The following is a 72089-nucleotide window of genomic DNA, read 5'->3' as shown; positions in this document are numbered from 1 at the left end:
AACAACCCAAGAAAAATCCTAGGTGAAACTCAGACTAGAATCCTCTGAAGATTTATAGACCATTATTTATGCAATCTTCCCTATGCCAATAAATCTCAATTAGAGGCCAGCCTCCCGAGGGAAGCCCTGGTGAATTTTCCACGCCTGTTCATCTCCACACGGCAACTGCCCAATCAACACCACTGTTGTTCTGTCCTCAGCCTGGAAGCGGATCTCAAGCAGCAATGTCACCTCCCAGGTATCCCAACTGCTCTCCTACCCTGTTAAACCACTTGGCTATCATCTTTTTCTGCTCCCCTGTACATGCAAAGTTATCACCATGAAAAACGTTGCTTCTGCCAATGCTATGGATACCCAGGTCTCTGGAGAGCTCTGCAAAACAGCTATTGCTGTTAGTAAACATCCTACAAAATATACACTTCAGGTAAAAAATGCCATCGCTGTTCCAATCTATCTCAAAAGGAAAGTAATTTCTCTTTCTCGCTCATTCAATGTTGTACTTTCTGCCACATAAATGAGTGCTACAGGGAAAAACACAATAAAGATCCCTCTTTAGAGAAGCAGAAAAAAATCCTTCCCTATTGGAAAGATTCAAAAAAGAAAAAACCTCCACACTGAACAACAAAAAAATTAAAATTGTAAACAAAGCATACTAATGTTTTTTCTAAGTTTTCTATTTATCCTCAAAATGTTTCAGTTGCACACGGAATTTTAAGTATTATATTGTCTTTAGAACAGAAGGATCATCATAATTTAAAGATCAATTTATTTTCAGGGTAAGGGAGCAGCACTCAACATTTGAACACAAGTGATTTTAATTTAACAGATAATTGAGTTTGTAAGTAGAGTTTTGAAGTAGCTGGGTCTTCAGGGCTGAGGATCTGAATTTAGGGATTAAAATTACTTTTTCATATGTAAGCACCATTCTGTCTCTAACAGCATGCTCAAGGCACCTCCATAGCCGCTTAGCAACTCTGAATCATGCCACTTTAAGGGCATGATTATCTTTTCTAAATTATCTGATGCAACCCTTAGTTCAGTGACAAAGGACAAAGACAGCGATAAAACATCACATTTAGGGCCCATTCCTTGCTTTGGTGCCTTGTCACTGCAGCAGCTTTCGTTTCTCACACGCTGTGGCACTGTTCTTTTTTGCATGGCTGCACATCCTTCGAGAGTCTTGCGGACACTGCGTGATATGTATCCACTCACCCGCAGCATCACTTTGCTTATCTCAGGGGGAGAAACCCAACAGTAGCCTGGGGCCAGGCATGAGATCCTGTGGAACTCAACTAATACTATCCTCAGCAGCAGCCTCTGTATCTCTGTTGCCGTTTCTGAGAAGCTACCAGAACACCAAAGCAAATTAATTCCTCCCACACTAACATAAAGTCAAACCTTGCCAGAAGTTTACAAATTATGCAGCCATATTACACAAAATTATTTATAGTCTTAAAGCTGTAGGTGTTCCACCATATAATGAGATACCTTATCTCATAATTAAATATAAGGTACTGTCTCACAGAACATGTACTAAGGAGCATTGTGTTCCAGGAATCATTCTCCCCAGTACTTAAAAAAATGAGGTTAAATTAAACTGCATGATTGGTGTAGGAAGAGAAGGAGACTGGCGTGGGGGAAGGGGGATGTTTTAGCTTTTTCACATTCATCTAATTTGACACAGTTTATTATTAGAGACAGATAAAATTTAAGCTATTTTGGTAGACTAATTATTGTCTGATTTGAAGGGATGATTATATATCACAAAATTTAAGTCAGGTTCATGTACTCGAATGAACAACATTCAAACATTCAGAAAACCTACTACTGGAATTGTACAAGCTGAATATTTGAACATTTGTTTCAAGTACAGAAAATTATCACCAAGTTAGTTATTTGGGGGTTTTTTCAGCGGCTACAAAATAGCTACTGTACCGTATATCTATATAAAGTCCATTATTCTGCAGTTCCTAAGACCTTGCTGCTGTAATATCTAACCATTTCAAAGCCTTTAGTACCTCTGTCTTCCAAGCAAACCTAAAAGCTTTGGAAAATCTCATTGTCTATCATAGACAAGAAAATTAAACTCCCTATCCATGGGAAAAATAACAGAAATTTGAAGCCCATCCAACTCCAAATCAATGATGAGACAAAAAATATTTTTATATATATGTATAAATTTCTTGGTTTTGGAAGAAGATGATACCCAAGATACCGATTTCATGAGAATTAATGCAGACTTTCTAGCTCACTATGCTTCTGAGAGCATCCTCAGAAGATTTTCTGGGTGGGTAAGTCACACAGATACATACCCAATTGCAAAGATGACTTCTGAGTTCACTGAACATTTTAGGTTTTCTACAAAGAGAAATAAAAGCATCCTCTGTTCCATAAGGAAAAGCAAAACTTTTTTTTCATTCAAAAAATCATTCCCACTCCAAACTAACAACTGCACTGATGTGATTCTGGGGCAGAAAGAGAAGGCCCTGATTTACAGAGGAAATCATTAGGTTTGGATCACCTAATTTTTAGCCTAGAGGAATAAGCCTTGTAATCCAAGTGCTGACTTTCACATTTACACTTTTTTTATTATAGCCAGCACACCAGACATGATTCAGAACTACACCAAACAATAGGAAATGCAGAGGAAAGACATTTCTGAAGTCCCGGCCCTTTCTTCTTGGGTTTAGCCCTGAACTCCAGCCCTGATAAAATCTCCTGGGTTCCACACATACAGATGCTATTATAAAACTCTATTTCAATACCTGAAAGTCACTCCTGGTCTTCTGCACTGCAGTCATGTATTTGACAACCAGTAAGTAAATCACAGATTTTCTCTGGCAAGGATGAGAGTAAGAGTTGGACTTCTGAATGCACTTTACACAGTGATTTTCATGCAAAACACACAGCTGTTACCCAGGAATTAGGACTTTGATTTTCATTGGAGCACCCATGTGAGCATCCAGCAGCAGTCTGTGAAAGCAGACTTATTCTTGTTCACCCTTTTGGGTGCCTTACATACAGATCAGGACAATGCACCCTCCTCCAGTGACCACAGGAACAGTAAAAGCAGAAAAATGGTGCAGAAAGTCACAACACTAAGTTAGATCCGATGTGGGTATTCCAGATGGTAATTTCCCAAGACCCTTTCTTTCTTTTTTAACTGTCACTATGGTCTCCATCAGGACAACCTGATATCTCTTTTATTGATGGAGTTTTGTTAATTCACTTTCAGACTGCGCTGAATTTACATCAGAACATATTGCAGCTTCACTTATGTGTTTACCTGCTTTGTAGCTATAAGTTTTCAACTTTGGGGTTTTTTTCTTCCAAAAGGACTCCATGGTGGCAAATCCAATCAAGTTTCAGTCTACTTTCAGCCTTTATTGCTGTTGCGATTCCACCTTGCTCCCAGGTGCAAAGCCATTAGAACATCCTCTTTTTAACACTGCATTGTGAGATTTTCTTTTAATCATGAAAAGCAGAGTGATTTGGTTTGTTCCTTTGATAATACCATATGAATGAGAGAACACTGGGCTCTCCTGTTCCTCCATTAAACTTCTAAACATCACAGGAATCTGGGTAATTTGCTTGCTCATTGTTTGGAAAAGCAGAAAATTTCATCTTCATTTTAACATTTTCTGTTGGAGCCTTGTGACTTATTAAAACTCCTGACAGCAGTCAGACAGCTATGAATGTCAAACCAGTTTCCCCCTGCTTATTTGTTGCCTGCTAAGAAACCTGTAAGCTAATTTGATACATTCATTCGTGGTTTCAGATTAGTTTTAATGCAAAGATATCACTTTACCCTCTCAGCTGCAAAGGCAGAAAGGTACAAGAGTTCGCAGCATTTCTGCCTGTTGTGTTTTTTCCCTTTTGTCAGACTTCGACTTAATTAAATCCCTTTGATTTTAAGAGTGCTCAGATCCAGCATAGACCCAAAAGTCTGCCCAGACCCACTCCCTTTGCCAGATGAAGGCAGCAGAGAAATGTGTAATACCAAGGACTTAATTCTGTGCAACTAAAGCAAAAAAAGCCCAGTAACAACCCCGGCTCTTTGTGCTTGTCCTGTAAACACACAAGTAGGTGCAAATGACAGGCACCAGCTCTCGGCACCCTTTCAGGTTTGTCTGTGGTGGTAAAAGAGTTTCTAACAAGCCCAGCAGCCACCTCCAGATTGGAGCAATCAATCATCACCAGGACAAGCTCCACACAGCGCTTTCTGAGAAAACTGAAGAGCCCTAAACCATTAGGATCTGCTTTACTAATTATTTTCTCCTTTGCTTTTACATCGGTGATAAAATGAGCTTGTGTGAAGCTACCTAAGCTATAGCCCAGGCTTGGGCATTTTCAGTACATGCCTTCCAATTGGATTGACTCAGAATAAGCACTCAAAAGACCAGAAAGGCTCTTAATTAGCCTGCAAAGTAAGGATATTCAGATATTCCAAGCGGCTATTTTTTATTTTCTCAGTTGCATAAATGCTAACTCACCCACATATATTATTTTCCTCCTTCAAATTAACAATTGTGTATAAATGGAAGGAAGGGTTCAAAAATTGCAATCTGCTGTTAGAATATTAAAAGACTATATTAATAGCAACATTTTTATACATGTCTGTGGATTGCCTAGTGACTCCAATGATGAACAAGTCCTTGCTATGATAAGTTCTACAAAAACATAGACAAAATCTTGTTGCTGTCTCGCAGACTTGTAGTCTAGTATTTTGTTCTTTTTATTCCCAAATTTATACTTGCTGCCATACTACTGCTGCTGCCTGTGGTGAGAGTTTTAGTCTCTCCTGTGGCAGAGAGTAGAAGTTAGTAGGGAAAAAAGTTATTTTTAGAGCCAATAGCAACTACTAGCAAAAACTAATTGGTGGTAGAAAACATAAACTTTCTGCCTTTTGTGTTATCAGAATGTCTAGCAATGGTATGAGAAAAGAAAGATCAAACAGAGCTACTCTGTTATTTCTAGACAACAGTTATTTGAAGCTCTTGTATCAAAAGTTGTTTATTACCAAGGTATCAAGTACTCACAGACCAATTTCCCATAAGTCTGTAAAATGACTAATGGTATACTTCATCATTAAACTTACAACAGAAATCTGTATCCTACAGCAAAATTAAATCTGGCTTAAATCACTTTATTTTTCTCTACCTTACATTTTTGCAGTCCAAAATGCTCATTTGGTGCTTCACTTTCTAATCCATGCTGTCAGCTGAAGCATTCATGTCACACAGTATTTAGTCCATACTGGGGATTACTACTTTTAGGTATTATGAGCAGAAGTAAAAACAGCCAGGATTCGAACTGCATGAGCGAAGTGTACAGAGTGCAACATGCATTGCCTGCAACAGGCTGATGTAACTAGGAACAGGCAAATGTCGGGTAACCTCTGGGTGCTGTCAGAAAGTAAGTCTCGGACCATGAGATCAAGATCTGTTCATCCTCTATGGGGCTGCCCGATTTGCTCAGCCTTCCAGGGTGCTTACTTCAGTTTCTCAGTGCAAAAGAAGCACACAGAAAGAGATAAAGTAATGTTATTTTTGGTAGCAACCATGAAAGAGGGCATGACTGATGATACCCTTATGTAAATGCTTTTATCCTGTTTTAAGAAGTACCTTCTGCTAACCCACCTGTACCATTGTGTTGCATTTGAGCCAGGTGCATGGTGGCAGCTATGTGCCAAAGCCTCAATGTGCTTTGCATCCATCTCACGTAGCAACAGGTCCCTTCCCCAGTGCAGGTGTGAGCCAGGCTCCTGGATGTAGCACACCTATCTAAGGTAAGGACAAGGTGAACATACCCATGGAGACAGTATGAGGAAGTGACGTCCTCCCTGAAAAGGCACTGGACTTCACTGGCTGCAGAAGCTCAAAAAAAAGCTTTCAACTTCTCTGAAGTGCCTTCTTCCTCCCTTTAAGCAGTTTGTAAGGATTGCATGCTGTGGATTCACTAATTTTATCTGTCTCTTTAAAAATCATATTAAATCATATTAAAAATTACAGCTGTGCACCCAAGCACATTTACCAAGCACCCATTCTTGGGATGCTTGGTAAATGCTTGAATGACATTAAATCTACTGGCTCAGGTTTTGGCATTAAACATGAATATCAACAACAGTGTTCCAGGCAAACATTACATGAATATTGCTGTTCTCTGGGAAATTCAAGAATGCACATTGATTTAGCTGCTGAGTTTGCTTCTACTTGCAAACACCTTCCTTTTTCACTTTAAACTTGTATGATACATGTATGGAACTATTATACTTGTATGCATGGAATTATTTTGGTGCATGGATAATGGAAGTGGGGAAAATCCAATTTTAACATGACAAAAATGACAGACTATGGGAGCATTAAAGAAATTCCATTTCATTTTTAAAAAGTGCATTCTGCTTCTGCAACACTGCAAAGACAGGATCGAACCAGGAAGAAACATCTGCTTCCATTTCTCTCTTGGATCAGGATCCTCTCTATAGGAGTTCAAAACAATCATCCGGAGTTGATCCAAAACCTGCTTGAAAACCAATGGGAACTTTTACACCAGTTCTAGTGCATGTTGGATCAACTCATTGGCTCCCAAAGTACAATTGTATAGGTGAAGAACATCCAAATACTAACTCATAGTTTTATCGGTTCATAAACATGTTTTACTGTGCACTCCAGAAATGTTTATAGTGCCTTTTACTTCTTTATCTGGATTTCCTTGTATCTTGACATACTTAATTTTCTGCCTGAAAAGCAGAGCAGCAATGACTGAATCAACAGCTGCACTCCACTGATAAGGGATCAATTAACAAGTTGTGAGGGCTGTTGCTGTTTAGTTTTTGCTAGCTAAACTTCTCTGGCCATGAAGGATTTCAACTCCAACTAGCCATGGTAACATATTAAACCATACATTTATGGAGTTTATTGTTATCTCTTTAATTCTGATGCAGCATTTGCAAGAGAGAAAGAAAAGTTCGTGCTTGTTGATGCTCTTCATTTTTTCAGTATGGCCCAATAAATCTCAACTCTTCCAACTTATATTCAACCTTTATACTCAACTGGTAAGTCATAAAACATATTTGCAATATGCGCAACTGGAGGCTGGGGAACTGTCTTTTCCTTCCATGACAAGCGCTCAGAGTATACACCAGACACTAATCTATACTCTTTGATGTTATACTTAGAAGTATGCAAATCCTGATGCTGTTGCACATAGGAAGAACAATACGAAGCCAGTAGTCTTGACTCATAACTAATCTTAGCTCTATCATAGGTTTCAAAAAAAACCTGAAGTTGTGGACAAACTCTATTTCCTGAGCTAACTTGCAGATACTCCTCCTGAATCTTTCTGAAGCCTGTTGAATATCCTGGTGAAGGCTGAAATGGCCTCAGGATCTTTTTGCTTGTAGCATCTGCTGGAGGTCCTTAGGAAGCTGTTACATACCTGAAGACAGTCACAAACAGCCCAGATCTGCACAGCAGAAAAAGGGACAAACAATTCACAAACCTGAGACCTGCCTGAAGAATTTTGCTACTCTGTTGCCCCGGGGAAGGAGCAGCACAGTGACATACTTTTGAAACCATGTAGTCTACTTTTCATATATTCATCTCTCTACTTTTTCCCTTCATCTTTGTCTGTCCTCAGGAGAAAGAGCAATGAAGACAGAGTGTGTCCTGCAGGGGAAGAACTTAAACACATACATATTGGACAACTAATCAAGATCTATGGAGTCCTCAACTCTAAGCAATGACCAGAGCACCACCAAACGTTCCTCGTCTTCATGAATTTAGACACTTAGATTATCATGCACCTGTACACTCATACAAACAGACTACTCCTTCATCTTGTAGGACTACCCAGTACAGCCAGACACACAAAATACATTTTTAACTTTTATTCTGAAAGCTTTCCTAAAATCACTGAAACTAGAGAAGTCCCAGAACTTGCTTCAAGATGAATTCACTGACCTGTTTAATCACAGCGGAGACAAGGGTGTTTTGATGCAGCAGGTCAGTAAAATGCTGCACACTTCAGCATCTATTTGCACACAATTTCCCAGGTTAGATTACAGATATATATTTAAAGTTTTCATTATTAAGGTTTTTTTAAAGATGTTTTTAATTTCAATCCACCACCAGCAGAGAATCTTAACATCTTTATTCATATCAGCTAGACACATTAAAATCATTGCATCCTAGGATACAGACAGAATTTTGCCTTTTATATTGCCGATGACCCAGCTACAGCTATTGCTCCTTATTCTTTCACCTCCATACAAAACTGAAGCCTACAGAAGTTTCAAAACAGCCTACATTAGGTACATACCTCTTCGTAATGAAGGGAAGCCTTGCAAACAGTGCAACAACATGTTACCACCAAAAGTCATTTAGCACTTTGGAGACTTTTATAAGCAGGATAAAATTTAAATAAGGATTATTGGACAAACTTCATATGGTTTATTCCACTACCACCATAACCAGTTACACTCATTTCTACATCTCCTAAGACCCTTATTACAGCATGGATTGTTGCCATATCATACGATGTTTAACCATAAAATATCCCCGAGCTCCTTCCTCAAACAGATATTGCTGTACTTTAACAGTAGAGATCCAGATGAATAAAACCAGCTTGAATATATATACACCAGATTTATTTCCAGATTTTCAAACAGAAATCTATATAGGCAAAACACAGTAATTCCTTGCCACAGCTTCTCTGGCACAGCTGAAGACTGGAGAAGCAGAGGAGAAACAGCAAAGGATTTTTTGTTTGTTAGTTTGAAAATTTCCACTCGTCAAAACTTGCCAGTTTTGACAATGATACCATTTATCTTACCTACACGATAACTGTCAGTAAGAGGGGTGCTGTAACTGGCAGCCACAAGATTACTGCATTCTCTTTGTCTCTCAGTTTGTTCTCTTTACAGATCTGCAATCTTCTTCAATTTTCAGAAGTGAAAGCATACAGTGGGCCAGAGGCAGAGGAGCCCTGCTTTCTACTTGCTGGAGCCAGAACCTATGCTCCTGTTCCAATGAACACTTTAAGTGTCTCTTACTGAAAAAAAAAGATAAAATAGTGGGGTACTACAGAACAGTCAGCACTCTGTCTCGTGGAAATACAGGAAGTCCCCAGTGGCCACATGGTTAAGGCAATCTGTGAAGCCTTTGAGAAAAACATCATCAGAAATACCACTAACTGGCTAACTTGGCAAACAGCCAAGAGCTGCAAAAGCAGGGCTCTCTCAAGACCATCCTTTTCACAACTGGTCAGAAAGAGGAACTGGAGCAGACGTGACAGCTCCACACTGCGCACATGGATATCACAGAGGGTAAAGGAGCTGCAGAGCTCTCATTAGCACAATGCCCAATGGGGTGTGCCTCCATACACCACAGACATGTCCAAATCAGGCCAATGCAGAAGAGAAGCAAATGTGACATCAGCCAACAACTACAGCCCCAAAACCCCATTTCTGTCAGGGGCCCAGAGCAAAGGTGCAAGTTGAGCCCAGTAATCTAATGCAGAAAAAGTTCAACTGACTTTTAAGCCCATTCTGAAGACCTAAATCTGTCTTTGGCACCACCCTGGCATGAAGCTCTCTTTTCCCAAGCAGTTGTGCTGTTTCAACTAGCAAAAATGTTCTCTAATGTTTGACAAATTACTTCAGGCACATGTGTCAGCAAACTTGAGGCCAAGAACTAATTGGATAGGGAAGTCAAAAGCACACTTCACAAAACTTTCTTCTATGGTGCATTATAGTCATTTTGAATCACAGTTGCTTGAACTGTCTCACAAAGAACAGCAGAAAGCTTTTAGAAGTGAAAAATTTCTGACATAGCTAACAGATACAAAAAGAACTGATAAAAACTAACGGCAATTCAGGAGAAAATGGTAATAGCATAATATTGAATATTTATTTTTCAAAAAAAAAAGAGAAGCCCTGCACAACACTTTTCACTCTTATCTGCCTTAAGACCCAGAAATATAAATCCTAATTAAAGGTGTCAACAAGGCATCCAGACCATGAAGTCCTTGCATATGCTTTATCCAAGTACTCAAGGAAAAAGCTAAGTTGGAAAATGCCTTGGCTGGCTTCGTCAGAGCCACTTTTATTTTTATATTTCTGCACAGACTCCCTGTGCTTTGTACATGTGCAGAGTACTTCTGGCTGTAAAGTGAAGTGCAAACTAGTGAATGTCTCCTAGCAACATTAGTCCCATTTTATAGTTCCCAGGGAAAGGAATGTTGATGGTTCTTTTTCCTTCTTATGATCATTTACATTACTGGGATAAGGAACAAAGCAGCAGTGCACCCTAGAATTAAAAACATTATGAAAGTCAAACAGTCCATGCAGTTATTTTAAAAGATGATTTCTAACAAAATCTTTCCTCTCAGTGCTCACATTTAATTTCTTTCCTGCAGTAACATCCCTCCTTTACAAGAGTACAACAGCTGTATAAAAGGAACTGCACATGCTGATACCTTTGATAAAGACTGCTGACATTGGGCGCCAAACTAAAACTGGCACAGCAAATGTTTCTGTGGTGGCTGGAAGCATGGGCAGGAGATGGATCTGGGGGTCAAGGATGAAAGAACGGCTTCTGGCTTCTAGGTCAGCTCTGTGCACCCTCCTTCAAAGTGATTCTCTCCAGGGAGGGACAAAGGACAGCATAAAGCATTGTTAAGCTGACAATACACCCTGGTATCACATTTGTAATGTAAGAACTGAAATGACTTAACAGACACCTCCAGTGGCAACAAAAAACATGTCTCTGAAAGCTAGATGGTGTTACATGGCACCTGACACCCAGAAGCTGAAAGGTGACTGACTGAAGAGGGTATGGATGGGGGACTTCTTGTGCATTTGTCTGGGCTTTCTGTTTGAGAGTTTTCCTTCTGCACCCTTTCTTCTCCAAGAAAACTCTTAATAACCCAGCAGCATGGCTGAAACTAACACCAAGTCAGTCACACACTGTCTTCCAGTGTTCACAAAGAGGGAAAGTGGAACTAGAGAAAAGAAAATACATATCTGTACAACTGGAGGCTTTGGGGGATATGTGCTGTCTACGCATTCCTAGCCCCACAGGTTATTCAGCAGCTCTATGAGAAGTCAAGCTGCTTTTGTGTGCAAACTGAGGAAACACCACTTACTGCAGGCAGGTTGAAGCTTTTAAGTGTTTCAATTTCAGAAATATGAAAATTATGCCCATAAAGATATTGTTGTCCTTTTCTTGAGCAGCAGCAGAAAACCAAACCTTTTCAGTTCCACTTTGAAGGAAAGGAGACATCATTTTGGGGAAACAAATAATCTTCCCTATGAACATAGTTTGTTTCAAAGTCTTTTATACCAAAGATCTTATTACACACACTCACACACTCACAGATACCAGGGTAAGTAGCTGTTAACATTGAGTAAGATTCCTTCTGGCTCATATCTCCTTGGCTCCAAGAAACGACACTGGTGAGAGATGCTGCTTTGATCCCTCCTGACTTAAGCTATAGTTTGTGAAGAGGATCATATCAAACTCCCTTTTTATCTGGCTTTCATAAGAATTACAACTCTCTTTTCTTGATAGATTTCTCACATTTGGGCATTCAGGAAAAAAGAAAAAAGGGTGCTAACAGAAGAATGCTGGAGTAGCAAGACCAGGTCACACCTGCTTGCGCCATACAACAGACAGAGCATAAAAAGGGGGTGAGTTTTCTGCAATAACTCCTTGTTACACTCTTTCTGCCCCCAGCTCGTTGTGGCTCAAGAATTTGCTAAGGGAGAATCAGCATCTTTAGGTTTAATACGAAATGAGGCATAGAAAGGCAGAAACCAGAAGTCATAAATAGCTTAGCTCTTTCTTTTAAATAAAGGAACCTGCCCCTGCTTGGGTGTACATTCTTGACTACTATGAAGCACAGTGAAGTGAGCCCTCAGCCATTTGCATGACAGTCAGGTGGGGAAGGAAAAAATGCAGCTGAGGCCGTGCAGCAAAGAATGAGGTCTCCCACTAGCAAGGGAAACAGCAAGATGTGGAACACAGTGAAGAGCAGATGTTATATAAGTAGAAAGCTCTGGTAACGACCCCTGCCACAACTTTTTATTTCTCATAACATGAACAGTTTTCTACCTGTGATTATCTTAGCCTGGGGTGCTGGAAAGGGTAATATTGTTCTTTTAATGACAGCTCTTCCACAGACTTAAAAATGTCTCAAAGTAAAACTCTGTATTTTGCATTATGGAAACAAATATTGATATAAAAAGGGAGAAGACTATTACAAGTTTCTAGTGAGATCTACTATTCATTTCTAGCAGACAAAGCCATGAAAATGGAAAAAAAAATACTTCAAAACTCTTAAGAGAAGTGAACACTAATGGTTACATTAAAAGCCAGTCTTTATACAAAATGAAATTTAACTGTCATGGTACAATAGCTTTCAGGTACTTTATTTTTAAACTCCATGCTCTGCAAGACACCTATTAATTATTATTGGGAACCTGACAGAAGGCCCACATGACACAGAAGATCTCTCCTGGTAGCTCTGATTAAGGCCATCAGCAAAGAACACCCTTTCCACAACTTGTCCCTGTGTCAGACCCAACACTGGGTGCTTTTGGGTGATCCCAAGACTCATGCTGGAGTGCTGACATAAGACATAGGTTCAGAGAGCTGCTGTTCCTTTAAGTATATGATGCCTCTGTGTCTCACAGCAACCCCAAACTACCTCAACACTGGACAAGGGCTATGCAAAAATAAAAATTCTTTGTAACATCCAAATAAAGGCGAGATAATCACAGCCAGTTTAAAGACAAACAAAATTAAGTAAATCCCAGATTTGAATCTATCTGGACTTCAATGGCTTTTTGCTCTCTGATTCTGCTGCAACAGCCACAGAACTAACTTAGTCCTGTGGCCAGCTATCTAGAATTTACATAATCTTGTCTAGAGTTTTGTCTTTCTGCAAGGTAATACCAGAGGCACCCATGATACCTTCTTGTAATCCTTCTTTCACTCCTTCTTCTCCTCACTTCATTACTTAATCCATAAATTAATTACGTTCATTTAAACACTATCATGCTGGCAACAGTAACATCTTGTAGACATGGTGGAATGATGCCATCTCCTGACTGACGGTAAAGGAGCTCAGAAAGGTGTAATTCAAGGATGCCACCAGCCTGCGCTGCCCCACTGGGCAACACGTAAGTCTCAGAATAGCAGTTTTTTTCCATTCACTGAAAAAATATTTGATAACCAATACATGGACTGCTAAAAGGAGGACTCAATACTCCTGTCCATCATGGACCAGTTGTAGGTCTTGGCTGAAATGCAATATGACAACAAACAGCCACTTTCACATGATAAACCTGGCAGGAGGAAGTAGGATGTGCAAACCACTCCTAATCTGAGAGGAGATCAGTGGTGCCATGGAGACGGTGTTCATCAATACACACTTACATACACAGCAATAAAACATGAGGACATCATGTGCAGGCTTACTTTTGTGACCAAACTGTAAGGTGGCATTAACAGCAAAGCCTTAAGAGTGCTACAAGATACTGAATGAAATCCCCAGCTTTTACAGGAAAATTTGTTTGTTTGAGACATGGTGTTCCCATTCTTCTTTGAAAATTTGCTTTGCTGTCAGAAATGGAGATATTTTAGCATCAACAGTGAAATACAGGTGGCAAAATGAAAAATTCCAATGGCAGCATGGTTTTCAGCTTTACTGCTGGTCTCCAGGCTACCTCTGCAGCGCACCTTTTGCACCCCTTGTTGTACCTAGACGTGGCTGAACCAAAGGAAGGCAATGAAACTCCAATATACACTTTCACTGTGGAAAGTAATAGTAATTTTGTTGTATTTATTTCATGTATTTCTTCCTATAAATCTGCACACAAAAAAAGCCCCGCCTGCATAGAAGAATGATCTCTGCCATTCAAATGCCTTTTTGGATGAAATGCAACTGTATTTTCATATAAAAATGGAGAACTCAGAACAAGAAATTAAGAATGCTGTAGCCACAGGTGGAATATTTTGCTCTAAATAGGAGCTTTGACAGTGTAGGAAGGGCTACTTCCATGAGATGTCTTATCACAGGATTTCCACCGTTGTCATCATCTATACAATCTACTGCCGAACCCCTCTTCAAATTGAGTAGTTCATAAATATTTGCCAGTATTCAACAGAACAAGATTAATTCGGCAGTTTTGTTTGCACATTTGTTGCACTATTAATCTGAAAAGTCTCTTCTGAATACAGAGAGAGAAGGCTTATAGAGTTTGCTCTTCACCAGAACTGAAACAACCCAGCATGCCCCGTAATTCAGTTTACAGTTTCTGAAGGTGCAGATAACTAGGTGTTTTGATGGCCTGCCCTTCTGGGCAGCAGTAGTCTATTCACATTCGTTTAACAAAGGGGCTTTGAGGATCCATATTTCCCCTAAGACTATTTGCTTTAAGTGTTCTCTCACATAGAATCTACCTGTCCAGGAGGTTTCTTATTAAAAAAAAACATAAAAAAATCACCCACAGGAAACATTCTGGCTATTTTCTTAAAAAACCATCTTATTTAATCAGGGCTTTGATGATATCCCCATGATTTGTGTCAGAAAATAATTGTTGGGTTTGGGAAGGCCCTTCCCCCAGCCGCATTTGCTCACATTACCATCTGACCTTCTCTCTGATGGACAATTTCTCCTCTTCCTTTCTTAACAGCCAATTCTATCCCCTTCAAGCCTCTCAGTACATCATTACCTCCACCGCTATGCTGCCGGTCAAGTCAGTGTCATTTTATGACATTATTCTATTTGTGAGCAGGAAATGGAAGCAACTCCTCATGCCCCTTTCACCACCATGTTTCCTCTCAGACAGCATTATCGATGAGCACAGCAGACAGGCCTGTATCTCTTGGGAGCTGCTGGGATGTGCTACCTTTTCTTTTGTATTCTTCATGTACCTGCAGTCCCCTTTACCATGCCAACTGACATTTAGAATGTGACTCAATTCTGCATGCAAAAAAAAGTATAATAAAATGTGCAACTTAACACTCACTGTGAATTTAAAGTGGTTGCTTGTGTCAAACACAAACTGAAATATTTAAATTAAATGCAGTATTTTCCTACATAATGCCATCCATATGATAATGGAAAGAGATTATGTCTTGTATAAGATTTATTAAAGTAAACCCAATTCATTTCAGTAAGCATCTCAGTGCTGCCTATCAGAAGTGAAAGTGATACATTCTGCCAAATATGCATTGTATCCAATAAAAGCTCCTAGATACTAACATACTTGCAGCATTTACTTAAAATAATACATCTTTTGAATCTTACTGATCCAAACTGACTTAGCATTCCAGCCTGGTGTTCAAATAAAATATTTGCAAACAATAAAGTTCCCTGATGCCAATTTAATTATCCCATTTCTAATTCTGTGCTCAAATGAGACACTCTATAACTATAAAATGTCTCAAAGGTGATATAAAACATAGTTAGGGTCAATCTACAAGGGTGATAAAAGTAGATAAAAAGCACATTTATATTTTAAATTGTGTCATGATAGCAAAATATTCTGAGCACACTGACATAGACATCAACGCTGACCAAAAATATACTGAAAGGCGCATCAAGCTGACCTGTTCTATGGCTACTTCCTATACCTATATACCACATGATATGTGCAGTCGAGGGCCAAAATAGATTCTGAATATCATAAATACACATAATTCTATCTTGTGCAGAAATACTGGGGAAGAATATAGGTGAGCAAGTGAACTGCAAACCTTCTCTAAACCATCCCTCTAGTGACACTACACTGCTTCTGTTCCCCTTCTTCATCACAACACAGCTAAACTCTGCAATTTAACTGAAAATAAGGCAGAACATTACCATTACACTTTCACATCAAAATATTATGCTCCAGGCTTAGGCACACTATCGGGCTCTGAATGGCTAAAGGAGAGAGCACAAGTTAACACTTAACTCCATATCTTTAACATGAACCAGACAGGGGCATAATTCCCTTTATGTTGAACATCCACTGAAGCTTTACCCTACCTCCCCAATCTATAACACCACCACTACACTTCTGGCGACATTTCCTCCACCAGACAGGCAAATAAGTTACAGTCTTACTTTTTAGTGGAAATTCACTTTAACCTATTAATTAAAGAACACAAATGTCAATAAAATCAACTTATATTTGTAGTTTTGTTTTTTTGAAAGAAGGTTTTTTTAGCTTAAATCATATGAAGGAGTTAGAACAAAAGGACCACCTGTAAGAAAATCAGAACAACACAATGCCAACTTCATACCGTATGCATGACTGTGCAGTCCAAAAAGGCCACTAACACCCCAACATCTACATTGCTGTGATGATGATTTCTATAACACTCTTCCAGTAAATGTACTCAGCATCAATTCTGTCTGTCCTTAGCCTTATGAAATCAGACTGTGCCTAAGGCTTAGTTTCAAGTAAAGGAACTTGAACTCAGATGTCAACATGTCCACTGTGTCTTTACGGTTCCACTGTAGTCCTGCAGCCCAGAGACTATCTAAATATGACACACCAGTTGGGATGCATCCAGTTGCCCCTGTGTAGGTACCTAGCACCATTTTAGTCGTCCAAGATTAGCTCCTGAGCCTCCAGCTGGAGGTCTAAAAAGATTCCCCGAATCCCCTCATACCTGAGAGATGCATGCAGATTTTGTAGGGAATGCCAAACAGCACCAGACAGCTGTGTTGATGCAACCAAATCCCCTCTTGAGTGGCTATTTTAGGATGAACCCGTTTGCTTTGCAAGTAGGTCTGCTCTCTCTAATGGGAGCTGAGAAACTTGGCTTTCAAGTAGACGCTTACTGTGACATCCCTGGTGTTCCCTGGCAAGAGTCTCTTGGGGTCATCAGAGACGGAGGTCCTGATGTATTTCCGAGAAGTGGAGCAGCACGAACAAAACCCAGAACTTTTCTGTGCAGAGTCCCAGATGAACTGCCTAAAAACAAGAATAATGTTTTTTCTTGAAGTTCAAAATGAATTTTTCTTGGTCTCATTCTGCGAACAGGTTGAAACAGATGACAATATTCCCTTTGGCGACTACCCTCAAAAATGAGAACACCCTTAGAAACATGACGTTGCCATTTTCAGAACAAGTTCTGATTAAAGGGTGAGAGCGTGATCCACAGAAACAGGCTTCTATCATACAGCCATAGGCAACTACAACTATTTGAGGCTCCATTTACTGCAGAATGGAGAGTGCAACTTTTGTAAGCTATTAGAATGTCCGCTAGTGATCATTAAAGATGGTTAACGTTCACCATTCAAAACAAAAAGAAAGCACAGTTTTGCAAGGCCATCGCATTCAAGACGCATATACATCTCACAAAACATCTGGTGACCAGCACGGCAAAACTATTCACAACACCTAATGCAAAGGGCAGAGTATCTCCTACAGAAATGTTTTTTATACTGCAAGCTGGATAATGAGACATCTATACACTTGTAAATTATTTTTTTTTAACAGGTAGCTCATTACCAAAATACTGCACAGCTAAATTCTGCTTTCCAAACAGAGATCACTCCTGTAGGTGATCCCCTCTTTACCTGCAATTTCTGAATCCACCTTATGTAGAAAATAAACCAAAATGGGTCCCTTTTATCTTTCTTATTCATCCTATAATGCAGTGCAATGCACCTATTTCCAGTCTCATAATTTATTATTATTTTATTATAGTACTTTATAATATTTATTATTATCTCATATTTTATATACTTGAGCATGTTGGGAAAAAAGTTTTTCCTTCCCATGTTAGACCATCTGAAATCCTGCACCTGCATGTGCATGTGTACACCCAAGGTATTCCAGTGCCTTGGAAATCCAAGTGACAGCTACAAGTACTGGCTTCAGCATTTGCAGTTCTGACATCGGTAAAGAGGCAGAATTTAGAGTCCCATTGCATACATGACTTGAGAAAACCAGGTGAACTGTTTCTGCCCAAAATTCTTCCTAATAGCACAACAGGTTAGAAATTCATAGCTAGGCACTTCTTTCTGCACCTGAACTAATTCTTTACTGAAATACATCTTAGAGTTTTCTTCTCAAGAGACTCAGAGAAGTATTCTACAGAATTAAAGCTCAATTTCCTATGCAATATGCTAAAGAATAAGCTTCCAGTCAGCTTTCCAAACAGAAAAGAGGTTATACCATTTAGTTGGTCATACCTTGGATTTATATGACTAGGAATATTTTCCACGTAGAACACAGCACATATAGCCTTTATAGTACTAGTGTTGAACAGAATTACCAGAATGTACATGACCTGGAATTTTGGTTGTAGGCTTCCCATCTTTCCCAACTCTGGTGCAATTTATATGTGGTATTGTGATACTTTCATATAATGCAACAGATACATGTGTGTGCAAATCTTATATATCCCTGTGCAGTATTTATAGGGAAGTTACTGCCTTTGTAGATGCCATGGTAGGTGCCATAGCATCACAGCTCAAGCATGGAAACTCAGGAGTGTTTAATTCTAAGTCAGCGGTTCCCAAGCCTTCTATCTCAGCAGCTATTTGAAGCCTTCTGGGTTTTTTTAAATGTGTGTTTTGGCAAAACCTGTCAAAGCTCAGTACACAAGCAAGAGCTTTATGGGTAATCTCATTCAGACAACAGTATATATAGATTATACTGTATATCTGATAGCATCCTACTGAGGCTGCATAGACCTAAGTCGCTGTTGGAGAACACAGCGTGTGCAGATTGCTAACCGCTTCAAGTGAGCAGGATCAACATTTAAATAAATGGATGGAACAGTCAAATTTTCATCCTTCGGAATGAATTTTTCATCCATCTGAATAAACCTTAGGCTTTAGTCAGAATTACTCTAAGTATATAAATATACACATCCAGATGCTGAAGAGCTGGCAGCCAGGGAACATAAGCAATTTACTGGAAGGGCATGATGCATACTTGACAGCTTTACTAATTTAAAATATATTTAAGGAATTAGCCATTACTCCCACATGACCTCTCTAGAAATAATGCAGTGCTGAAGAAGACTCTAGTTGGGTCAGAATTATTCTTACTTCAAGAATTGAGAAAGGTTGTGAAATTCACTATCAATAGTAATCAGAACCATAGAGACATGTGCTGTGAACAGCATTCAAATTGCTGACTTGAATACATCCACAAGCTGCAAACAAAAGAACCATCTACAGGCTTAAGTAAAACGAGCATCTACAAGTTTCATTAACGCTAAGTAGCAATAGTGCTTGGGTTTGATTATTTTTTAATTTTTTTTTTTTTTTTGACTGTCTACTCACTTTTGCGGGTCTGATTTCTGTGCTTGTCTTTTTGGATGGCCAAATGCTGCAAGAGGAAGGCTGTATTCCCACCTTCTGTCAAGACCACAGTCCTGTGATTTGACAGGAGAGATCTTAAATATTTTTGTGGTTGTTGTTTTCTCCTTAAAATAAAAAAAAAAAAAGAAAGTTAGTGCTCCAGCCCTAAAAAAAAGCAGAGAACTGCTGAGCACTGCTCTGAGATCTTTTAGGACGTGCTTCGCACGCAGATCCTGAAGGGGAGAGCTGAGACACGTCTGCTGGAGGTAGCAAGCTAGGCAAAGAGGAGAGAAAATACTTTTAGAGCTGTCTAGTGACAGAGACAGGATGATTAGTCTTCCAGAGGCCTTGTTGCCTTGGTTCTCATTCGAACATTGAAAGATTAGCTCTTCTTTGCTGACTGCTTTGTTCAAGCCATCACGCCATGAATAGCAGTTTGCTTTTTGTGGCTAAATGAAGCTTCTTAACCTAACCAGCAGTAAAACAAAACATGTGAGTGAGTAAAATGCTACTTGAACTGCAGTCTCCAGGGTCTAGGAAGTATCTGTCCAGTTTTCCAGCCAGTGCCAGACAATCTCATTTCCACGCAGAAGTACTGGGACTTTGTAAAGAAATTTATTGTTTGAATTGCTCCAGAGTAATACATTTAAGAAGAGGAAATGCAGGAAGAGTTAACTGAGCAGATTCTGATTTTCAGACTGATTGTCCCTGGGAGAGCACGAGCCTGAAAAATAAAAAATACCAGTGAGCAAATGCTTTTTTGGGTATGTTTTGTTTTGTTTTTTTTTAATGTTAACAGGTACACAAACCCCAAGTAATACTGTCTCTACTGGTTTTCAAAGGATGGAGCAAACAGAGCAATATTGCAGCACTTCCTTGAAGTTTTGGCATCCAGAATCACTATCTAATGAAAAGATGCTAAAAGAAACAATGAACACAGCCACTGTTTGCAATGCATACACACCCTGATATCAGTTTGAGTGAGGCTGAAATCTATAGGTACTGAGTGAAAATACAGGAACTGCACATCTGGGGACATGGGAGAGCATTCAGTGCTCTCTTTACTTCTTGGTTACAAATCCCATTTCCCAAAGTACTTGCAAGCCCTATTGCTACCACACATTGGAAGGCCCGGAGCCACTGAGCTCTGCAGTCAAAACAGACAAGCTATGCCAGGATAGTACATTAAACAGTATTGTAGCTGAACATCCATTTGCCATGTCCTGATTTGCGAGTGTTTCTCCTCCTTAATGCTGCCGCATTAAGAACATTTACGTGGGTCAGTCTATAGGCATTAGAGTCAGTTTAGGGTTAGACTCCACCAAAGTCAGTCCTTCAGTCTCTGAAGTACCCTCAGAGGCACAAGCCACAGTGAGCTGCAGTCCTCCACCTCCCCTGCCCCCAGCATGAATTTACAGGTCTAGTAATTTGCCCAAGGCCGTTTAACATACCAGCAGATGCAAAGAACTCTTGGTATTTCATTTCAAAGAGCGTTACCTTTATTTATGAATTTAAAACTGTCCGTCCAGCCTAGGTTATCTTTTCCTTGAAGCAGATCCCAGTTTGTTGAATAAACTACCTGACATCTTGTTGCATATCGTGTCTCACTTAACAACTTCTTTTCACTTTAGGACGCTGCAGCTACCACTCATATACGTTTTTTACTAGGTGTCACTCGCCTACAGTGAGCTGGGGAATCTACAACTCAAGACAAAGTTTTGATTTAGCTCAGATACAAAAAGGTTCTGGAAAACTAAATATTCCATACATTACCATTAAAAATAACCTCTGCCTCCTAGTGAACTTTGTAGCTTTAAGATGTTTATATTGGCATGACACTAAAGCAAAGCTGCTCAATATGCAAGAAGGCAGCTTTTCCATTCATTTGCTACTGATAAACTATATATCCTTCCACAACTGATCTTGTTAAGCTAAGTAGACTTATTCTACTGAACAGCAGAATGATGAGAGTTATTTAATTCACTTTCCAGCTAGGAAAGCAATTGGGACCTAAGGTGCTTAATGACAATCTCAATCTGCCATCTTGTCCTCTCCACATTACAGACATACAGACTGCAAGTCTCCTGACTGGGAGCAACCCCAAAGAATGGTGAGATTTGGGAATCCAGAAAGCTCTGCAGATCTGCTTCAGTCTTGTTATTTCAGACTTGAGTTAATCTTATCCTCTGTACTGAGTGTCTCCTCCTCACATCTATTCTTCAAGCCACCTGAAGAAAGCCCCCATATCCAGGCAGGGGATAACACCATACTGGTTATGTTTTCGCCAAAAGCAATTCAGCTCACTCCCAACGAAACCCTCCCTGAACCAAGCCAGCACTCAGTATATGGGACAAATATGGGGATTTTCATCAAAACTGCACCACCACCCTGAAACAAAACATTTGGTTAGACACAGCCATGGACAATCAGCTATAGACAGTACACAAACTGAGAATCTCTGTCTGCACAGAAAAGCAGAAATTTCTCTTCTGCTGTATTCCTAACAATTTTGCTTTCCTCCAACGTCTCATCATTTAAAAAGGAAGATTAAAAATATCATATAATATCAGGCCCTCAACATTTCCAACCCTCGAAGTTGGAAAATCAAAGCTAGAAAATGAGAAGATGGACAGAGCAACTTTCTACACATGTTAGAAAAAAAAAAAAAAGCTGCAAAGACAAAATCTGTTGTCACACAAGAGTCACATCTGCTTCCCAGCCTGTCACCATAACAGCTCTCCTTAGTCACACCGTGCATTACAGGCCTGCTAGTAGCTGGGTAGAAAGCCTAAATGAAAAAATCCAAATTACCTTGAGAAAGGGATATTCTTAATTTTCTCTTAGCCATATCTTTTCAGCCATCTTCAGACCTTCACAACAAAGCACCATAACCAAAAAATCTTTTTTATATTTATATTTTTCTATGTTATTTATTTATATTATATTTAATTTTATATTCCTCTCGGACCACACAACTACCTACTTCAGTCTATAACAAATACTCAATCTGTAGGAGTTTTACGTGACTTCCACATACCACTCCTTATTCTCCTGAAAGAGAAATTGTTTGCCATGAAATTTGGTATCATGACATGTGCATGGCCCAGCTGTTCCTTTGCATGTGCAGACAGGTGCATTAATTACCCATCAAGCTTGAACTATAGTACAGGTCTTGTAGATAAATTCCTGCTGTAAAGAGGCCATGCCACTTCAGTAATTAATATTCCTTTACTACATTCTAAGTAGGAACTAGCGTATAAGTATCAAAGTGAGTGCAATCACCCTGGCATATCAAAGGCTCTGTGCATGTGGAGTGAGGTCTACATCTGGATCTCCATCCCTTTAGAGGGGTTGAGGGGGCAATTAGGGACAAAAAAAGGTCTCATGGTATCATAGAATCATTGAATAGTTAGGGTTGGAAAGGACCTTCAAATCTTCTAATTCCAACTCCCCTGCCATGGACAAGGACACCTCACACTAAACCATGCCACCCAAAGCTCTGTCCAACCTGGCGCTGAACACCCCCAGGGATGGAGCATTCACAACTTCCTTGGGCAACCCATTCCATTTTCTCCCACCCCCCCGCCCCTTCCCCAATAAAGAACTTCTTCCTTATATCTAGTCTAAACTTCCCCTGTTTAAGTTTTAACCCCTTACCCCTTGTCCTATCACCACAGTCCCTAATGAAGAGTCCCTCTCCAGCATCCCTATAGGCCCCCTTCAGATACTGGAAGGCTGCTATGAGGTCTCCATGCAGCCTTCTCTTCTCCAGGCTGAACAGCCCCAACTTTCTCAGCCTATCTTCATATGGGAGGTGCTCCAGTCCCCTGATCATCCTCGTGGCCCTTCTCTGGACTTGTTCCAACAGTTCCATGTCCTTTTTATGTTGAGGACACCAGAACTGCACACAATACTCCAAGTGAGGTCTCACAAGAGCAGAGTAGAGGGGCAGGATCACCTTCTTCAACCTGCTGGTCATGCTCCTTTTGATGCAGCCCAGGACAGGGCTGGCTTTCTGGGCTGCGAGCGCACACAGGTATTCAACCATCTCTTTTGTTTGGGGTAGTGGCACAGTGTATTTGACAGGAGCACTGCAATCATTGGCATTTGAGTGTCAGAGAAGCTCTTATTCCCTGTGTGGCTTGTGTCAGGGGTCTCCTGTCTAAGTTCCTCCATTAAGAGGCTCCTGAAAGAGTGCTCAGACCTGTTCTGGCAGGCAGGCGAAAGCCAAACCTAAACAACAATAATTCTCATTTCACAGGAAGCTTATTTCAAATTCATCCTTTTGGTTAGTTACAGCAGAAGCCGCATTTAAGAATAACATGGCACCCATTTAAGACTGGCTCTTTTTAAGTTATTTTTTATTTTCGATATCTAAATATTAGTAATCTTAATTTTAGACATAAACAAGTTTAGAGTTGTATTTTGCAGCACCTTCCCAAATACAGCCTAAAGCCACGTATGTTTCTGTGTCTGTATTTATATGAACACATTGTATAACTATCATTAGAATAGATTGAGATGTCTCCAGTTAAAGAGAAAAGATGCTACAATATAATACAATATAGAAAATTAAATAAAGTCTCCTCAGAGAGACATAAGGCACTGATCAGCTATGAAGACTGCATTTAGTCCCTGTCAAAGATAATGAGGTAGCAGACACACACAAAGATCATCAGATGTCTGAAACACTGGCTCAGGTTTTCCACCTCCTAATAAAAGATACATGATCACTTGATTTTTCTTAGGAAGATTTGCTTGCTGGTGAAGTTAATTGGTAGTGCATAGAGTCTGTTTTCTCTACTGACACAGTAACAGATACTAATGGACTCAATGCTCAGGTGTGCTGAGGATTAACATCAGCCCTTAATGGCTTTAATCTGCAGCAACTTTGAAACTTTCCTGGATGCTACACCACGTAATTTTCTGAGAATTTAAGCAAATGTCAAAAGTGAAATATGTCCTTCCTTGCAATTCTTTATCTTTGTAAACAATTGGTATGATTGTGATTGCTTGTACAACATACAAGACAGGCAACAGTTAGATTTACAGAAATTAGAGTCTGAGCTGACAAATCAGAAATGAAAATTATTCTCCCTCCTCTCCCCCAGATTCAGCTGGGCACAAAGAGTTTCAGCTCTGCTTGGTGCAGGCACCAAATTTATAGCTTTGTGCTCATAAGGAAACCTCCCTCAGCCTAAGGTCTTCCCAATAACATATGTTAGACCAACTTCCCATTAACATGCACCAACAGACAAAAATAATTTAGGCTCAGTAGTATCCTAGGATCATCTTTTTCAGCTCAGCCCTATGGACAAAGCTTCATATCTAAGGAAATCATGACAGCAACTGAGAGTATTGGTCTCATTGGACTGAGTCTGACGGGTGGACCCATGGATACTGCCCTCCAGGCGGATCGTGCTCAGCTCTGCCATTACACACAACCCAGCAGCTGTTATTATTTTGGCTTGCTACCAGCCATGCATGTTTCAACTTTGGCAGCAGCACTGAAGTAAAAACTGGGCAAGTGGCAAGTGTGAATTATGAACTTGTCTCCCTTCTTCATGATTCTAGGTTCCACAGCAAGATGAGTCTGGGCAGTTTAGCTTTCTTATTCACAGTGTTAAACCTATCCATGTTTCTCAATGGTAAGTTAAACATTAAAATGATTTTTGTATGAAAATTGCCCCTGTAAGGCAGGCAGAAGGGAACGGTTTGCTTCTTATTTATATATGCACATAGCAGAGAGAAGAAATGAAAAAAAAAATACATTTTGATAATCTACCTGAATAAACTGAAAAGATCTTCCAAACACAAACTCCCTGACACGGCTGAGCTGCTAAGCTAAACTGGGAGTCCTGTGGCCTTCCCTTACTCTTCAGCCATAAAATGAGTCCCCCAGACTCTACAAGGCAGCTCCAATGACTAATCTGACCCAGAAATAAGGGATGCTCAGGCTGAGGTGCAAATGAATGACCAGGATATGCAATTTCTCCCATATTTTCAATTTTTCTCTAGGAAGTGTCATTAAGATTAGCTCATTATTTCAGAGTAAAGAGGTTTTGTTTTCGTTCTTCCCAAGCACTTTAGCATCAGATATGCAACCCTTTCAATCTAAATCTAACTACCCAAACAGAACATCCTATTTTTTCCCTGATTACAATTATCTTATGCTTCTAATGCAAGTAATACTGCTTAAGAAGGTCGCTAAAAATGTTCTCCATATGAATGGCATGCCACAGATAATTCTTGCTAAATGAAACTGTGCAATGGAAATTCACTAACTAGACTTCCCGGGTTTTATTTTCTTTCACATTAATGAGACTTCACAGTATAAGGTAGCACAAGGCTTTATAGAATGGTCACAAAACATCTTAGAATTTGTAGAAGGACAGGCAATGAGAACCAAATCAGTACTGTGGGAAGCAGGACTTTGGCACACCTCTCCTCTCTGATCAATCCACCTTTCAAAACGGGCAAGGAAGCAGAAACAGCACCAACTATAGGTTTGCTTATGGGAAATAACCTGCTTTCAAACCAAGAAGATGCACCCAAATACTATCTTAGCTCAGAACTTCAGATACAGTGTTGCTTTTCACACCGGAAGGAAGAAAGGGTCAGAATGTTAGAGTAAGGTTTAAGCAGAACAAAATGACAAAAGGAAATAAAATACTGTTTAAGAAGTGCTTACCTGACCTAATGGGTTAAGGAAGAGCAGTGCTCAGGTGTCTATTTCTGAACTCCTGCGCAGTTGACCAAACTGTGAATGTAGGCAGTCGTGTAGAAACCAATGCTTCACAAATTACAAATAGTAATGCTGTTGCTGTTTTTCAGGTAATACAGAAAGGAAAAAAAAAATCCAATTTGCACAGATGGTAAATGCACAGCTTAAATTAAAAGATGGTCCTTTATTACCCAAGGTTTAAATTGAGGCATTAAATGTGCAAATTTAATAAGCTCCCCCACAATTTTACTGCCACACCACTTCCACTGGCAAAGAGCAGGGTTGGCAAGGGGGGAAAGGAGGATAGAGTTTGAAAGCTAATGCAAAACATAATCTTTTTTTCTTCTGAGTGCAGAAGATAATATTCCTTCTGTAGGCCATTTAGCAGCCAAACTACTGACCACATCATTCCTACCTGAAAGGACACAGGACACAATTCCCACAAATGCAAATGTCTGTATGGACTGACTAGACAATATGAAACCACACAACATCAGGATATCACAAATACATACAGCATTCAAAATCCTTTTTTGTTGTTGTCGTTGTTTGTGAAACATTGCTTCCTAGCTATATTACTATGAGAAAATTGCCATAGTGAACACATACAAAATTCAGCTACAACAAAGCAGAGACTTTTTATACTTGAAAAAAGGAATGCTTCTGTTACACCTTGTTGCAGCAGAAGCTAAAATCGTTCATTACCTTTTGAGGGCTGTCTCATTTGGCCCAGCTTTCTAGTAATATTTTTCAAGGACTGTATTTAGGGAGTCAGTTGCTTCCATCTTCTTGATTACAGATGATTGGTAGTCTAAAACACATCACCACATTTATAGGCTGAGAGGGAGGGAGAAAGCATGACATTGTGCCCATACTGGCATTTATTGATGGTTGACCTGTAATTCTGCATCACTGGCACTTGATAGAAGCAGTGCCACTCAGTTCAGAAACTTTGAATTAGGAGCTTACCTGGCTCTGAATAAACAAAGACACAGCAAGTGGCTGTACAACACCTCCAGACAAGAGAAGAGACATCATGGGTCAGAATATTGGAGTGGATGATGGACACAGGGGAGAAGGAACATTGCTGTGCAAGCCATTCCACCACACAAGAGTGAAGCAGCAATAAGCAAATGAGAATGAATAAGCTGTGTGACTGCACATGGGAAGCGGAGAGTTTGGCACCTGCAGGAGATGGATAACATAAGATGAGGTAGACTCAGCAGACGATAGTAGATAAAGCATCTTAGAGAAGAAGCAATAAGATAGCTTGCTTGCTTAATTTGGGGGATGAGGGATTTCAAAACAAAAAATGATGCTACAAAAGGTTTGCGAAGCGATGTAATTGGTGATATATTTTTAACATCAAACAATCCAAAGAAAATCTATGTTTAACTTGATGGATAAGATTAAGGGTGGACATAAAAGAAATGCAGTCACAAGGGCTTTGACAAATTTGATGTATCTTGCCTCACTCCAGCCTTTAGAGACTTACCTGAAGAGCTGGAATTGTTACTGTCTTCTGTTCTCTCTGACATTTTAGAGGGACAAAACAATTTCAGACCTGAACTGGCTGAATTGCTCCTAGAAATGTGCACATACCCCCCTCCTTTGACTATTGTAGTGGTTAGATGTCTTAGTTTTATGAATGAAATTAATTGGGATAACATCATCTATGCTATGAGACATTAAACCAAGTCATAAGAGGCAAAACCTGGTGTGGAGCTGGAGCTGCACTGCATCCTGGCAGACTTCTCCTTCAGTTCTGCAGTCTCTAATATTTCCTGTGTATTTTGTTTTAAATGATTCAGTTGGTTTACTCAGACTGAAAAAGAGACCACAGTCCTTCCAGGCCTTGATAAACTATTGCAACAGAAGAGAGTTTGCTCATACTGAAACTTTGGAAGACATTCAGCCATCACAAACAACAACAGCAGGAAAGCAGTCCCCCAAACAGCAAAGAAGAATGCTAAATTTTTCATGTTACCACCAGGCGATTCAATTACGACAGCTGTCTACAATGATAGATGAAGATTTAAATGTCTCTGTGTTCCCATAGTCAGGCTAAGGATATGCCAGACAAGTTTGAGGGAGGGTTATGAAATGGATTTAAAGCAGCAAGGTGACTTGCAATGTTACTGCTTGAAATCTGATTAATTCATTCTGGGAGTGTCAGATAGTAGCTCTGCAGCAGAAGACAGAAAAGTGAGAAATCTTACAGACCTTAAACAAGTTCATCTAGTGGGCAGCAGTTCATTATAGCCAAAGCCCTTTGGTTTCTGAAGATTTTATAGCAAATGTGAGGCTTTGAAATTAGAATTCACTGAGAAAGATAACCATGTATAAGGCTCCAGCACATACCTTATGATTCAATAAAGGCTCTTTATAACATTTTGCTCCAATGTTTTCTTAAGAAATTCATAATGACACTTTAAAAAAAACTGTTCACACAAAAATAACGAGAAGCCTGATACGAATAATGAAATGAGAAGCACAAAATGGCAGTCTGTAAAGGGGGGGGGGGAAGCTCTTATTGTTTAAAATATAGGTGCTTAATACTGTCCCCTCACCCACATTATCCATCTGCTTTCTGTCTGAGAACATGCAGGAGCATACCCAAAGCAGAAATCCATCTAGCTTCTTCCTGGGGACTACTGACTGGCATGAGATTTCTTTTACTATTTCAGATGAGATATTCAAGGCTCCCTGTGTATGTTATTCAGCAGCATAAAGATTCTTTATTTCAAAGTCTTCAGAAGTAGCATAACTGATTGGGACAGCACTGTATATTTATGTATAGAAGAATTACATTCACAATTCAGCCATCAAGGCTGCAACTCACATGAGGGTTTCCGCCTTACTCCATAAATTGCAATAATATTGGTTGCATTTTTTATTATACCTAGGAAAGTTTCAAGACTGCAGGTAGCTTTCCGCATAAGCGCTGAAGAGTGACCCATCCCAAGAAGCTGCTTATGCAAAGTCCAGCAATCACTAGCAGTACATACTCCACCTGCCAGGCACTCACATGTGGCCAAAACCAGTTTTAAAATGCACTTTAGTACAAGACATTATCCTGAGTCTAGTCACTGCCTGCTGCTTGAAAAAAAGCTGTCATTACATGTGTAAAAATATTTAAGTTAATAAATACCACTAACGTCAGAGGTTGCAAATGGAAATGGTGGCTACCCGTATCAAAGGTGGTCAGAGCACCTTTAGGCAACAGCCTAAATCAAGCTCTGGATTCCCTTTTATAGACATTTAATCACTTGCATGCCATAACCAGTAGAAAAATGAATGGTGTGTCTACCAAAAACTCCCATCAACACTTTTTAACTGGTTTCTCACATTTTCCATACCCTAGGTATATATTCAAGATCCTTAGCTGTATGGTGGAATCTCCTCATGTTACTTTTTTGGGATTTTTCCCCATCTGTATCTCCTTCTTGTGTAGACTGTTTGATGGATTGTGAGCATCCTGTACTCTAGTTCATTAGAAATGTTCTCAAACTCACCAGTATTCCACATAAACCACTACCTAATTAAATTCTACAGTTTAGGGGCCTGCATAGCCTTGCTTTAGTGTGTACACAATGCTGTGTTTGGTTGTGCTTTATATATATGTACAGGAAGCTGGTACTGTCCTTCCACTCTGTTTGCACAGCTCTTGGTGAGCAGTGCAACACTTGTCCAGTCACAACACAGCATTCCACATTTGTCTTCACTTGGCCTTTTAGCTCGCTGCCTAATTCTCCTTAGTGAGATAAATTGTACCAGTTAAAGGACACAGCCTTTTACCAAAAGGCAGAAGAAGCAGCAGCAAGGAAACCATTTGTCTGTACATTCAGACAGAGAAAGCTCAGACATTTAGCTTTGGAGTTTTCACAAACATCTTTTCTTACATTCAGGTCAACCTGCAAGCCTACCTTTCCCCATGGTACAACATAATAATATAAAACTGTCCAGACCAAGGGAGGATAGATTTTCAGACAGACATTTTTCCTTAAGTCACTTAACTTGGAAGGTAGCTCAACAGATGCAACATGACTTAACAATAGTAGGCTCCTAGATGTTAAGCACACAGGCAGGTCTTTCCCAGTTCCTTCAGTGTCTGCTAAATTTTGAGACTAGAAATGTTTACAATACAACGTAATATCTTCTGAAGCACAGGGCTGTGTATTCAGCTGTTGAGCACCACTTCTCTGCTGCCATCAATCATCAGCCTACATTGAGTCAGGCTACCACCAATAGCAGATTCAGAGAGAAAATGAGAAGCAGAGAATGATATCATACTCCTCCAAAATGAAAGAATTTTGGCCAGACCATGGAGCTAATGATCACTAATGAAGCCTGGCAAAACGCGAACAACTTGATAACTTGACAGCCTGCCAGCAGAATCCACCAGTATTTTCTGAAGTCTGAGCCGCATTCACGTGGCATAAATCATTCCTGCCTGAGTTGCCTTTCACTTAATTAGCCATGTTGCAGGAACAAGGAGTCACTGCAGAATGTGTGCCGCAGCCAGAATGTGCAACTCCATCTGTCTAAAAATAGTTACAGACAAGACAAAAGATGCAGAAAGAGCAAAATGAACTCTTCTCTCTCCCACAGATAAACTCACCTGGGAAGATGGACCAACAGACTCCCAGAGAGAAGCTTTCAATCTAAAATGCTCACTCATATCAACACACTGTTTTCTGTATCATATAGGTAGTCACGTTCACCTCTTTAAGCAGTAAAAATGAGGTAACATGATATCTCAGTGTCTATATATGTGCTTACCCATGAGTACTAAGTCAGCAGCTACAGGCAAAAAGGAGGTGGGTTTTTACAGTCACATTTCTACAACTGACATTGTACACAGTTTATGTAGAAAACATGAAACAAAACTGGTTTGCCCAAATTCAGCTATTCAGGGAAGACAGGCTGTGTGCATTGGGAGAGAAACAGCACCAAATTATATTTCTGCCCAGTTCAAGTAAAGGACTCTGCATGATTTTAAGTCTTTTTCCATCATACTAGAATATCTAACTTGAATCAGTACAACATACTCTACAGCAAATTCTTTTAAGATTAAGAGCATCTAATGAAAGCATACTGAAGGGCTTGGCACACATAGCAGACACAGTTATTACTATACAATCCAGTGTAACTAAAAACCAAACTAAAAAGAGGCAGCTGTGTACAGAAAAGTTGATATAAAAAAAAATGTCAGGTTGCAAATAAGAAATAGTACTGTTATTAAACATAAAATAGTAATAGAGGTGCTTGAGCAACAGGTTTTAGCACCCTGACTTCTTAACAAAACGGATACAAGGAGAGAGGGAAGACCATTTATTTTATGCAAAACTAGTCAAGAGGCCTTTATCTTTCTTTCTTTGGAACAAATCCTCCTAATAAAAACAACAGAGACAATGTTTCCACAGAGACTAGGCTCATTTATCCTTCCTTGAAATACAAGCATCAAAAAATCGCCATTAAAACCTTGGTTAGAATCCATAGCAACAGGCTGAGTCCTGAAGAGCACAATGCCACTCTGCTCGAAGCTAGAAAATTGAGATCAGCATGCACACAGAGACCCTTAGAAAATATCAGGAAAGCTAGGAATAATACTATCCAAGCCTATTTTCCCTCTACAAACCTCACGCTTCAAGAAACTGAGTAAACTGTAAGTCTTTTCTTCATCCAAGAAAGAGGCTGCATCCAAAGATCCTTCCTAGGCCCCATCTTTTTGCTTTATGTTTTTGTTTCTTTTTTTTTACTACCTTCTTTTAGCCCCAGCTTGGTACTCTGACAGCATTAGCCATACCACCAACGCTTGCAGTGAATCCCTACTTAGTAAATTTTTAATGAAGACCAACATTACACAGGCACAAATTTCAGACTGGACCCTCGGAACCAATTGGGTCTATTTAGGAAAAGTAAATAAAAAGACAATCTGTTCAGTCTTCAAGTTATTAGTCTAAGTTCCAAACACTAAGGTTCCAAGTCCTGACCAAGGTACACCAATACAGAAAATCTACATATTATGACTTTGGGAGTATCGCAAACATATTTCCAAGAAGAACAATAAACAGCACTCTAAAACACCGGCAGAGGTTAGAAACTTATAGTGTCCTCATTGTCATTTCCACAGCCTTAGGTCCTGCAGAGAAGTCAGGTAGTTTCCAATCAGAGTCTGTGGCTATATTAAAAAAAGATATTAAAATTTACTCTGCTACACAGTCACATGCAAGAACAATCTCGAAAATAAAGGAGCCTAGGAAGTTTCTGTGGGCTGTGCTACAAGAAAGCTGTCCTTCCAAGCTCATCCATTTCTGGATTTCAGCATTCAGATAAATGGGCAGAGTACGGAAAGCCACAGCAATTTATCAGTCCTGGACTGCTTACCCCTGGTATCATCTGGATGACCATGTGTAGCCATGTGTCAAAGCTAAGCTTTTCCATGTTGATTTGTTCCTCATTATACAAATACAGACAAGTTAATCTGTTTATATGGAACCACTGTGATTGATGACAGTCACATGCACAAACGTTTGTTTGCATGATGTAACTCTGTTGATTGCAGGATACAGATAGTACGAAGCAAATTCTTCACAACAGATCCCTGTATTTCTAGAGCGGACAATATACCTGATATTCAAGAAGCAGCTATATGACTGTTAGCAAAACCTTTTGTCAAATGCCAGTGTATCTGCACTGTGCCTAAGATGAGGCGTTCTCTCTGGCACTCCAACTTCCCAATCCTGTTTCAGACCTTTCTGTATCATTTTATTATCTCACATGCCCAGGACTGCAAGCAATTGCTACTTGTTTAGATAAAAAAGGATTTCTTCCAAATATATTTTTTTTTTTAAATAAGAGTTCTTCTCTCCTTGCTATATTATTCTAAAAAAAAAAATGTATAAGATGCACAAATAATAGCTTGCTGCTACCAAGCAGGAAACTCAAGAAAATACACGTTTCTCTTCTGTATTTAATTGTTGAATTAAGTTGAATATACACAATAACATAGTACTCTTCTGCCCACGACTCCTCTGATGGGGTCACAGACTGCTTGAACTCTTTACTCAAGTCTAAAGAAATCATCCAGTCATCACAACTGCTGCATGCGTTCAGTGTCTCAGCTGAATAAAAAAAAGGAGAAAGAGCGAGAGAGCAAGGGGGGAGAAGAGAGGCAGAAAGCATCCTTTACCATTCTCATTACAGGTGCTTTGGACCTCAGCACACTACCTTACTTATTTTCATGTCCCATAAGGCAAAACCAGTCAAGTCTGCATTATTCTTGGATTTTCTGGGAATGATGCTCTCTTCACGTAAACACATCAGCTTGCTCACCTTCATTGTTCCTCTAAAATTTTTCCTAATATTTTTCTCGAATCATCTTTCTTGTTCCAGCCACCTTGGACAGCGAAACAGGTCAATCCCTGATTTCTTCTAACAGCCTTGAGGGGTATGGTTCTTTCTATTTATGAGTTGCTAGGTTTGGGGGGCTGAGTGGGGTGGAAAGGTTTCATTATTGTCACATTACCCTCCTGTAATGTCACATTACCCTCCCTTTTTTGTACCTTATTTTTAAATCCAAAACTTCATGAGTTTGCATCCATTTTTTTAAGATCTGGAGAGAAAAAGATTGAAAGGAAGCTTGTCCACAGACCTTGGAGTTCCTTTCTAGGTACCACAGCCGAATTTGACTTTTCCTTGTACCTGCAGCATCCAGGATAGCTAGAGGCGAAGCACCTAGCCAGCTGACCTGCTCTGAAGATCAGAGACATAATATAATACATAATAATAAAAGGACTACAGAAGGTGATCTGAAGCTTCCCTTTTATTTTGTAAGCACACAAAAAGAAGTAATGTTAAATCAGGGAGAAGAACCATTATTCTCTTGCAGTTTTAAATTTTTATCGACTTGAAAGTTTGGAGCTTAAAGAATTTAACATTCATTAAAAGGCTAACCGTCATTCTAGAGTTCTAGAGGTGAAAAGCACTCACCATTTGGTCATTCATTCCTGAAAGGGCAGGTAAAATCCTGCACCAAGAGGGAAGAAGCAGGCTTTTTTTTTTCCTTTTTCAGAAAGGGCAAAAGGCACAAGCTGAAGTGAGAAAAATTCTGATTAGATAACAGCAAATACATTTCTTCATGGATTGGTCAGTGTGAAAGCTGTCCAGACAGACTACGGGATCTTGATACTTGGGGAATGCTTGAAACTCAAAAGGACATGGCCATGAACTACCCAATCTAATGTAGAAGGTAGCCCTGCCTTTAAGCATGAGGTGAGATGGGATAATTACCCAAGGTCGCTTCCAACTGAAAATATTCTATGATTCAGAGATTCTATCAAAAGAAATCCACTTCCCTAAAGTCACTTCTGTGACTTTGTCTCCAGATCTGCAACTAAATACGTCACTATAAAAACAGAATGAACTGAGAAAAAAATGTGTAAAGATAATACAATGTAGCGATGATTTCAAGTATACTGAATTTAAATTATACGTTGATCTTCTGACAGCCGTCAAAATGGTATAAGTCTTGTTTGCTTTTTCTCAACTTCAGAAAGGCAGAAGAGGTCATCTGAGAAACCTGTGTTGTTACTGTTCTAAAAATCCCAGCTCTGATTTATCTAAACTTCCCTAATCAGACTATGATAATAGCCATAGGATCAACTTAAAGAAATTGAACATTGAATTGGAATTGAATTGCAGATCCAGTGGGGGTCACAATCAGGCAGCTCCCAGTGCAGATTTCTTCTCCACATTACTATCAAGACTCTATACATGTAGGCAGGAGACACAAATCCAAGGAATATGTTCCTTATAACATCCTACTCCTTCATGAGGCACTAGAGTGAAACCTTTTTCCCAGAATTCACAGTTTGTACCATCTCTTCAGAGTGTTGAAAATATTCCTTTCACAATCACTTTCACACACTCCTTTCATTATTCAAGGTTGAAGGCACCAAACTAACTATACTGGAAACTAATCATGATGGGAAAGAAAGGTCACTAGGTTGTGCAGCTTTATGCACAGCAGAGAGAGAGCATTCCCTCAGCATTCCCTACCCGCAACCAGCTACGCTTACTGAGCAGGTGACACAACCAAAGAAACACAAAAGCAAACTAAGGAGAAAATTATTTCCAAATAGTGATGGTTTTTAAAACATGAAAAGCTCTTAAAAGCTGGCAGTGCCAGAAATAACAACCTGTTAACTTTTCAAAAAGCATTTCATTTGTGCATATAACTAAAACCATAGGGAAGATTTAGAGCACAAAAGAATACAGTATAAAGGAAGCTGTACTAAGGCATAGCTTCCCACTGATGTCAAAACAGCAGCACAAAAAAACATAACAAAGACGGGGGGGGAGGAGGAAAATTACAATCATAGAATCATAGAACAGTTAGGGTTGGAAAGGACCTTAAGATCACCAAGTTACAACCCGCCGCCTCACACTAAACAATGCCACCCAAGGCTCTGTCCAACCTGGTGCTGAACACCCCCAGGGATGGAGCATTCACAACCTCCCTGGGGAACCCATCCCAGCGCTTCACCACCCTAACAGGAAAGAATTTCTTTATATCCAATCTAAACTTCCCCTGTTTAAGTTTGAACCCATTACCCCTTGTCCTACCACTACTGTTCCTAATGAATAGTCCATCCCCAGCATCCTTATACGCCCCCTTCAGATACTGGAAGGCTGCTATGAGGTCTCCACGCAGCCTTCTCTTCTCCAGCCTGAACAGACCCAACTTTCTCAGCCTATCTTCATACGGGAGGTGCTCCAGTCCCCTTGATCATCCTCATGGCCCTACTCTGGGCTTGTTCCAACAGATCCATGTCCTTTTTATGTTGAGGACACCAGAACTGCACACAATACTCCAAGTGAGGTCTCACAACAAAAGAGTAAAGGGGCAGGATCACCTCCTTCGACCTGCTGGTCATGCTCCTTTTGACGCAGCCCAGGATACAGTTGGCTTTCTGGGCTGCGAGTGCACAATGAAGCCGGCTCATGTTCATTTTCTCATCATCCAACACCCCCAGGTCCTTCTCCGCAGGGCTGCTCTGAATCTCTTCTCTGCCCAACCTGTAGCTGTGCCTGGGATTGCTCTGACCCAGGTGTAGGACCTCGCACTTGGCATGGTTAAACTTCATAAGGTTGGCATCAGCCCACCTCACAAGTGTGTCAAGGTCCCTCTGGATGGCATTCCTTCCCTCCAGGGTACCAACCAAACCACACAGCTTGGTGTCATCGGCAAACTTGCTGAGGGCGCACTCAATCCCACTGTCCATGTCAGCGACAAAGATGTTGAGCAAGATCAATCCCAACACCGATCCCTGAGGGACACCACTCGTTACCGGTCTCCAGCTGGACATTGAGCCATTGACCACAACTGTCTGTGTGTGGCCATCCAGCCAGTTCTTTATCCACCGAGTGGTCCACCCATCAAATTGATGTCTCTCCAATTTAGAGACAAGGATGTTGTGTAGGACAGTGTCGAACGCTTTGCACAAGTCCAGGTAGATGACGTCAGCTGCTCTACCCCTGTCCATCAGTTCTGTAGCCCCATCATAGAAGACCACCAAATTGGTCAGGCAGGAAATCCTGCCATGCTGGCTGTCACCAAGCACCTCGTTGATTTTCATGTGCCTTAGCATGCCTTCCAGGATTTTGCCAGGCACAGAGGTGAGACTGACTTGTCTGTAGTTTCCTGGGTCATCCATTTTCCCCTTCTTGAAAATGCGGGTTATATTTCCCTTTTTCCAGTCGTTGGGAACATCTGACTGCCATGATTTTTCAAATATGCTGGACAGTGGCTTAGCAACTTCATTCGCCAGCTCCTTCAGGACCCACAGATGTATTTCATCATCTTCATCAAAACTCTACTCAGGAAAGAACAGAAAATTGCTATGCCTATTAAAATCAGCTATAAGAACCAAAACCCTTTAATTTACTTTGAAAAGTACTTCCAGTACACAAGCAGCTGATTTATGAATGTCAAACTATGCTACTAGCTGAAAACCAGGTCTATCTTCCAGACCTGAAGTCATCTTCTTCTCCCTGACAAGCTCTGTAGAGCTTCTTATATTTAAGACATACTTTTAATTAAATTAATATGTTTTTTTATTCTAAGATACACCCCCTCCTACTGACTTTTTTTAGGTATATCTTTCTCTCATTTCATTTTACCATTAATCAGAAATCCAATATACTGTAACTATTAAAAAACAATTGTTTTTTTGCATAGTCTTTTCCTGATGACAAAGCACAAAGTTATCAGTCATTTGCGAATGAAAAAAAAAAAAAAAAAAGGACAAAAGTACAAGCATTTTTCCTAAAAGCACTGAAATATTTGGGACTGTTTTCAGAAAGATAAAATACATATTCATACATAAAAGCAAATGACCACATACACCTGGACAGTGAATCTCAGTTATGAGCACAAATATTGTTTACTGGGCTGGCAAAGGGTGACACTGTGCCCAAGAAACTGAGCCCTCCAGAAACCCAGAGTACTGATAAGTACAGTATAGACACTCCTGTTCTTTCTTCATGCTGTTACTGAGCTTCATACTATCCAGTTTCTATTTATTATCAGTGATTTTGAATTTTCCCATGTGACAGAGGAGCACTGACATCCTCAAAGACGAATTAAGCAGCTTTTCAGGTACTTCATGCTGACTGAAAAAAAAGAACAGAGGATCAACAACAGAGCTCAAAATAAAGCCGTTCTCTAGCTTGGTAACTGTAATATGATCTAATGAAATGTAGGTACTAACAACTAACTAACTTACTAGCTTGTAAAGCTCTAAGAAAACAGCATCAAAGAGAGATGGCATTTTCATTATCAACCTGAACTTTTGATTTCCTGACACTGGGTATCACAGCTTTCTGTTGCATGCAGGCTATTCTGTATGGCCATGCGTTCAAAGATTAGATCCAAGTTATTTTTCAGTGATTAGTGGCCTGCCATAAACATGAGTTTTTATCATCACAAAACTATTTGAAAATCTGTGTTAAACTCGGTTCAAGACTTTGCCTGGGGGAAACAAGACTGGATATAAGGAAGAAGTTCTTTACTGTGAGGGTGCTGAGGCACTGGAATGGGTTGCCCAGGGAAGTTGTGAATGCTCCATCCCTGGGGGTGTTCAGCGCCAGGCTGGACAGAGCCTTGGGTGACATGGTTTAGTGTGAGGTGTCTTTGCCCATAGCAGGGGGGTTGGAACTAGATGATCTTAAGGTCCTTTTCAACCCTAACTATTCTATGATTCTAAAAACAAAACCAGAGTGAAAGCATCACGTGGCTTGCACTCTTATGTAGGTTGTGGAAGACTTAAATTTCATGTCTTTTTCTGCCCAGAATGGAAGAATGGCTTAGCTATGTGCCTAGAGGGTTTCCCAGACAGGAAGATCAAGGCTTCTGTTGATGCATAGCTAAGCACTGCAGAATTAAACAGTTGCTACCACTGTGAGGGAAGCCCACACACTCCAGTGGGTAGGCTGCAGCATCTTTCCTTCTGTCTATATATGCAAATAAGCTGTACTACACGAACTGTGCCAGCAGCATGGACTGAGGGACACACATGGTGACAAGAAAGTTCACCTGAAAGGCAAGACTTTGATTACATCGCTGTCTGAAGTCCAGCCATTACAACAACTTCACCTCCAGGGGAACAGTTGGTCAATCATGAAGGAGACCTGGCTGAAATTACTTTGTTTTCTGCCAAGCAGACAAAAGTTCCTTAGAAAGAAGTTAGGTGCAGAGTCTAAAAATTTACTTCATAAACATCAGGTCTATATTTTTTGCTAAACCCTATCTGTTCAAATAACTTTAAGATAATAATAGAAGAACTTGTTCAACAAATTACATCATTGGAAGAGTAACGAAAAGCAGCCCCTGCTGATGAATGGGGCAAGGTAAATATGCTGCAATTGCCTCCAAATTTTATGGTGTCCCCATAAACATGATGCATAACAGTAATAAAGTCTGACTAAAGTGATATGAAAAGGACAGTTACAACAATACCAAGTGGTCAATCATGTACCTGGTCTGACAATTTTATTACTGCAATGGTTCATTATTACAACAGGACATTTTAGCCCTCTTAGGATATTTCAAGGGAAAAAGATAACTACAGGACAAGGTACATTACCAACGCTACAATTACACCCCACAGCTGTTTTTCACCAAAAGCAAAAGACAATAACATGTCATAAGCCAGAGTGACATCTAAACCTTTCTTCTGAATCACAATAAGCTGTTTGACAGAACATTACAGGAAGCCCTTTGTTTCTTCTCATTCCCTGTCACAAAATATGACTCTATCTAATAAATGTACCTCTGTTGAAAATGATACCTTAATTTGCCTGGAACGAAAAGTTTTTCTGTGATCCTCTTCTTACAGATAATCATTTGCATTTCTACACAGCTTAGACAACTCATTGCCTGCCTTTTAAACTGTTTAATGTTCTTCCAGTCTGTTACGCTCTATTACTCCACATGACACCACTTTCAAGGAGGAAAAAACACAGAACTCCAGAAGCAGATGAACAGAAACCCTGAACTCACATGAAGATCCTCTCTATGGCTAGATGTCCAAAATTTGACCTTCTCAGAAGAGCCCACTCCTCCTTCCCACCTCTTCCCATCACATGATTTTGAGTTTTTTCAAGTTTTCTGTGTGTCAACACATACTATGGGGAAAAAAAAACAAACAACACAACAAAATAAACACTATATTCTGACTCCCCCTATTAATCTTATCTTCCACTTTTTCTGACTACTTCAATGATCACTGGACCAAAAAGACTAAAAGTCTTTTTCTCCTGATTCTGCACACATTCTTACAATATAATGTTACCCTAAACCAGGGGACCATGTATTTACACATAGCTGCATTCCATAAAAGTGAAGAAAATTTCTCCATTTACTGATGAGATTTCCAAAGCCAAAAGCACCTACTTGCTATACAGCTGTGCTGAATTAGCATTGTTTACTACAGGATATACTATGGGATAGATTTAGTGATTTGCTACATCTGCGCCAAATGTGTGTGCTTGTGTTCCCATAGAATGACAGCTGCTCTACTCTTTTAGTCCAATGACAAAATTTCTTACTATTTCAAGGGCTGAAAAATTTACCATATAAAGTGAAATTACTTGGAGTCTGCACTGCAGAAAACTCTCCTACAACTCCTCATTGTCCAGCTTAATTGCTTGGATGGGTAACAAACATCAGGTTTTAGCATGTTGGCTCTGCCCTGCTAATATAAGGACATGAAGGTAATGGCCACATCTTTTGAGACATGCAGGATTTCATAGCGGCAGAATAGAAAACTAAACAAAAAGGAAAAATACTTTTGTGCTAAGATACTTTTGGACATGAATCAAACCTCCTCCCTTGAACTAACCATATGTTGTTTCAATACCCAACTGCATCATTATTTACAGCATTAGGAGCTATTATACAGTATACCAATGCTTCCAAATTTTTAAAGCCTGTATAGGATGTTTCTAACTATATAAACTGTAAAAGGAATACACAGATATAACAAGAGTGAACAAATTACATCGTGGTAGACTCACTGTCTACAAATTCCTGGTAGTATGTTCCATTTCCCCTAAGTAAACCAACAGCTGGACGCAGACTATAATCTCACTGACCCCTATAATGAATATCTCTAAATCAGGCTTCACATCCTACACACAGATGAAGCCAGATTAACAAAGTGCCACAACTCTCTAAACTCAGGAATGGGAAGAGGCCTTAGCCTGAAACAATGTAAAATAAGTTATATCCATTAAATGCTTCATTATGCAATGTCTAGTGCCTCTAAGTATATTCTCCCTCATAGCCATTGGAATGCGCAGTAATAAAACTGATTCAAAAATGGTAACAAAATCATCTGGTTTCTTCCTTTTAACAAATCCAGATAAATTGTGAGCCAATTTACTACCTTCAGAAGTTTTCCATATATTCTCCTTCAGTAGCAATCTAACCACAACATGTAGATCGACTTACTTTTAAGTTCATTTACAAAGACAGCATCCTCTATAAAAGCACTGGTTGAAGCAACAACATGTATCTTTTAATTAACTGGTATATCACAAAGCAAAAGGCTGTTATCACTTCAAATTCAGGCAATAATTCAGCCTCAGAGTATACAAGATAACTGCTTTCAAATGATTTTCTGTTTCTAAGACAGTTAGATGAACCTTCAGTTATTATTCCTTCAGGAAAGCCTCTGTGCTATCCCAGAGCATACACTGGAGGACTATTTCATGTCTTCCAGTCTAATGGGTGCAATACTGACTTCTTAATATCTCTAGCATGTGCTGGAAGTGAAACATGAACAGATACCATAGTTATTTTTGTTTTGTGCCTTAAGATAGCAGATTTTTCTCACATGAAAACAACCACTTCAACACTACCCATCATTTTATAACAATGAGAAGCAAAATGTTGATGGGGTTTTTGAGGTCAAACCTAGGTGGAAAAAAGAGAATTCAGGGAAACTCAGATCTTACTGTAAAGCTGATGGAGGATCTTGCATTTAACTGGAGCTGCAACAATTCATTATAAAAAGAATTACACACATTAGTTTCTCCAAGGAGCAGTATGTGTTAACTAAGAAGCATCTGTTATGAAATATCACTGTGAGGGAAACGAAACAGACATAGTCACCATCATCTTATCTTTTTTCCTACATTAAACAGATGAATTAGTTGTACCTAATTTGCAGCGCTATCTTGAGCAATCAACCCCACAAATGGATGAGGCCAGCAGGCCCTTTATTTAGGATTCTTTGTTCCATTCTTGCAAATCACAACAGTCATAAACTTAAGTATCAATGGCTGCTTTATACTGCCCAAGTGATAAAAATCACTGAGAGCTTATCAGTCAATAGGCACCTCAGTTTATTACAGGGTAATTTATTCTAGTTGCTAACATAAGTGACTGGAAATCAGGAAACTTTAGCTTATTTCCTTCTTCATATCAGCTTTCCCACTTGGAAAGATTTTGTTCACATTTTTAAAGTTTATTTATAATTTTATATTCAGCTGAGAAACTTTGATAAATCTTCGTGGGGAAACTGCAGTAAACTGGACATACTTGTTCAAGATGGTGAGTTATCATTTATTGTGCAAAGATTTTCACTCTGTATTAACTTTGAACATGACCTTTTGTTTATGGTATACTCGCCACATTGAAATAAGACTGCCAGCTTGTGAACTGACCTTGATAATGGGCTAGTGCTTCTACTCAAGCAGCAGTTCTGCTCAAAGCAGTTGCCAAGACACACAAGGGTAACTCAGATGGGGGTAGTTGTGGGTCAGCCAGCAAGGACTGCTGATGCTAAATGACTTCCAAAACCAAAGGTTTTCTTTGTGTAAATTAAAAGGCACCTTGCCAGAGGGATCTTATGACAACAAAGACTCTTGAGATACTGCAGGATTAGGACAGAGCATGATCTCAGAGGAGATGTAGTTTTAGAGACCTAAAACCTGAAAATACATGGTATTCCCACCTGTGGGATCTTACTATGGAAGTGTGCAAGAATGCCACTAATGGGAAAAATCAGTCCATCTCTTATTACTCAAAAGGGCTTGAAAATACACAGAGTTCAGATTTAAATACACTGAAAGAGACAGAAAACACTTCCAGTAAGAAGATGAAGCCATGCTGCAATAGAAGATGGTTATGTATTGCTGATAAATGAAGCAGTGCTGTCGCCTCTCTTGCTATTTCCCACAGAAACCATCATGAAAAATTTCTAACTGAAGACAGCTGAGAAATGAACTCATTTACACTCCATTTAAATATGTTGGGCTGGAAAGCTTTTACAATATCTAACAAAAATGGCTAACGTATACGATAAAAAATACCTACTTCTCCATTGTTATTTTATGAACTAACTTCATAATTTTGTATAAATCTATTTGGCATCCTGAATACACATATTTTAAAAAAAAACACAACAAAACCTTAGCAAAAGCATGTATCTGTATATAGTCACCATCAAAGCTACCCTCATTTATAAACCATTTCTCAAAACTTCAGGAACATTAAAATACTATAAAATATACTGGTTTTCAGTTTATAATAGAAAGAGCAAACAGAATTTTATCATCGTTTCTATTTAGTCAGGAATACTCTACCTTAATTACTTGTGAAAATTAGGATATTTTTCTTATATTAAAGAGATTTGTCCTGACATAAATATCATCATAAGCATCTCAGAACATATACATCCAGTAGCTTTAAAATATTTGAATATAATTCCAAAAATGAGTTTGCATTTGAAATCTCAGAAAACTTTTATTCCAGTTCTTCAGAAAATCATAAATTAGAAAATAATCAGGGGGTATAGTCACCAGAAATAGTTGAAAAATAAGCAGTCATGTTGCTTGCTTCAACATTGCTGCCATATATTGCTGCAAAAATATTAATGTTTAGCCTGTTGTACAGCCTCTATAAATAGGGAAATAACATATGTACATTTGAATAACTATGACCTTTTATATCTTTCTCAGATCACAAAAACTTAGGCATTTTCATAAACAAGATCAATAAAGCTGGATTCTTGAACATTTTTTCTCTCTTTCCTAGCTAAAATCATAAGTCTTAAATATGAAGTGAGCTCAAAATACACTGAGACAAATCAACATTGGTGCCACAGATAACTTCTCTGAGAGGCAGCACAATGTATACGAGGGAGAGCCCCAACAGAGGATGGCAGTGGGGCCCATAGCAAAGGCAGAGCAATCCTGAGAGAAGGCTTTAGCCTCAGCAAGTTGGAAAAGATATGGATTCAATCCTCCATTTCACACTTTTTCCCAGCAGAGCACTGGTGTAAATTAAATCTGCAGTTTGTGAGGCAGTGAGAGGAGATTGATGTAATTTAGTAGGAGAAATCCCAAAAAAACCTCTTTTCAGATATGAATCCCAGATAGATCAATTTCACTTGTTCCATGCAAGTGCAAAATGCAAACTCCTGTATAATTGCTGCAAATATTAAAAATGCTGCAAAATCAACTATTTTCTGAAATAACTTGCTTTGAGCATAAATACATACCTTTTGATTCACAAAGACAGCCTGGCCACTGGGAAAAGTACCCAACATGCCTGCATCAGACAAGCACAGGATTACAAAGGGTCTGTTAAAATTTCTCCTTGCAGCTTCACAGCATATCAAGTCTCTTTATCAGCAGCTGAACAATAACTTCTCACACCTCAGCTTTTATTTTACTCTTCCCAGATATGCCTCTCTCCTACATAAGCTTTCAGACAGTTTCTAGACAGAACAACTGAATGGTTTAATTATGAAAAGGTTTTAGAGCAGGAATAATCACATAACTTTCTTCTGACTCAGGGTGTCTGACAAAATCTCAGGTATACATGAATACTTTCACCTACCTGAATGACCTGATGCGGTTCAAACTGCTGGACTTGGCACAGAGATGCAGTGATTTTTCAGGCCTGCTTTAGAAGTTACCTACTTTGCATGTCAATAACTTTAGTCACAGCTTCTGTTATTTGGTGATATAATGATTCTCTGAGCAAAGACAGTGAAACCCTCTTAAGTTTCTGGCATATGTCCAATCATACAACTTAGATCAGGCAGGCCTTCTCAATTTTTATGACACGTCTTAAACAGTAGCTGTAGGAGATTTGGAATAGCTATTTTCCACCAAAAGTTGGTAAGCCAGCATGATGGGTCACTCCAGTATCTCCTCAACACTGATCTATATCCTATTACTGCTCGAACTGCACCTCTTACCTTTATTGATGATGGGTTCAGCACCTGAAGGCAGTCACTAGCAATCTACTGTTTATCAGACCAGCTCAGAGCTTCTTCACAGACATGCTAGCACGGATGTACCTTCACAGGGCGTAGGGTTTTGAAAGACAAAACCAGGGCAGTGAGAAACTATCAGACATATTATTTCCCTTGCAGTGTCATTCTGCTTTCTTCAGGACTGCAAAGAACAATGAGGAGAGCAGAGATTTTCACTGGTGGTGTATAAATAAATAATTTGGCAATTAATGACAAGGCATAACAAGCATGGGTAAGAAAAAAAACCTGGTTTGTGAATAGGAGACTTTCCAATAGCCAGGTGTTATCCCCAAGTCAAATGTAAATGGTCTTCACTGCTTTTTCCTGGTGCTTTCATCTCCAGGTAATCCTCTGTTACATAGTCATTTGAGGGATGGCGGCAATTATGGGGAAAAATTATCCTTTGTTTCGCTGTAATGGGGCTCAGGGGAGCCTCAGGACAATTTAATTTCCATACGCCTCCTTCCCATTAATGCATTACTGAGGGGACTGCAATTGTGTACAACATGCAGTCCTCTTCTCCCATCTGAGTCTCAATGTGATTTGGACATAGAAACAAGTATTGTTCATAAGGAAACAAGGAACTGAGAAAAGAAGGATGGATGAAGGTCAGTGCTATTCACGAAAGACTCTGTGGCACATCTCAGGGTTCTGGCCAACTTTTTGCTTTTTTTGTCCCCTCTTCTTACTGCCTTTGTGAGCAGAGAGACATTTTCAGGAGGGATTTAAATGAAGCAAGGTGATTCACCACAAGCTTGTGGAAAGGTATCCACCTTCAGAAGGTAGTTCCTGGTGAGGCAGGAAAGAGGGATATGAGGAAAAGACTAAAAGAGGAGTGGAGAACACCACCACTGGCACAAGAAATAAGAAATAACATGGGCAAATTGAGAAAGCTGTGATGAAAATGAAGGGCAAGTATGAAAATTTTTATACCAGTGTTTTGGCTGGAGCATAACTTAGCTGCGTTAAAAAGAGATAGAATAGTTGGGGCAGGAAATGTTTGAATCCCAGTTAAGAAATTTAGCTGAAGAGAGAATGTAAATTTAGAAATTTTACTCAACAGGATGTGACCATTTGGGGAGCACTTTACATCCTGTACTGGTAAATACAAAAGCCCACTTTCACCACCTGTCACTGCATGGCTTGTGTCAAAACAGCTGAACTTTTAATACCCAAACAGCATGGTCACATCCAGTCCATTGGCTGGGACCATGCTCCAGGCTTTGCTAACTCCAAAGACCAAACTAGGAGAGAGCTCCTGCTAATATTTTAACAGTACTGATGATGGTGAAGGCTGGCACTGGTTAATTTCCTGCATGAGCCAGATGTGAGAAAAGAAGGAAATGCTGGAGATGAAGATTTGATCATTTACCTCAGTCGTGAAGACAGCGGACAGTAGTGGAAATGCAAAACATCACAAACAAGCATGTAACAGAAAGAGCTTGGGAAGAGAGACCATGAACTCTGATCTGGGAATAGCAAACTTGAAAAAATAGTAAATACTTATGAATACAAACAGCCCAGATTAAGGCTTGTCTAATTATCCTTCAGCCTCCTTCCTTGACAAAATTTTGAACATCAGGGGCTAAGACTTAGCTGAGGTCACCAAGTATGATATCATCAAAAACAGACAATGTCTTGAAAACTCCTAGAAATCTTAGAAACCTGTTTTCTTCAAAGCAAAACACTGCACAGGCTTTTCTGAGCAGCAGACTAGTGATTTTGCTAGCTTTACATCAAGTGTTCTTCATATTTCACTGTTTCAATGACATCAGAAAGTTACTAGCACAAAAATGTGTGGATTCCGCAAGTTTTGTATTTTTCTGCACTTTTTGCTGTTTCCCTCAAGATCCAGGCTTTGATATGGGAAAAAAATTTAAATAAATTCTTGTGTTTATATGTATTTACATTACAAAGACCCTTCACAGTATAAAAAATTACCCTCTTTTTTAGCTTAGTCATAGATACCTGCCTGGAGTGAAAAAAAAAGGGGGGACAGAAAAAAGGATGTTATTCTCCCCTCTACTCACATCAATGGTGCCTTAATTTCAAAGATTAGTAGAGACTTTTAAGGGATATAATGCTAAAACCTAGATTAATCTCTTAAAGGGTCACCTTCATTATAGAAAAAGATTTACTTTTGTCAGGGAAGAGACAAATAACAGCCAATCAATGTAGTTGCCTATGAAAAAGTCTAGCCAAACTACTTAATTTGCAATTCAGGCATATATATGCACATTAAAAAATGGTAATTAATAATACATTCCTGCATCTAGCATAAAATACCTTCAGTTCTTTATTTCCTAGGGGCCAACTGGAAAAGAAAACAATTGGGTTAAGAAAAGCCTTTATAAACACACTACATACAGGTTATAAACTTAATTGTGCACAGATGGATTCGTTTGGTACCTACATCTTTTTGGACAGTATTAACTACCGTTAACCATGTATTAAAAGGGAAAAGCTGATTATTGCGATAAAAATCAAGGGGGAAAGGACATATTCTTTCCATTACAAAGGCAGGAACATGCAGTTTGCTCCCTATCCATCAATGACTGATGGTAACTATATGAGTTAAACCGCTGTCATGTTTTAAGGCTCACTTTAAGAAGCATCCTTAATCCTGGGTATTGATGGAATTAAGATGTTTGCTTTGTTTCTTCTCCTAAATGTCTTCAATTTTGCCTGCACAGTAATATGCAAATACACACATTTTTGAAAGGAACAGTCAGGTTTTGAAAGACATCTCAAGTGAAACTGCAGTAAAAAAAGGTGATCTTTACTCACAGGTATGTTAAGCCTGTTCCCCAACAGGAATCCAAGATCCTGAAATGCTAGCAGCTCAGGAAGAGCTCCGACTAGCTGTTTTCCATCTTTCAATTAAGACACAGATTTACAAGATTCAAGGGAGCAGCAGGCAACTCTGAAATCCCACAGCCAATAACTCAATTGAATAAAAGACTACCAGGCAATATGTATTGTTTCTGTCAAGGAATGTTTTTTTAAGAGCTGTTTGGACTAAATGCCACTCAAGCTCACCTAGCATGGCATTTTGATCAACTTAGGAAACTCTTAGTGCGAGAAGAACACCTACGCAATTTGATTTTGCTCAGTTTGTTTCCATAAAGCAAGTAGTTCTGCTTCCGACTTAGTTTGAATACAGCTTATGCTTCTTATGCATTATTATAAAAGATGAATTCTACCTTTTAAAGTGACAACACAGCCAGACTCTTCACCATGCATTACCTATGCGAACACTCCCTTGAGAAGAAAAACATCCGCACAAAACCCAAATGTAAAAAATGCACCAAAATCAACTGCACATAAAACTACTATGTTGTTTATTTCTAGGTATGTTGTAATGACATCAGTTTTTATTAAGCTCTGATTGTTGATGACTTACTTGTAGTCTTTTTCTTCACTCTAGTATTGAGGTACTGAGACACTGCTCTGTGTGCCCCTGCTGAAATTTCACATCTTTTTCCCCAAACTGACCCACCATACTTTAAAAGGTCAGATCTGAGAGGTATTTAGGGTCTTATCTGATATTTGCCTCTGAGATATCCACAAAAAAGGAGAGATGATGATATAAAGTCACTCTGCTCTACAACCATGTGTGACACAGTTTCACTATTTTATGACTTTTCATGCAGCAGCAACTTTATTAACACAAAAAGCACTATGAAAAAGGGAGTATGTCCCACTTTTAGCACTTAGATATCTAGGAAAGGAGAGAAGAGAAGGAGACTCAATCAGCGCATTTCCACACTTCCCAAACACAGGATTTTGGCAGTAAGCACAATTTTTAAGGCTTTACTCAGTTTATGCATGTCCTTTTTGGGGAAACAGTTTGCAGCTCACATCAATCAAGCTCCTTCCCCCTCTCTTCCACCAGACTTTCTCCCTGGACACCTTACCCCAGTACTTCTTAACCCAGAAATTATCATGGACACAATGCTGTTGGACACTTGGAAGGTGAAAAATAATAAAGAAATAATGCTCCAACAAAATGTACCTGTTTCCTTAGTACCAGCATTCTCTATTGACAATATGGACATAAAATTCTCAGTGCATAGGTAATCTTTGCCTTTACCAAATTTCCCTGCAAAATACCTCCTGGCAAAAGCAAAGTAAAGCAAAACGCCTACTATGCTGCACCTTTCTGCGTACATGCTGGTTGCAGATAACTTTAAATAACTTGTGACAGATTATAGGATTGAATAACCAAAAAACCGTTGAGACACAGCCCTTAGTAACACTGAAGTTTGAGTGTTACAGCTTACCTCTGCTTAGAAGGAAATGCAGATGAAGATTAACAAAGAATTCAGGTAACAGCAAAGCAGTTCTGTAGGAAGTTCTGTAACATGAGCCTGTTATTTTCTGGATTGTAAGGGAATCTTCTGGAGGACATCCGACTGCTGTCCGTAGCCCAGTACTTTTTATTTTTACAAAATGATGTAGTTGGAATCATATACCACAGACACCATTTCACTTTTACAATACAACAAAGCAAAACTGATGTGTATTGATCTGGCCATAAAACTCTAATAAAGTAGAACTCCTTATACAGTGTGATTTCTTTTCTGATTGTGTTACTCTACATTATTTCTTCTATGTCACAGACAAAATATTCACTCATTCAGTGACATTAACAGTAACTTTACTAATATGGAGCAGTGTGCTTATGTTAACATGGGACTGAGACCTAGCAGTTTTTTATTGAAGAAATTTTCACTTGTTTCACCGAATCTGCTAAATACTGTCTGAATTCTGTGCCTCTTACCTAAATGGGCTTCAGATTATTAGCTCAAGAAACAGATTTTTCCAAGAACTTTAATCCATTTACCTGTTACAACACATTTCTATTCTTTCGAAAAATGAAAAAAAAAAAAAAAGAAAAGAGAAAAGGTTCCCAAGTGTATATGAGCAGCCACCTTTTCAGTGATACATTAAGCAGTTCACACAACTACTACCTGTTAACATGGATGCAGAGCACCAGGAGCCAAAATGATACAAAATGGCCTGTGTCAATACTATAGCTAGAGCCAAAAATATCCCTCACTGCACAATGTGAAGAGCAGCAAAGAAAGGTGTAGCAAAATAGAAAAACCTTCCAGAGATGACAAGAACAGCAGTTTACCCTCAGCTTTCAGCAAGCTTACTGCAGAGGCGTTCCATGGAAATTGCTCTGGGAGTTTGAGGGAGAGCAGATACAGGAAGGGCATGTGAAGAGTGCGAAGCCTTTGAAGGCTCCAGGATGAGACAGAGCACCTCTGACCATGTCAAGAAGTGAGCCACCAGCCCTGGCAGGTGGCCTGGGATGGCAGAGAAGAAAGAGGACAGTGAGAAGAGATTGGGAGGTTCAAGCCCATGTGCAGACTTTGCAGCTCTCATCTTTGCAGCAGGGATGGTCTGCTCCTACTCTGGCACACTGGAGACCAAGAACTGTGAGGGGATAGCTCATACAAGGAAAAGTAATCGTTAGCAGCAGCACAATTATGAGTATACCTGTGGCCATTTCACAGTCCAGATTTATTTTCTCCTGTAGATTCAGAATTTGAGCTCCAAAGCTTTTGAAGATACTTCTCCCTTCAAACAGCCACAAACTTCCTCCTGTTGAAAAAGGAACAACGTGGATGAACCACATGCAAGTGTGTTTTGTCCTCTTCTAAGCTTGCCCACATAGTAGATTGACTGTGACTGGCTGCCAGACACACACCCAGCGGCTCTCTCACTCCCCCTCCTCCACAGGACAGAAAGAAAATAAAAGGAAAAGCTTGTAGGTATTGATAATATTGATATATTTGATTTTGCCCAGGAAGGTTGTGAATGCTCCATCCCTGGCAGTGTTCAAGGCCAGGCTCACCCAACTCATCTTGGGTGAGATGGTTTAGTGTGAGGTGTCCCTGCCCATGGCAGGGGGTTTGGAACTAGATGATCTTAAGGTCCTTTCCAACCCTAACTATTCTATGATTCTATGATAAAGACAGTGTCCTGGTTTCAGCATGGCACTCAGCAGGAGGGGTTAAACCACAACAGAAAGGGAGATCACTTACAAATCACTGTCATGGACAAAATTGAATCAACTTGGTGAAAATCAACTCTTTGTAGTGCCAGTTAAAATAGACTAAGGTGGTGAGAAACACAGACAAAATTAACACTGAAGCCCCATTCTTCACAAGCTCAGCTTCACTCCTTTGTACCTGACTCCAAGTAGCACAGAGAATGGAGATTCGGTGAGTCTCTCTCTGCTGTTCCTTCCTGACCATACATTTCACCTGCCTCAACATAGCCCTGGCACCTGGAGTGCTTCCCCCCTCCTCCTCTTTCCCACTTCAGTACTGACAGGGCTGTTCCTCGCACTTTTGTCCTCACTCCTCACATGTCCATCATTCTTCCTCTCTCTTACATCTCCTTCCTCAAAGTGCCACCACCACAAGTGCTGACGGGCCGGGCTGTGCCTGGCCACAGGGCCACTGGAACCAGCTTCCAGCACCAACTGTGTCTCCCTGGGGGCAGACACAGCCTCTGCTCACAGAAACCACTCAGCTCCACTGCCTGTTCAGTCTCTACAAGGCTTCACCAGACAAGCACACCACACACAGGAGTAAAACACCCCTAAATCCCACATAAGCCTTCTTCACTCTGGTACAGCCCTGAACTACACACAGCTCACTGACCCCGGGACAGGAGGGAAATGGTGAGGGCCTGACAAACATTCCCCTGTGGAAGTTGTTTGGCATCAGTAACTCTACTAGCATCATCCTCACTTAACTACCTTTCCCCTTTAGTTGTCAAATAGCAGTGAACGACAAATGACTGCTGAAAATAAGGCAGAGAGAGATAACAAATTTTGCATGCAGCTGTTCACTGACTCCTTAAGAACCACACCTACAGCTGCAATTACAGCTTTATTTAATAAAAGCAGAAGACAGGGGCAAATTCCAAATTTTAACAGGGTTTTAGGGTCACCATGTGTATTTTGGCTCCATCATGGTGACTGGATTGTGGGAAGGCACAGGTCTAGCTAATTTTCTGTCTATTCTTCTATCAAGTATTTCATGAAATGATACAACAAATCACCTTTAAATTTGAGAATTTTCTTTTTAATTGAACTCTAAATTTGCATTAGTCTGCATTTATGCTATCATTAACAATAAATCTGGGCTTTTTTCCTTCCCTGTTAAAAGCCAGAGCTGCTCATCTAAAAATAACTACTGCCCTTTAGCCCAATAGTTTTTATGTGTATATTTTTCATACTATCATCTCATGCTTTTAGCCTCAGTAATGATATTTCAGTAATTAGATACAAACTGGCATGCAAATTGCTAGTAGCAGGTTCCCCATAGTGATCTGATTTATAGCATGATAAAAATTTTACTTCCAGGAAAGCCAAAGCCAATGATGAAGAAACAGCTCACAACACATCAAGTGGTGGCTGACACACAGTGTGATGCTCCAGCTGTGCCATCCAGGATCATTGCTGCAAATTCAGGCTTTCCCATGCCCAGATGGCCATCAGTATTATCAAAATGCATCCTGGAGATTGCTTGTTCTGACAAAACTCTTTCTGGTGGCTGTCTCTGCCCCATGTCCGCCCTGCATCCCATCTCCAAATTACCAATGCAAAGACCAAACCTCTTTCTCACTTTACTGATGTGGGGTTTTTCTGGTTAATTATCCCTTACACCTCTATAACCCTGCACCTCAGCAAGATTTCGCATCAGCAGAACTCTGTTGTACAACCTTATTGCAGAATTTCAGGTCACTTTGAGGGCATACCAGATATTCCTGTGCAGAACTGTGTGCATGGGTTGTCAGAGAAGTTAAGAAGAAAATACATTTCATCACCCAAAGCATGAGCTTTTACAACTCAATTAATTCTCTGACCTGCACGATGTACTATGCAATCACCAGAGAAAATCAAAATTGCCTACATTAGTTCAGTGAACCAAAAATCATAGAATCATAGAATAGTTAGGGTTGGAAAGGACCTTAAGATCATCTAGCTCCAACCCCCCTGCCATGGGTAGGGACACCTCACACTAAACCATCTCACCCAAGGCTTCGTCCAGCCTGGCCTTGAACACTGCCAGGGATGGAGCAACCCATTCCAGTGCCTCACCACCCTCACAGTAAAGAACTTCCTTATATCTAACCTGTTTTAGTTAATCCCCTGTTTAAGTTTAAACCCATTACCCTTGTCCTATCACTACACTCCCTGATGAAAAGACTACAGTCTTTGATGAAGAGATACATTCTAAGCAATGACAGATATCCATCTTTTATTTTATTCTTGTGATGTCGCTAAGTACACATTTTAAATAGTGAGAGCACTTTCCATTTTCCAGAAGGTGACAATCTTCTCTGGGCTGCTACATGTCTGCTGAAAATTGGACCACAGTTAATTCCTGGGTCAATGTCCATTGGTAATAGGAATAATTTTATACCAGCACATCTTTGATGAAAGCACCACATAGACAGGCTTAAGGCAGTTTTTCTACTGTGTATCTGTCGTCACTTAAAAACAGGGTGTTATCTCCAGGAAGCAGGGCTGGCAGTGAAAGAACTGGCCCTTCTCAGGAGTGTTGACAGGACTTATGTAAGTGGGAGTAAGACATTCAGGAGATATGAGTGTTAGCTACCCAAAAGACATATCAAAGTTTCAGTACACAGGATGACACTGTGCTTCCCTAACTTCTTTTTGTTTTTCGTTAAAGGATTGGTTTCCCTTTCAGGTCACGTTTACAACTGGTTTGTGTAGCTTCTGTAACAATTACCACAAATGACAGCTTGACCTCAGGAAAGGGGCAGAGTTAAGCAGTAGGAGCCTTGTAGAAAATACAGACTGTGTTGGAGGTTTCCCACTGAATTCTGCAAAAGCAGCTCTCTGTAATAGGCACCTGTTTTCTTCATCTCACACACACACATTACATGCCACTTTGAGGTTTTATTTGTTAATTTTCTGAAGTCCTTTGAGATCCTGATATTTGATCATCATGGTTTCAATTGTAGATATTGACCTATGAAATTCTTTGAAATAAAAACGTCTGCTAGTGCACGGTAAGAAAATGAAGTATTGCCACTTCGAATGAAAGAGCAGTGTGACTAATGACAGCATCAGGAATCTAATGCTCTCTGAAACTACTGCTGTATATTAAAACAGCCCTTCTGTACTGATAACTTTCAGAAAGGACTATAACAGCATCCTTTCAGCTAGAGCTTTCCATCTCTCCAGATATTTCATTGCACTCCTAACTTCAATATCGCCTTTATTTTAATAGCAAGGCTTTGCATGATAATATCTCCTGCGCTTTGGCAGGGTCTAAAAACACCAATGCAGCTGGTAGCAGAGAGTCACCAGTAATTTCTTCAGAGAACGATTAAGTAGATATATACTTTTGATACAGAAATTTCTTTTGGTCTGAAAACTTAACACCAATTTCCAGCAGAGGCGCCTTTCTTTGCCCTTGTCAAATTAAAGGTGTAAATATCAGTTGATAGGTGGGAAGGGGTAGGGTGGTTTGGGTATTTTTCTTGTTTTTTTTTTTTTTAATCAAAGTGTATTTGAGCTCACTAACCTTATGCGTTTTCACAAGCTGATTAAAATGGGCCCAACTCAAAACATGTGGCTTTTTTTTTTCCTAGGAATAAAAAAGGAACAATGGAGCAGAGTACTGACATGCACTCCATTTATTTTAAATAAGTTGTGACTGCATACCAGTGGCCTAAAGTGCATAAGGATTCTCAAAGAAGCTAAGAAACTGCTTTGACCAAACACACAATGTATTGCAAGAGACAGTACATTGGTAGAAGCATAGTACTACTAGTCAGTGACTATACCAGCCCAAACCACAGCTCTGTTGTTTTACGTATACTCATTAGAGACTGTCTCATGCTTTCTCCTATCAGTTACCGCCTTACATATATTTCACATCATATTATCCTGCTTTCACGATCAACTGCTTTATCCATAGACTAAGCACTTGCAAAAGTACCAGCTAGACTAGGGCTACTACCACAGTTCATGCTTTATATCATTAAATAGGCTTTATATTATGTTCAGCTCCCTCCATCCTGCACAGACTGTCATTAACCCTTAGACAAATTACGGCCCTTCTGCTCCTCCCTCTGGCAAGGTGCTCAAATGCCCTATTACCTCAGCTTCATGCTAATGATTGACTGCCATATTTTTCAGGCCTCTGTTGGCATTACTACAGAAAGCATCCCTGTAATTGCCAATGAGAGCTTTAACAAGCACTCCTCCATACGGCACAACTAAATCCTGGAATGAGGAGCTCCCACAGGAGGCTGAGTAGACCAGAAGCATGATCAAGAACAGGCCAATTCCCACATGGTTCCTGTGCAAAAAGGCTTTTTTACCTTCCAGCCCAGCTTAGCAGAAGTACCTCTGGTTTTATATCTTCCCCACTGCAGCACTTTGCAGTGATTTGAACTCCTTTCTGCATGAAGCAGTGGAGCAAACCTCTGTCAGAGGATCCTGAGCTGTTCCAGCAGGGCAGTTATTCGAGGGATGCTGTGCTGAAACTGATTAAGTTGCAATTACCATCTAGAAGCTGGCAGTCCCAGACTGTTCCAGGCTCTATTACAGATCAGTTTTACACTGGGCATAGTGGCCTTGGAGCTGTTTTAACTGTGATAATCAATAGGAAAACGTGGCCTAGCACTTATGAACCTTGGTAAACGTTTCTTCTGTGCCACAAAACCCAGAAATAGATATGTACTCAGGCTGAAGAACGGTAAACACTGGTCAACAGAAACAATTTAAACAAGGATGGAAGAGAAAACAACACATCCAGAAACTCAGTGTCACAGTTTCTATACCTGGAGGAAACACTGCCTGTAGGACTCATCACTCACAGTACATGGCATATTGCCTGGCATTCGAGGGCTAACCTTAAACCCAATAGATACTGAATGGCTTCACCTGGGATGACAGTAGTCCCACTTCTGTACAGAGAAGCTCACATCTGGCACCTGCAGCCATGACTGGTTTATGAAACTACTCAATGACCCTCATGGGGTCCCAGCACTGCACCAGCACCATACTGCTTGCCCAGGTGCATCCTGCTTTGAAGTGAATCATGTTCTTCAAAAAATTCATGACTTATCAATCAAAATCCCATGTACTATCCCTGCAAGCCAGCAGCCCACTACATGGCCCAGTTTGTTGGACTGCATAGTGGGATCAATCCACACAGGCTGCACAAGCAGTCCAAAACCTGCCCTTTGGACACATCAAAAGCTAGTGGGAAATAAGTCGATAAACCTGGCAGATAGAGAGGGAACTGTGGGGAGGGCAGCAGCAAATGATCTGGGCTTAAACCACATACCAAACCTCTGCTGCTCATCTGTTCTTGTGTATAAAATCCTTCCTTATTTATGCAGTTGAGCAAACTTGGTCAGATTTGTCTGCTATCCTGGACAGCGTCCAAAATGGTCTTAAAATAAAGGATAGCAATTCATATATAGATTTCCTTATAATGGCCTTCACCAAAGGCACTTCGTTATTTTTCTTTGTTACACAAATTGGCCACTTAGCACATGCACAGCAACTTCACTCCTCCAGTGCCAGCATGCTTCTATGTCGAAGTAAAACCATGCCTGTGAGCAGAGAAATCACTGACTGGCAAAATCCAGGTTTTACTACACGCTAACTGCATTCACAGCAATGAATAAGCTCCAAGCAGCATTTCGCCCTGGCTGCCACAGGAGGCGACTGGGAGAGCATAACTGGAGGTATGCCAGGAAGGTACTTCCCTATGACAGGGGTAATTAATACAGGGGAATAGGACAGCTAGAGGAGTGTGCGTTTATTCTCTCCTGCACGGGAAGCTCAGAGTTCACTGACTCAACCCTACTGGGAAAACCAAACTCACCTCTGATCTGGGAAACACTGAGCATCTTCAATTCCCAAGGCAACCAGTAGGATCAGTGGGTGCTCAGCCTTCTCAAGGGCTGCAGAAACAAAGCAAGGCTGAGCCCCTGCTGCTGCAAACATGCTATTTAAAAGCTTCTTTTCACACACACCAAAACCTCTCTTTTCCTAATTCTTTCTGGTATTTGCTAGCTTGCATATAGCATAGGCTGATGTTTGCATTCAAGGCACAAGTGTCCTGTGGTTACCTCACTGCATCACATCTTCATTAGCAGCATGAGGGGAAACAGCTCCAGTAGAGGGAATGTCTGTCATCATGAAAGAAAAAGTTCTCATTAAAAAGAATAAAAATAAAATATACTTCTTTTTCACCAACTTTTTCTGGACTGTGCTGGTGAGCCTGAATATATGTAATATCCAAGCAATTTGAGTGACTCTGAACAAACTCAACAATAATTCAAAAGTAAATATAAGCAACTGTTCAAAGGTTCAGACCAAAATTTAGCAGGTTCAGCAAATCCTATAGGATAATAGAGGATCCGTACATGCTTTCAAAATACAAGCTAGAAGAAGAAACCTTGTTCTTTTCTTTTTGTCCCCTGTTGCATTAAATCAATGTGTTTTCTTAGTTGACTGACATAATTTTTTTAGCTTCTATCCTTATTTTGTCTTTTGCAATGTACATTTCAAGGAAAGAATGAGATAGTGTTTAATATAATCCAATATAGCAGAATCAAAACAAGCCAAAGGACACATCCATATATTCATTTCCTCCCCTCCATTTGTTCTCATATCTTCACCATTCAACTATAATAAAATAACACTAGATAACTAACAATTCCTGCAGTGTTAGACTTCAGACAGCATTTAACCTGAGAGTCCCTTATTAATGTGAATGGAAATAAGTAAGGTTTTGTCACATCCTAATCCACATTACAGTATAAATAATCAGCTGTTGCCACAGAAGCTTTAAAAAAACAAAAAAAAGAAAATAGTCAAATGAACAGAAATTGGTGAGATAAAAAAGGCAGTATATAAATCATATTCTTCTTATTAATGTTATGCATTTTTATTTTCCAGGAATCAAAACAGCACACTTTGTGTGCATTTAGAAATCAGAGTTGTATTCTGAAATGTTTAATTTACATGCAAATTAGATTCAGGGACCTACTTGTTGCAGATACTCCCTTCCATCATAAACTGGTCTTTAAGCCTAAGTAAAAGGATAATATTATGGCAACAAGATTATTACAGGTCCCGTAAAAGTTAAGTTTCAAAAAGCTACACAGATTTGACTCAGTGACCAGAAAACATAATGCAGAAGAAAAAAGAAACATTATAACAATAAAAAATCTGGATCTCCAGAGCAGCAAATGTGAAATTGCTTAATTTTAGAATAAACATAACAAAACAAAGATTTTTGGAATTACACTACTTTCTACTGTGTAAATCATGTACCCAAAGAGGCCTGTGTATCACTTTTATTCTTCCAGCAAAAATGGTGACCATTTTCTCTATTTGGTCTACAATCTCTTGGTTTAGCTCACTATATTTCAATGACATATTTGTTAATATGGTTTCACAATGGTGACAGATATGGAAGGAATAGTTTTGCAACAAGAGTTATCATCCAAAGCCTGATGAAATGAAAGGAAGAACTCCATAATATGTTTAACCACAACAGCTCTGTCTGGGACAAGCCTTGAAAACTGTTCTCCAGAGAATCATTTGAACGCAAGTTTCACCAAAACATTGGACTATTCAGGAGCTGCACTTTGTGTGAGCAGTGGTACAGTATTTACGCTTTATCACCACTGCAACAAAAATGTTATTTGATGGAAAATTGCACGTCCTGAAACAAAAAAAATACAACATAGAAATATGCTTTTTCTAATGCTCCACATTAGGTTTGGCAAGTAGGAGATACTGAAAAATAAATCTTTTCTCTTTGCCTGCCTCTGGCTCAAGAAGCCTAAATGCAACAGCTCTGAAGACATCTTGCAAAAGTTCATGTTTTCATGTTTGAGCCCTTTCCATGGAAATGAAAGACATCAGACACATTGAAAAAATCAAGCTTATGCAACTGTGAAAGACTAAAATCTAGTGACTTTCACAGAGAAGAAAATCATTTAACTCCCCTCTTGCAAGTTTACTATATGTATAAATAAAGCATTACAGCACCATTGTGTTGTCCATGGGTGTACAATGACAATATTAGTTCAGTGCAAACCTGCAGAGATCCCACAGTGGTTTCACAGTAATACAAGAATATATTAAGAAATTGTTTGGGAATTGCATAAAAATGCCATGACAGTGTCATTAAGAGCCTTTTACATTGTGATGGGAAAACAATTTGAATGCTATTAGTGTAGAGATACTTATTTACAAGATTTTCGTGTTGGAAAATTAGTTTAGCACAATTATGTTCATATGTGGCTCCAGAATTTCTGCACTCATGCAGTTACTAAGCACAGGCCTAATTTCTTTTCATTCCTCAAGGAAATGGGAATTTTCTTCACTAAAATGTTCCCAGACTGGTATCTTTGTACCACTATCAGTTCCTCTTGCCATCATTTCATTTCCTGAATCATTTTATAGCTCACTACTCTGACCCATTTCTAGTCATTCCATTTTTTCAGTTTGAAGAGAACTACTGCATTATCAGTGATTTATTAGGATTTTATCTGTGTCTAATTATGATTGATTTCAATAACCTGCTTTTCAAGCTGTCACAAACAATTGATTAGCACACACATTCTTTAAAAACCTTTTCTTAGATTCACACACTACATTTACTCATTAATGATTCCTGCAAAAGATGAATATGATAAATCATTCCAATGATGCCATAAAATTTACACATGTAGTTCTTAACCCTATTCCACCTGATACCATGCAGGTGACCACATAAATACACTTCAGTGTGCTAATTAATCTGTTGTGTTTTCTACAGAAGAAGGTAATAAACAGCCTAATCAAACAAAACAGTCTTGAAAGGCTCACATGCTCACTTTTTTGAACATTTCATAATATATATGTAAAGCACATTCTCAGATGATATTCTTAATTTTTCTTCCCTGCTCTGCAGGCATAGTCAGCATAAATGACAACATTCTATATTCTAAATATATGCATATATGTAGAGCATCTAAACATCTTAAGCTCCCAGAAAAAAATTCTTCCTAGCTATTGCGTTTCCTTGAATAGGATGTGATGATGGGAGAGGCTGGACAGCTGGATTAAAACAGCATCCTAAACTACAGAGGGTTGAATTTGGTTGAAACAAACCTCATTCCCCATGTACAACCTCAATTGCATGTGCTAGGCCTGTTGCTACGTTACCAATGTTGCAAATTGAGTCTGAAGTAATAAACACTTTATTTGAAATCAGCTCTTAGTATAAAAACATTGGTTAGCAAAATAAATGTGAGCATATTATCGCTATTAAAAAAAAATGTTTTCATGCAAAATTTTCTATACTCCTAGATTTAATGAGAATTTCTCTGGATCTTGCAAGTGCTTCATCATTTCATAAGTTCTAAACTGGCCTAAAGTCACAAATATGTGTTTGACATACAGATGAATCTGGGCCTACACATTTTACTTAGCTAGCCTTTTGCATTAGGTCCTGTTTCACAGTTAGCCAAGCAAAGCAACATGGTCACCAGAAAAATAGCTTTCGGTCTAACATGAAAGGAAATAGCTTTTTGAAGCTTATTACAGAGTACTCCTACTGAACTAAGGTGCAGGAAGTGGAGCACAGAATGAGACAGACCAGCCTTCTTATCAACTTTTACTCCATGCAACCGAAAATTGTGTCTCCTCCAAGAGCATATTGGGCAATTACAAACAAATTTGATAGGACATGAAAGTCTCAAACATTTTTAAGTTCCTACAAGTTTCTGAACAGTGCTAGTGGGATTATGGCATGCTTCTCAATTTGCCTTTTAGCCTGCAGCCTTTCAGTAAGTGGAGAAGTCTCCACACAGGGAAAGGCTGCAGACTAAGTTCAGTTATTACATGCCACTACTAAGCGATACACATGTGCTGCTAGCCATCCAGCCCACATGTCGTGGTGTAAGGCCAGCAGATAACTCAGAACTATGCAGCCGCTCACTCATTCCCTCTATTCTTCCCCACCTCACTCCTGGAGGGAAAGGGAAGAGAACTGAAAGAATGTAACTCCCAAATTGAGATAAGAACAGACCAGTAACTAAGGTATAACACAAAATCACTACTGCTGCTACCACCAATAATAATAATGATAAGGGAAATAACAAGGCGAGAGAATACAACTGCTCACCACCCACTGACCGATACCCAGCCTGACCCAAGCAGTGATCTAACCCTTCCAGGTAACTGCCCCCAGTTTACATCCTGGGTATGACATGCTGTTGTACGGAATACCTCTTTGGCTAGTTTGGGTCAGGTGTCCTGGCTCTGCTTCCTCCCGGCTTCCCCTCCTCCCTGGCAGAGCATGAGACTCAGAAAGTCCTTGGTCAGAGTAAACATTACTGAGCAGCAACTAAAAACATCAGTGTTATCAGCACTGTTCCCAGGCTGAAAGTCAAAAACACAGCACTGCACCAGCTGCTGAGAAGGAGAAAAAACGACTGCTACTGCTGAACCCAGGACAACGCACATTCCTCAAATGCAAACATCACACTTTCCTCCTCTTCTGCAGAAGTCAACTGGAGACATGGGAGGGAACTCAGGATACAATGGGGACACTGAAGATATTCAAGCAAGAGAATTGTAGTAGTAGGCAAGAGCTTCAGACCCTTATGAATTTAGGTCTCATTCCTTCTGCTGTAAACATAAAGATTTGGTTATCTCTTTTTAACTGCAAAAATGCTAATTTTGGGGAGTCCAGGAAGATATGCCTCTTTTTATGTGGCTCTAAGTAAATGTCGACAGTATCATTCACATGGTAAACGTAATTAGTAAGACTGGATTGTAAAAACCCACAAAGTTTGAACTTGGAAAACATTTGCTTGCTGTCAGCAAAGGTGCAGCTCTACCTCTAGGGAGCTCAAACTACCTCCAAGTGAGCTTTCTCTGCCAAAGCTTGCTTTCAGGAATTACCTTTCAGATATAGAGCTGTTACCTACCATTCACACAGATATGAGGCAGATAAAACTTTATACAATAGCAGAAACCACTTGGGCTTAAGCTGGCACTGAAAATTATTATCACCTAGCAGCTGTTTAGTAGCCCACACTAAATGAACTTGTAGCTCCAGCTCCAGATGTATAGGAGGAAAAGCTCCTAAAAGCTTTGAAACATCAAACCACACTGCAGCTCTGCCAATTCAGTTTTTCCATGTGGCCATGATTGAAATTCTCTTTAGTTTCCTTTCTGAGGACAGTTAAAGCCAGATTAGCTCAGCCATCTGGTTTTGAGGACAGCTAGAAATAAACCAACAGAGTCACAAGGGAAATTCAAGAGGCACCAGCAGCACTGCCACATCCCAAAGACTTATGCCTGTAGCTCTCCCCCAGATAGTTTCTTATGCATCTTCCAATCCAACAGCTATGCCAACTGTTCAAGTACTACATGTAAATTAACCTTAGATCACGGTTGTGGATGCTCCCAGCATGGGCAAGGCAAAAGTGCAAGTGCAAAGACAGTGCCAAGTTTTCCCCTAAGGAAGTACCAGGTATAGGCATTCCATCTCTGAGAAAGGTCTCCTCCACTTCCCAGCTATGAGTAGTAATCTGTACTGGAGACCCTTGAGCTTTACTTTCCCCTTCTTCCTCACTGTTTTTAATTTGTAAGGGTCAAGTTCACCTTTTCCAAGAAGACAGTTTTTTTCCTACCAGCTGGTACAGGTTTTTACCAAGCAGTATACTTCAGTTTATGTCTACTTGTTCTGAATACTTACAAGATCCCATCTTGCTTGCCATTTCATCTGCCTGAATTACCAGCCTCAAAATTTAACAAATTTGCAATAGGGAACCTTCAGAACACAAGGTTGATGGTTTCCTCCAGTTCATCCAAAATTTTACAGCTTTAGGGACTTCTTCATTTGAAAATGACTATTTGTATGAAAGTGAATGAACATCAAATAAGCACAAAGAAATAAAATACCGTATGGCATATTCAGATTCATGGGGTTGCTATCCCGCTTAATAAATCTTCCTTTACTTACATTTTTTATATAAGTATTGTATCCTACAGGGATTTTAATTTTATGTCTCAAAAGGAGGTTAATATATTACATTTTACTGTATACAGATTAAATGAGGACTTTTGAAAATTCTCAAACTTATCTGCTCAGCTAAATAAATTTTCTGACTTTGCACTTGGGGTAATTGTAATAGTTTTTGATCCCTGGGTAGATGGATGTAATAGTCCTATAAATCCCAGATTTTCAATATCTTCAAAGACTATAAAATGTTTATGAGAGAATATGGTTTTAGAGACATCTGGTGGCTATATAATCCTAAGGAGAGAAATCAACGGTGAAAGTATTAAGCATAAATTCTGTTTTTCAACAAAAGTATCCTGTAAAGAGAAAAGAATTAACTTATTCACTCTCTGCACACCAAGATAGATAATTTGCCGCAAGCCTTGTTTATGGCAACTTGGCAGCTTTGCTCACATTAGGAGAAAAGAAGAAAAAGATTTGTCAAGATAAATTAATGTATGTTTCTTTCAATAGTGTTAAAACTTACTGCACTTTAGCCAGAGAATGACAGGAGCAAGAGACTGGAGATACTGAATATTTTAAATCCTACTGCTAGACAAAAATCATTATCTCTGCCTGCATCTTGTTAGCTTGCCTTTTACTCTAACTCATGGCGTGCTTTATTTTTGTTTGGTTTAAAAGTTCACCAACTCTCCAATATACTTTTTACTGAAATGCTTGCCTACAGCTAGAACAGCTCAGAAACAAAATAGCATCCTTAGTTTGTTAGACTCAAAATGAAAGCACAGGAAATCTAAGTAAAAGGATCACACTTTTTCTGTTCATTAATAACATACATCAATGATTAACAGCAATTTACAAAGATCTATAAGTCATAGAATCATAGAATAGTTAGGGTTGGAAAGGACCTTAAGATCATCTAGTTCCATGGGCAGGGACACCTCACACTAAACCATGCCACCCAAGGCTCTCTGTCCAACATGGCCTTGAACACCCCAAGGGATGGAGCACTCATAGCCTCCCTGAGCAACCCATCCCAGTGCCTCACCATCCTTACAGTAAAGAATTTCTTCCTTATATCCAATCTAAACTTCCCTTATTTAAGTTTGAACCCATTACCTCTTCTTCTATCACCACAGTCCCTAATGAAGAGTCCATCCCCAGCACCCTTATAGGCCCCCTTCAGGTACTGGAAAGCTGCTATGAGGTTTCCACCCAGCCTTCTCTTCTCCAGCCTGAACAGCCCCAACTTTCCCAGCCTGTCTTCATACGGGAGGTGCTCCGGTCCCCTGATCATCCTCGTGGCCCTTCTCTGGACTTGTTCCAACAGTTCCATGTCCTTTTTATGCTGAGGACACCAGAACTGCACACAATACTCCAAGTGAGGTCTCACAAGAGCAGAGTAGAGGGGCAGGATCACCTCCTTCAACCTGCTGGTCACACTCCTTTTGATGCAGCCCAGGACAGGGCTGGCTTTCTGGCCTGTGAGCGCACACTGTAAGCCTGCTCACATTCATTTTCTCATCGAAAAACACCCCCAAGTCCTTCTCTGCAGGGCTGCTCTGAACCTCTTCTCTGCTCCACATGTAGCTGTGCCTGGGATTGCCTCAACCCAGGTATAGGACCTTGCACTTGGCTTGATCCTTATTAAGTCCTTATTAAAACTTTGCATGTTTGGTGCCACATTTAAACCTTCTTTATATTCCCTCAAATCTTCTGCTGGGGTATGAAGTACAAAATTACTCATATGGAGACATCAAATCAAATTCTGCTCTCAGTTACACTAATGTAAATCTAAAAGAAAAAATCTCTTCAAATTTTAGTTAAAAAAAAAAAATAAATAGGCCTTACCTTCTGTACCTAAGACAACAGAACTATGATTGTAAGAGAACAAGAAATTCCTCACAGGCCCACACTTATAATATGGATTCAAAGCATTTTATAGCAAAAGAAAGATTGAAAATTCACAGCTTCTGCTATCTGGAGGGAGGATTGCTCCTTTTGGTGTTTATGTGGGTAGGGAGGCCCCATGTTCCCAGCACTTTGGTGTTTCCAGCCCATTGGCAATTTTCCTGACTCCTTTAGGAGCATCTGTTTTATCAGCCCAAGTGTTGCACTCTTTTACTCTGAACTGCTTTCCCTGCTTGTAGCAGTGTTGTCGCCCTTTTTCACACTCCCTTCCTTTCCCTGGTTAGTGTACATTACAGCAAATTTCTGTAAGAGCTAGAATTGGCCTCACAAAAAAACATACTTGTTCTCAAAGGCAAAAGTTTCTCATGCAGTTTTTTGTCAAACAGGAGACAACATTGTTAGATATAACAAACTCCAAAGCAAGACCTTAGAGGACCAACACAAAGAGCAATCATTTTGCTGGCAGCACTCTCTTCTCAAATAACAAGTTGTGTCAACTTTTCCTGGTAGCAACCCAACAATTCTGCATCAGAAGGCACACTTATAAACTCATGTCTTATGCTGATATTCAACACTGCTCACAAACTCTACGCACATGCTTATTTTCAGCCAAGGAATGAATCGGCTTAGGAGTTGAAATAAATCAACTTTGTTTTATTTGTAACTATCTGAGCATGAACCAGCAAAAATTCTGATGCTAAACAGGGGTTTATCGTACATATGTTTCCACCCTGATTGTTCAAAAACTGTTTTCTCTTAAAAGTTTTAATTTTAAATGTAATTTACATGCAATGAGCTGCATTAGTCTTTCATTATGCTTGAGATTATACATGTACATAATTCAAGATATTTAAAGTCATGGTTGCTGTAGAAACCGTAATTATATTTCCTGTTAAATCATTAAAGTTAACATCATTTATGAAATTACAGAATATTATGCAGGAGTAGGAATAGGACAGTGTAAAGCCGCTTTACAGCTAAGCTCTACTCATGCACGCATACATCAGGAAATGCAAAATTAAGGTATCTCCAAGGACTCTGAATAACGTAATGAGCTCCAGTCCCATCTCAGGCATAATTTGGCCAATTCTGTCTTTATTGCTTTATAGTCACAATTCGCTTTCGTTGAAATGTCTTTTGGGGCCAATTCATACACAAGCCCACTTCAAGTTCTAGCAGGCCTGGTTTTATTGGCATTGTTTTAGCTAGGGCAGTACCTACAGTCTCCAAAATTGGATACTAATCAGATGGAGGGAAAAAGAATATTGACATTTCTTCATCTCTCACTCTGATCTCACTCAATGCAGGGCTTCCCTTTCCCCACCCAAACATGAACAACATCCTCTGGTAAGCTGATGGACGTCTCCTGAATTCCTGTCTTGCACCAAATAGCAGCCCCTGGCAAGGACAGAGATGTTTTGGCACAGCTTGTTTGGAAGCAGAGCTTATCACTCAGGCAAGCGCATCCTTGCGGGATGCTGGGAACCCTTGTATGGGGTGACAGTGTTCCTAAAACAGCTGTGAGCACAGAAATAGCTCTCGCAGACAGACTCATCACAGCTAATCATTTCATGTCACTGCACACCTGGGAGCAGGGACATGTGCTGCTCTTGGTACACTGCTGGAAGACAATCTTTGTTCATGGATCTGCCTTTGCTTACAGAAGCCCAGGACTACACAACAGAGAGCAAATGCCTTTTAAATTGATACTTTATCACCTCTTGAAAAATACAAGCTATTTTCCAAACAGGGAACAGCTGTGGCCTGATATCTGGATCCTTTCAGCCACATGAAAACTGTCTAAATTAATTATCTCATGTTCTAAACCATAACATTCAGGTGCAGAGCACCTAAATCATTACTTAAATTATCATTATTTGTCAGGTGAGTCCTCTCCACCCTTGCTAGTGACACTCCATAGTTAATCAAAACATTGTTAATATAAAACCTGCTGGGAAAATCTTAAAAAATTTAGAACTCATACATTAACACGTGCTACTAAGTCATCACTATCAAGATGTGTGAGTTTCCTCTGCTGAAGGCCAAGAACTATTTCAACATCAGCACTGGGTTTATATATGTCATTATACGGTAGTTTTATTTGTAATTTCTGGACACTTGCAATTGCATTTAAAAGGCATTTCCACAGGGAATAATTATTATCTGCATTGGCCGAAAAACAAATGTAAGAAGCTACAGAAGGCAGAAAAAATATCCAGTGCATAGCTGCAGTTAGGATTCCCTTCTTGAGACCCTGTGCAGATAAACAAACCTTTTAAATACAGCCCTTTTAGAGGCCAGCAACTTGGGTAGCAATGTACAGTCCTCCTCAGAAGAGATGAGTAGGGAAGAAGGATGAAAAGCTGAATACTATTTCTTCCTCCTTCCTGCAGCTGAAGGATAAGGAGTGAGGGACCTTGAATTTTATCAGACTCACCAGAACTAACACCAGCTTGGGAGATCATACAGACTTCTGAAGGTGAATCATCTCTCTTTTCTTGCTGCTCTTGTAGCTCATTCTGCAAGACAGACAGGCCCTTCTACTATTTGCCTCTTTTCCTCTGCTTGAAGTCTTTACACGCATAAGCATGGTGGCTTTTGTGACCTGTGTTAACCAAATAGTTCTACCCACCATAATCTTAAAGTAGTATCAGCACTGAATACCATCCCTCTCCTGGTTCTGCTGCTCGCCCCTATGTGAAGCCCAGTAACCAGTACTGAGAGTTTTTCATCATTTTCTCCACCGAATTGTTTGCTTCTTGGTCCAGAATCCAGGACCCAGGGGTAAGAATCAGCTTTTTGCCCTGTGTTTGACAGCAGCGTTCATGTGGTCTCCACCCAAAGTTCTTAAGGTACTATACAATGCAAGCTACCAACTACCAATTAGTATTAGCATACTAGTAATTCTAAATACCAGATACAACAACAATAAGAAACATGGCCTGGTCCCCTCATCTCTCTCTGGAACAAAATTTCAAGCCTGTTTCTTACAGAAAACTGTTATGCCACCTCAACATGTGTAAATTGCCTATTGCCCTGCTTTACTATTACCATCCGATCTTTCAGGAACCAGGACTAGTGAAAAAATAATCAATAAGCTACAAATACATGAAAGTGCTTGCTCCTAGTTGCAACTAACTAATTAGAATCATAGAACAGTTAGGGTTGGAAAGGACCTTAAGATCATCTAGTTCCAACACCCCTGCCATGGGCAGGGCACTTCACACTAAACCATTTCACCCAAGGCTTTGCCCAGCCTGGCTTTGAACACCCCCAGGGATGGAGCATTCACAACTTCCCTGGGCAATCCACTCCAGTGCCTCACCACCCTTACAGTAGAGAACTTCCTCCTTATACCCAATCTAAACTTCCCCTGTTTAAGTTTGAACCCGTTACCCCTTGTCCTATCACCACAGTCCCTAATGAAGAGTTTATCCCCAGCATCCTTATACGCCCCCTTCAGATACTGGAAGGCTGCTATAAGGTCTCCATGCAGCCTTCTCTTCTCCAGCCTGAACAGACCCAACTTTCCCAGCCTGTCTTCATACGGGAGGTGCTCCAGTCCCCTGATCATCCTCGTGGCCCTTCTCTGGACTTGTTCCAACAGTTCCATGTCCTTTTTATGTTGAGGACACCAGAACTGCACACAATGCTCCAGGTGAGGTCTCACAAGAGCAGAGCAGAGGGGCAGGATCACCTCCTTTGACCTGCTGGTCACGTTCCTTTTGATGCAGCCCAGGATACGGTTGGCTTTCTGGCCTGTGAGCGCACACTGTAAGCCTGCTCATGTTCATTTCCTCTTCAACCAACACCACCAAGTCCTTCTCTGCAGGGCTGCTCTGAATCTCTTCTGTGCCCAACCTGTAGCTGTGCCTGGGATCGCTCTGACCCAGGTGTAGGACCTTGCACTTGGCATGGTTAAACTTCATGAGGTTGGCATCAGCCCACCTCACAAGTGTGTCAAGGTCCCTCTGGATGGCATTCCTTCCCTCCAGTGTATCAACCAAACCACACAGCTTGGTGTCATTGGCAAACTTGCTGAGGGTGCATTCAATCCCACTGTCAAATTCTTTACCTGGTTTATATGCTGACAGAGAGAGAAAGCTTAGAATTAATATGTGGATTGGCTTTTTGTTGTCTTTTAATAGCTTTCAACTCCAAGCTCTTTGTAGCTCCTCAGTCCTTTGGGCAGAGTATTTTTCATGAGACCTCCAGCACCACGGAAGCACTCTGCCAGTCTTCTGGGGAAGGGCTGAGAATTTGTTAGAAGCACCTAGCGCTTTCCTGGGATTGTGGTTGGAGTCTAAACAGTGAGCTAGTGGGACTTCAGAAAGCAGATACTGAATGGGATGAATTTGTAAATTCAGGAGCAGAAAAACTTGGAATAAAAGCCAAGGCAGGGCAGGACAACTGTGAATAGCAGTGCCAGATCCCTTAAGACAGGTGTATACTCTTCTTGTTCAAGGATTACAACACTCAGCTTTAGTGTCTGTCCTAACTAACTCATTCTAAAATAAGTACATGGTGAACAGGAGGTTGCATTTCTCTTCACTCAAAAACCTGCTTCTTGCCCTTGCTTCCTTCTCCCCCTGATTAAGAACAGAAAAATCACTATCAGATGACACAAACATCTTTCTGAAAGGCAGGTCATCTTTTGCTGCTTGCTGCCAAGATAGGAACTTCAGCCCATTCCTACTGTTCATTACAAAATCTTTAAAGATGATTTACTAGAACACAGTTATTGAGGTTATCATAGTACTTGATAGTCTTAGGTGTTTGCACTAGATAAGATTCCACTGAGTCTTTCAGGCAGAGTCCCCAAAAATCTGATGTACCGTTTTCTTTCTACTGTCACTACTAATTATTTCTGATTAACTTTTGTTACTGAATGACTATTATACTGCTTAAATCAGAAGGATTAGCAGAAAGTCAAACTATACCTTTGAGCATGAATCTATTGCAATTATAAAAAAAACTCAGAAGTTACACACTATTTAGGAGCAATACATTGTCAGCTGCCATTTGGACTTCTGCAGTCTGAGCTACTTATTTCAAATTGGGAATGTATCTGGCAAAGATACAGATGCTGATTTAATGAATTATTCTAGAGGTTTTAAAATAATCACTTCAAAACTTTAAGCCATGCAAAATGCATCCAAATTTGAAATTTCATTGCAACTCCAAAATTAAAATCAGATTTGTCAAACATTTTACTAACATTCTCAACACTTCATAAAATTTAGACCAAAGAATGTACTGAAATTTGTGCATCACATTAACGACACTACTAACAGTCTTATCAGGTTTAATTCAGAAGTTACTCAGATAAACTGATTTGGAACGTGCATCTTAGTTAAGTACATGTACAAGCTGTCCTAATAAAAAAAAAGGAATAACAATTAAGAAGCTCATCCAAAGGCCACAGGAGTTGTTAAAGAAAAAACTGACCAGTTATTTTTTTATCTAAGTTCTTATATGAACTCCAAGACTTGTTCTTATATAAGTAAGGAACTGATTTGAAATAGGAAACAAACATGAGAGAATGAGTCCCTGAAGATCTGCATGTGAGGAGAGGCTGAGGGACCTGGGACTCTAGCTTGGAGAAGAGGAGACTGAGGGGTGACCTCATCAATGTTTACAAATATGTAAAGGGTGAGTGTCAGGATGATGGAGCAAGGTTTTTTTCAGTGATGTCCAGTGATAGGACAAGGGGCAATGGGTGTAAACTGGAGCATAGGAGGTTCCATGTGAACATCAGGAAAAATTTCTTTACTGTGAGAGTGACAGAGCACTGGAACAGGTTGCCCAGGGGGGTTGTGGAGTCTCCTACGCTGGAGATATTCAAGGCCCGCCTGGACAAGTTCCTGTGTGATGTACTCTAGGTTACCCTGCTCTTGCAGGAGGGTTGGACTAGATGATCTTTTGAGGTCCCTTCCAACCCTTAGGATTCTGTGATGTGGTAATTCATATTGTATAGATCCATGTCTTTATTAAAGGTTATGGGGTTTCATATGCTGTTCTACGGCTTTCATCAATACTGCCAGCTAAATTTTCAAAGTTCAAAGTAAAGCACCAAATGCTTCTGGTAAAAACGTACCTAACTCCCTTTAATATCAAAAACTGCAGTAGATTTCTAGCAGTCCCACTTCCTGACAGTGTTGGAATGAAAGGCTCTTTTGCTATTTAATTATTGCGGTTCCTTCCCCCCTACCACCCTCCTTCAAATGTGTGTAAAAAATTAAAGGGAGGAGATGGGAATTATTATTTTTTTATAATTCTCCTTAAATTGCAGTCCTGACATCTGAGGAAGGACTCTTGCCACAAGAGGTAGTAATTTAATCTTGTCGCTACATGCCAGTTCTGTGTTCAGCTAAGTTCTGTGCTTTCAGAAACACCTCTTCTTGTCCCTTAGCAGGCAAGGCCCTCAGATGTATGTTCCCTGAATAAAACAGCACAATGCAGATGGGAAGCACATTTGAAAGCCCCCTGTAATCATGGCTCTCCTGTAGACTTGCTTATTAATACTGCTTTGATAAAGACAAAAATTGCCCTAAAAGATTCAGCAAATCATAAAATTAATCTTCTAAATATTTTTCTCATTGTTACATGTTTTATTTCTATTTGGACATAGGTGTCCTGATTTTACTTTCATTGATGCTGCTCCTTTGGCTCCTTACATTCTTGTTGTTTGTAAGAAAAATATATGGTGGAAATTACAATAAATTAATTTTACAAATGTAATGCACAGAGGGGAGGCCTACAAAGCTGTCTTTTCTCATGTATCACTGCTGTTTATGGCATCTGAATTTAAGAGTTTATTACTGGATGACTTATCTCAAAAAGTAAAGTATGTCATTCACATAATTTTTCCTTATCTTTTGAAAATTTAGTGAGTTTTCCTAATCTATCATGCAATATTTTATAACCCTAAAAGAGAGGAGAAAGGATAATTTACCCATGTATTTCAGTAACAGCTTTTCATGGCTTCCCAATGGAGGAAGTGGCCCCAAACCAGATCATCCTAGTATTATCTGAATAGAAGTAACTGTATCTCTTGATCAACAGCTCTACCAGACACAGGGTACAGATTCCTGCATGCATCATTCCTTATGCCTGTGCTTTAAATATCAGAGGTCCTTATCTGGTTTAGGTAGGTCTGCAGGGAACTGACCCCTCAGCAACAGCACTCTTGAGATTTACTTTATAAGCCTCAGCAAGGCAAATAGTCTGCAATCCAAACAAACCCTAACC

The sequence above is a fragment of the Pezoporus wallicus genome, unplaced genomic scaffold, assembly GCF_028554395.1.
Source record: "Pezoporus wallicus isolate ANWC-B61680 ecotype Strahan unplaced genomic scaffold, APGP_CSIRO_Pwel_v1 contig_4264, whole genome shotgun sequence".
Classification (NCBI taxonomy): domain Eukaryota; kingdom Metazoa; phylum Chordata; class Aves; order Psittaciformes; family Psittacidae; genus Pezoporus; species Pezoporus wallicus.
This window is presented reverse-complemented; position numbering follows the sequence as displayed.